The 60,948-nt window shown below is 42.4% G+C and overlaps 1 long non-coding RNA gene across 1 annotated transcript; it reads right to left on the bottom strand.

Annotated features, from left to right (window-relative positions):
* Positions 1-218: 218 nt before the first annotated feature.
* On the bottom strand, positions 219-27,877 carry LOC120400192. Its single transcript, XR_005595587.1, has 4 exons — positions 27,653-27,877; positions 2,342-2,414; positions 689-743; positions 219-587 (listed from the first exon to the last, which is right to left on the bottom strand). It is a non-coding gene; the product is annotated as an uncharacterized LOC120400192 (long non-coding RNA).
* Between the last annotated feature and the right edge of the window lie 33,071 nt (positions 27,878-60,948).

Here is a 60,948-nt window from a genome sequence, read left to right as displayed (position 1 = left end):
GAGCAGTACCTAGTCTCTCTTAACTACAGGGACTATAATTGTTCCTGGCTGTTATAGGGATGGGCCCAAATCAAATCCTGAATCAGAACACTCTGCAGATTTGGGAGGTTTGGAATCTGAAGTCTGATCCAGAGCCAAATTTTATAGTTGGCTATATAATGTTCCAAACCCCTCTGGACTGTAAGGTGTTCAAAATGTTGATCCAAATGTTGTGGCACGGGTTGGCCCCATTTTTGTGTATTGCAAACTTATTCAGCAAGGCACTCTGTCTCTCTCTACTGGCCTGGCCACATACAGAGATTGATGAGCCTGCTACAGTGTTGGCTAAGAGAACTGGGTCTTTTAGCTCAGACACAAGAGGCTCATGCATTTAGATACAAAGGAGCTGGGTTCAACCCACCCAGGTATGTCATGTTACACTGCTTACTGGACAGGTGTGTTCAAATGCATGCTAGTTAACATCTAGAGGCACAGCCATTATAAGACACATTGCAGTATTATATTTGCCCCAAGTAATGTCTCGCTACTCATCCACCCTGGGTGCTGGAGCTCATGAAGAATCCTTGTTAGAACAATCTAAGTTTCAGCTATTATAATGAGAGAGAGAGTGTGAATTCACATACAGATGAATGAGTAGAAATTTAAAGTTCATGAGATTATAACAAAACTCTTCCTATTCATTGCTTACCTGCACTGGAATTTTGATGAGTGGTTCCAATGAAAATGTTTCACTTCCTGTTTTCCTAGGGATACAATACAGTTCACATTCAGTTATCTGAAATTCCTTGTTATCCAAAATAAGAACACTGAAAATTCCATGGAGTATCTGAAATTTTGTTTATCTGGGCAGGGGAACTTGGCAGCTGGTGAGGAATGACAGAATCCACTTTGCTCACTGATCTCCTAGGACTTTCCCAACATATCTGTATTATTTGTGGGGCCATCTTTGTTTCCAGTGTCCCCAGCCAGGGTGTTAGAAGGCAGGTTCTCATAGACTCATAGGCTTAAAGTCCAGAAAGGACCATCAAGATGATCTAGTCTGACCTTCTGCACATTTCAGGCCACAGAACCTTACTCACTCACTCTTGTAATAGACACATAACCTATGGTGATCAGTTTGACCTTGAGCATGTGGGCAAGACCTACAAGCCAGACTCCTAGGAAAGAATTCTCTGTAGTTACTCAGAGCCCTTTCCAAGGGGACGATCCTCTGTCTCTCTTGGATATCTTATCACTTCTCCCTCCCTTGCTGGGAAGTATTGGGATGGGAGGCAGGGGTTAGGTAGTGGTGCTGATCCCAGACCTCTCTCATTTATGCAAGCCATTACATGTGCCTCCAAAAGAGTAAATAAAATGTTTAGGAGCAAGGTTTTTGGCTAAAACAAAAGACTTGAGTCTGAGTTCCCTTCCTAGCTCTGCCAATGGACTTTGAGTCAACTTGGAGAAGACATTTGGGTCAATATTTTCAGACTTGGGAGCCTAAAGTTAAGTATCTAAATCATGCATTGGACATGCAGATAAGCGGTCTGCAATTCAGAGATGCCGAGTGCTCAGACCTTAGAGGGGTAATGGCTGCTCAGCACTTTTGGCCACTTCTTCAGGTGCCTAAATAAAATTCACTTTAGACATCCCAGTTTGAAAATGTTGGCCTTAGCTTCTTTGCACAATTCCTCATCTCTAAATTGGGGGTGATGATACCATTTCGCAGGTGAGTTTGAGAGGTTACATTCATCAGTGCATTGAAATTCTTGGGTACAAGGTGCTAGAGAAATGTAAAGTGTTGTTATACTGAATTCAGGAACAGTGTACACCAAAAACTTAGTTCATATTCCTCTGGTAGGATACTGCCAAACATAGTTCCCCTACCCTATACACCCCATTCCTGCCATAAAGCTGGAATGACGGGTTCCCTCAACCGCTATCACAACATGCAATTTACAAACATTATGAAAGGAACCAAGGGTGCCTTGATGAATTTGTTTTTAAATATGTTGCATATTATCTTACAGCTATGAGACTTCCTCTTTCAGAAATGACACTTGTCAGCACAGTATCAGCAGGCGTTCCTTTCCTTCCCAATTCTATGCGAAAATAAACTTTGCAGTTTATAAGACTGTGAGCTTTTTACTAAGCTGAGGCTAACAGTACTAGCTATCCTGTCCAGCAGTACATGGTTGAGGAATACAAACATATCTGCTAGTAGGCTGAAACTCCTTTGGCAGAACAGGTATTGAAATGCCTGTGGGGCTCATGACACAGCTTGCATCTGAATACTCCCTGAACCTTTTGGCTGAGCACAATTTCGGACTCATAGCAAAAGGGCAGCAAATACATTTCTTACCCCATAGACAGGCACACTTCTACTGACTCTGTTTTGTAAATGGATGGGTCCTGGGATTCCTCATCAACTGTTGCTGAAGAAATATCACCATTAGCAGTGTCAGGATAACATTTGCCAGCTCTGTCTAAATAATCCCAACAAACAGTAGTAGGAGGGGGGCAATAGCTAATCTTTATTACACTCCAGTCTCAAGGGTACTCTCAGGGATTGTCTCTGATTTTCCTTTGCTGTTGCCCTGAGTCAAGAGGTTTTTTTTCAGTTGAAAGCTCGTAGCTGAGCTATTGCCAAGATATGCAAGCTCCACTGTGGTTTGACCGCTAATTCTGCTATGACAGTAGCACTCAGAGACTGTAGCATAGGTGCCAACTGCATGGATGTTAATTAGGGTCTCGGTCATCTGGTACCTGATGATCCCATCTGGTGTGTGGTGCAAATAATAGTCTAAAAAGGGTGTAAATTACATAAAAATGATGCCATTTTAGGATTCCCAGGACCAGAGCAGTCCGTTTGATGCACAGGAGTATTTGCTCATGTTCTGTGCATGCTGTACAAAAAAGAGGTGTGGTCAGAGCCACATCCCTTACTTGGTGTGATACCCTCCCACAGCAGGGTAAGAAAACGGGAGCGAGTTAAAGCTTCTTAAGGCAACTTTCACTTGCACATTTTCTGCTCTGCATATGGCACTGCAGTGTATATCAGTGGTGCTGTATGGCGTGGGTGGTGATTGGCAGCTAGAGGATTATGATCACTAAAGAAACATTTATTTGTCCGATGGATGTCACATTGGTGATATGCTTATACTGTAATATGTTTATGGAACCCATATGCATTGGGATGTGGGCTTCTGACGGGGTGGACGAGGCGTGGAGGTCCCCTGCTGGAGCCTTGTGGCCCTGCCACGCTCTGCCCCAGTAGAGAGGGCAGTAGAGAGGTCCTCCAAGCTGCCTCGAGCAGCTGTGGGGGAAGAAGCCAGTCGGGGGGCAACAGGCTAATCTAAGAAGAGCTGTAGTGCCAGAGTGAGATCAGACTCTTGCTAGACCTGGAGGAGAGTGGATGGTGTGGCTGGCTGGAGCCACAAGGGATGTGGTCCAGGGAATTGTTGCAGCAATGAAGTTTATTTAAAGGGACATGGCAGATGGCTGCTATCTATAGGGTCCCTGGCTTGGGACACGGAGTAGAGGGCAGGCCCAGGTTCCCCCCGCTGGGAAAGTGGCCTGGACTTTGATGCACCCCAGAAGGGGAACTGAACTCTTTTAGTGGCTCAGCTGAAGAGCTGGGGCCAGAAAGGCCCAGAGAGGTGAAGAGTCTCCAGGAAGGGAGCCCTGGGGGATGTGGCCCCACACCAGGGCTGGGGTGCTTAAAGAGCAGGGACAATTCGAGGGAGCCCAGCAGGGGCTGAGACACAGTTTGGACCATGGTACTGTGATAGGTGCTGTTGCACTTATTGAAGAGTGAGCCCCAGGATAGGGCTGCAGATCAAAGGAACTCACGGAGGGCACTGAAATAGGCTCCCTGATGGACTTATACCCCAGAAGGGGGTTGCTTTGCTTTTATCACACAGACAGACAACGTGTGACTTGGCCGGAGGGCTGAGTCTCCAAAGACCCACCACAAACAGAGAGCTTTCAGGCACACAAACACTTGGTCAGGGGGCACTTGTGAGAGGTGAGTGTAACCCTTAGGGCTCTGCCTTCTGCAAGCTCTTTTCTCCTCTGCTAAGATGGACTGCTTCTCCTCATAACTCTGGAGACCTTTGTTAAGCTCTTGTTTCCAAAGGCTGTGGTCTTGAGTGTGATCTTTCCATTTGTCCGCATCCATGTCCATTTCTTTGAGGTCTCGCTTTCACACATCATTAAAATGCAATTTTGGGCATCCTCTGGGTCTTTTTCCAGATGCCAGTTCACCGTAGAGGATGTCTTTTGGGATGCTCCCATCATTCATTCGGCACACTTGCCCAAGCCAGTGGAGGCGTCACTGTTTGAGGTGCGTTTACATGGAGGGTATGCTGGCCCATTTGAGCACCTCAGTGTTGGTGACTCTGTCCTTCCAGGAGTTTCCAAAGATTTGATGAAGGCAACGCATCTGAAAGCTGTTGAGCCTCTTTTCCTGATGAGAGTATAACATCCAGGTCTCACTCCCATACAAAAGTATGCTGATAACACAGGCATGATTCACACAGATCTTTGTGTGGTCTATCCGTTTGTTGTTTTGCCATACCCTCTTGTTTGGTCTAGACATTGTAGCGTCTTTTCCGATGTGGATGTTGAGTTCTGTTTCAAGTGAAAGGTTCACTGTGATAGTGGGCCCCAGGTATGTGAACTCATTCACCATTTCAAGTTCATAGTTGTTGATCTTGATGGAGGGTGCTTCCTCAACTCCTTGGCACATTATGTTAGTCTTTTTTAGGCTTATAGCTTTGGAAAAACTGTCCATTAGGCTTTGAAGATGAGTTTCTGTGTGCTCCCCCTACTTTTGAATATTCAGTATTGGGGATCACTTTCCTCATTGGCAGTAGCAGAAATCCCTGAGCCTGTGGAACCTTCATCTCAGAAGCCAACAGTACTTTTGAGGAAAAGACCTTCTGGTTCTTCACCCCAGACACAAAGAGGAATTTTATGGGGAACACCTAGCAACTCTCCACCTGTTTTCACCCCAGAAATAAAATTGTGAGGCATTCTGAAAAAGCAATTCAGTCTCCATACCCTATTCTATACCTGCTGAGGCTGACAACAAGGAAGCTAATTTGTGTTCACTGGAGTGGCATTTCCTGAGATGGAACTTTTCCATCAGGAAATGGACCGCCACCAAACAACTTTCATATGTGGTCCCTGTAATAGGTTGGACCCCTCCCTTCTGGGATGCCACCTGATGTACTGGGATTTCACTGAGCCTCCTCTGCTCAGTCAGCCTGGGTTCCCTCTCCCTGCTTTGCTGAATTAGGGTCTCTGGCCTCTTGCATACACACAGGTAGGGCCACATCCCACTGCAGACATGGACTGAAGTCAGCTCTGTGTGAGAGGACTCCCCCAGCACTCACTTTTTGGGAGATAAACCCAAAATAATACTGTCTTGAGCTGTATAGAAAAATCTGCACAGCACAAGCTAATAAAAAATCTGCCCTCTTCCTCAATGTGAAGAGAGATGTACACATTTCTTGCCCCCCCCCAGTTAGAAATTGTATAAACTGGGTTTTATTATAAACAAGAAATACGTTTATTAACTACAAAAGGAGAATTTTAAGTGAATATAAGAAATAACAGACAGAACAAAGCAGATTACCGAGCAAATAAAACAAAGTATGCAAGCTAAGCTCAATATACTTAAGAAACAGGTTACAAAATGTATTTTCTTACCCTAAATATTATTTTAGGATGGTTGCAAAGTTTCTGTGGTTCAGAGTTCCAGTTATATTTCTTTTCAGACTGGACCCTGTCTCTGTCAGGACTCCTCCCCAACTTTTCTTCAGGTGGCTTCAAGAGTCTTTCTTCTTGGGCGGACAGGCCATGGAGAGGAGAAGTGCCATTTGCCTTCCTCCTCACACTTAAATAAGATATACATAAGGCGGGAATCCTTTGTTTCCCAAATTTGACCCCCTTTCCCATCCAGTGGAAGGTTACAAGAAATCCTAGGTAATGTTTAGTATCAGGTGACAAAACCACCTAACCCAGTAGTATCACAGTTACGTCCCCGGACGCCTCCCAGGAGGGAGAGAGATTAGTATCTTCACAGTCTTGTTGTTTCTTCCTGATGGCTCATCACATCTGCTGGCCTGCGGTCTGGTGGGTGTCTTCTCAATACACATTCAGTTGTAATTTCTTACATAGTCCATATTCCTAACTTTAGATGCAGAGATGATAAAGGCATACAAATTGTATAATCACATTCAGTAAACCATAACCTTTCCAATGATACCTTGCAAGACTTATCTTACATAAAGTATATCTCAGTTATGTAATTCATATCATAAGCATATTTTCATAAAGAATATGGAGTGAAACGTCAGTCACTGTTCACCTGGGCTGGATTTGAACTGGTGACCTAGAGGCAAAAAGCTGTGGTATTCTTCCTCTTCCAAAGTTTCACCATTTAAAAAAAATGGCATCTCAGAGGGCCTTTCAAGTTGAAAACGGAACTGAGTAGGAAGCATTTTCAGGGCAAGCAAGCTTTCCTACTGATACCACTGCAATGAATCTGACTCAGCCTTCTTAAAACCTTTTCATTTTTGTGAACACTTGGAATATATTTTGAATTTTCTGGCAGTCTGGTCTTATTGTAACGGCAAAGAGCGAGGGGTGGAGGGAGGTGTAATTTTGTGCCTGGTAGCTCAGTGGTCATCTTCGCACTGGCATTAATCACAGAGAATCTGCACTAAGCTTAGGAATTGTTTTATTTTTTTAATAAAATAACTAAGGACAAATTAATCAGACATTCAGATGCTAAAAAAATAATCTGAAAAGGGTGAAAAATGAATACTTGGTAAGTTAGGAATATTTGTTCTTTGGAAAAGCAATATTGTTCATTGATTCACCAGGAGAAGCTAGACTTTTGCTGGGTGGGGTTTTATTAGTTTTGGATTTTTGTTGATGAGAAATAGTTTAGGGTCGTATTCTGATACCCTTACATTGAGCAGTACCTTAAAGCATGCATAATTCCCTTGAAATTCAGCTGCCCCCTTTGTGGAGTAAGATGCTATCCATGTTCAAACTTAGTATCTCTCCCTTAAAAGAATCATATATAAATATTAGGACTCTGCTCCTCACCCACCACTAACTTTTGCAAAGAGTGTTAGATCAGCTCTTATGATTTTTTACCATACGTATCTTAGTGGTTTTTGGCCTCTTCTGATTCCTTAGCTCTTGTGGTGCAGTCTCAGTGATGGCAGCTGAAAGTCCATCATTCAATACAAAATGGCAGTTTTCAAACATCTTCTGCTGGAATCATCTTAAATTCTAAGCAGGGTTGTGGTCTTTGTATGTGTTTATACAGTGCCTAGCACAACGAGGCACTGATCCTGATTGAGGTCTCTGGGTGCTACTGCAGCAATGTCTTTGATAGTTAAAATCCAAAGTAGTCTGTAAATAAGGTGAGACTGTAATACATAGCAAGAAGTTTGGTCCTTCAGAGGGTAGGTCTTGTCCAAGTTAAAACATTTGGGCTGAGATTTTCAATAGCTCCTAAGGGATTTGGATGCCCCATTCCCATTGGGAATGAATGAAAATTAAGCAACCAGGTCCCCTAGGTGGCTTTCAAAATCCCACCCTTAAGGCCTAATTCTCCCAGGCTACAAGGACCTGCAATGGAAACCAATGAGGGTAATGTGCATACATCTGAGAGAATGATCAGGCCCCTGGTTACAAAAGGGATGAATTACCACTTTAATTTTCTATGAGCCATAATGGTTCTAGATTGAACGGTTCTCTCCCTGAATGTTCCTACAGCAGACTCACAGCTCCACAGACTGTAGCATTCTTTTCTTCAAACTATAACATTCTATCATCATATCAGTGTTCCCTGTAGTGTGTGAATGTGAAGTCACCAGTTACCAGGGACAAGAATTCAAGGCAGATGCTCTGGTGGTGGGTGGAAAGGAGTGAATCTTGGAGGCCCAGCAGCCAAGAGCAAAGCAGGATGTGCATAATCTGTGATATTTACAAAAATCACCATGACGAACTTTCAAGTCTTAGACCCCAATCCTGAAAAGACCTGATCATCCATGTAAGTTATACCAGTGAATATCCCATTGAAGTCCACATGATCTCCTCAGGACTACTCACATGCTTTAAGCAGATGTGAAAGTCTTTGCAGGATCGGGATCCAAGTGACTAATATGTGTAAGGCTTTTTGCAAAGAAAACTTGTTTTTTTAAAGAAATGTTAGATGATGTGGGAAGAAGCCTGTGACTTGCAACAGACTTAATGCATGCAGACCATACCTTTAAAAATGTTTGCAGTCATGCTTTGTCCTATGTGCCAGTTCCTCTAAAGGATCTGTGCAGAGAACAAGTTTGATGTGTGAGCATCACCCTTTTAGAATTCTGAGTGGACCAACAAAAAAATGAACAATTTGGAGAACTCTGAAAACTCATCACTTTCCAAAGCCTCATAACTCACAAACAGCTTTTTTGGTTCATCTCTGACTTGTTTGAAAAATTTTCCATTTGGGGGAGGCTAAGTGTGAGGAAGGCAGATCATCAGCTGGTTTGAATAGAGTTTCTCCACTGAAATCAATGGAGCAATGCCAGCTGAGTATCTGGCCCATTATGTGGAAAAGATGATTATAGAAACTGGAGTGAAACTGGAGTGATATTGTGATTCAACCATTAAAGTGCCATTTTCCTTTGTTAGCCATTTTGACTTCTCATGTGAACTCTTACGCAATCCGCTGTGGGTAGTTAGAAAATAATGTTCTTTAAAAGAGGAAACTAAACCAAAAATAACTATTTTGAAATCTTGTTAAAGGGCTGACATAGAATTGCCAAATCCTCATTTTAGAGTTGATAAACCACTTCTCTGTTCCTAGATCCAGCCCCGGGTTTTTCAAAAGCTATTTTAATTTTTGTAGCATTTGGGATCCACGTGGATGCCTCTCAGCCTGTCCTTTGTGTGACTTTTCCACTGCAGCATTGCTTGACCATGTGCTCGTCAGATTATGACACCAGCATTACAGCTGGTTGGAATTTTTTCAATAAAATGATTTTTTTTTTTTTTTTTGGAAAATGCAGATCCATTGAAACTGAAACTTTTAATGGGAATCTACCAGTTGTGTTGAAACTTTTGCCAAGAAAAATTTCTTGAGTCCAGGATGGCATTTCTGGTCAAAACATGACCAAGAGGGGAACTGTGGAATAGACAATAGCCTGGTGGTTAGGGCACTTAGCTGAAATGCAGGAGGTCTAGGTGGGCCACAAGTGAGAACACCAAATTCAGGACAAACTCTCTCTCTCTGGTTTTTCACAAAAATCTTCAGAGTCACAGTTTTGTCATTTGTGGAATGGAAATATTTTTTGAAATCTGGAAAAGTTTTGAGGGATGGGAATCAGTGGCCATTATTCAGGCATTATCATCATCTTCTCACCATCCTTAGGCCAGATTCCCTTCCACTGTTCTTTCCATGATGCATCACTCTGGGGGCACAAAATGGCAGAATCTGGCCCTAGCTGGCCATCTGAGGATTCCCCTGGCATAAAGGGATATTGCCAACTCCTGCAACAACTGCCCCTGCCCGGCAGGAGGGCACGTATTGGGAGTGGGAGGGAACATGATGAACATACCTTTATTCTGCCAATTCTCAATTGATGTATTGTCCAATAGTAACAGTAGTCAGGTGATGCATTAGAGTAGCATCTTAAGATGCTGTAGCTTATGCTTATGAGCTAGGTCCAGTGGAGAAGCATCAGGAGAATCAAGGGGTGTAGATTGCTCCTTCCTGGCTCCCCACCTCTCCTGCCTAGAGTGGATCTTGGTGCAAGAGGCTATCTGGCCCCTTCTGTCTTTCTCTCTCCAGCAGTGTGTTTGCAGGTATGTAAGAGAAAACAGTGGTTCTTTCTCTCCTCACAGTACAACAGAGACCTAGTGACTTCCACATCTTCCAGAGCTGCTTGTGTGGGGATTGCTTTGATGGCTGCCATTCTGATCTCTGCCTAAGACCCTGCCAACCTGGTAGAGTGAGAGCTTCTCAAACCACAGGATGTGCATGTAAACACCTGTAGCTATTAACTTCTAGTTAAAACTAGAGTGGTTATGCTTCCATTCCCTTTCACCTTGTAGTTTGGAGGCTACTAAAAAGTAAGATGAGACCCTGAGCAGCCTTTTCCTATTCTGCTACCAAGAGAGGGAGATTAGGTTGCAGGTGTCTGCTGTAGTAGAGCTTGTGGAAAAGTTTAACATGAAGATTGCTGGGGTGAGGACAGGGAAAGGGGAAGATATAATAGCATAGATGAGTGAGACAGCTGGAACAAAAAGATACATGATGAAGCAAAAGGTGTGGCGTTTTCTTGACACAGTTTTTGTCCTTTATATGGTGTTAACCTCAGGCTCAGAGATTATATGGGCTCAAGCCAGCCACAAACTTCAGACTTGGATTGAGATTCTAACTTTCCAAAAGTTTGTGAGAATTCAGACCTGGGCTTTTAGCATAGGTCCCATCTCTAACTTACACTGTCCTGAACCCACTTACTGGTGCCTAGTCATAACGGTGGTTTGTAAATCATTGGCAGTACCATGTTTTCTGTGGTGGTTTTCACCACAGCTCTGTGTAGGACACAGTGCCTCTTGGAGCTTCCAGATGTGCGGGTCAGTGTGCCCTCTGCTATGCCATTCCAAAAGGTTCAGCATACTCTCCTTTGCATTGCTGGCCAGCTTCACAGATGGAGGCCTATTTTCCCTTCCTCCTTCCCCACTCTTTTCTACCATTATTAGGGTCATTTGTGATCTAGTAGCTGTTCTTAGGGTGCCTCCTTTCCCACCTTGCTAATCTGTGTAGTGGTCAGCTACGATGTAGCCTCAATTGCGTTCTTTGATACCTAGTTCTATTATAAATATTTCTGTTGTGCATAGGGATTAGTGGGTCCAACACACTCTGCATGCTTGAAGAGGATGAGGTCTATGGGCTATCCTCCATCCTCCTTACAGAAGCCTAGGAGCATTGGTTTATCTGGAACCATCACAGAAGGATTTCACTGTCGCTTAAAAAATTGCGGCAAGACATACTAGTTTTTCTCCTCTTCTGTACAGCAGCGCTTCAGAATGTACTGTGCTTAGAAATTTTCTCTGTATGCAGGATTTAAACAGAATCACTTACTTTCATTCCAGTTTCTGAGATGATCGATAATCCCACTGGTGAGCAGTTACTCCAACATGTAATCCCATTGATTTCCATGAGATTACTTGTAAAAGTAATGCTGCAGGATAAACAATATATTAGCATTTCCCCTACTTCTCTCCTATTAATAAATAGCTGAGATGATTCAATCTGAAAACTTTAATTTGCTTTTCACCACTTATGCAGTTTGCTTTTTACATTTCTCACAGCTGGGACAATAATATATGTAATTTTACAATATATATGTAAAATCAGACTTCCGTTTTGGCAGAGCTGTAGAACTGCAAAGGTTAGCAAACTTTTTGACTGTTCCCAGTTCCAGTGATTATTTTGATTCAAAATCATTCTGGAAAAACCAGCTGCTCTCACATGCTCATGCTAGAACAATCCCCTGGGGACCATTTCACTAGCTGGGGATTGGTGGAGTGCCTTGTACTCTGGCTCAGCTTCTCTCCCCAGGAATGTTGCTCCTGCCTCAGCCAGTGCTGACATGAATCCCTGCTCCTGTGTGGAGGAGGGTGTGGGGCCAGGTGGAGCCAGAATAAAGCTCTCCTGACTCTGGGAGACTCCTCATCAGCCACTTTAGGGCTAGTTTGCAGCACTCCAGCAGCACAAAGCTACCTTATTAGAGGCTGGCAATCTGGTCCTTGGTTTTGTGCAGATCTGACAAAGCCGGGTGAAACATAATGGGATTGACAGGATTTTGCTTTGCATCTTGTGATTTGTTTGTACCTGAAATTTAAAGTAGGGCAAGCCCATAGTAAGTGAAAGTAATCAGAAAGTTCTTGGGAGCCGCTGAACACTGAGATTGCTAAAAAGTGTCACACCATTCTAACTTTGGATGTAAACTGAGTTGCCGGTGTCCCATTAACCCAATACTTGGAAAGAAGCACAGACCTCTGGGGCAAGCTGAAGCACAAACACAACTAAATACTATATGTAAACACAAGCTATCAAGTCACACACGGTAAATATAGCATGCTGCGGAGTGGCTTTATAACTTCTTCTTCATTTAATCATTTAGAGTCCGTTCCTTTCAGTTTTTCTTGAACAAAAATGTCTTTTTGGATACAGGCATTTAAACAAATCAAAAAGAAAAAACCTAAACTTTCCTGGACAGGACTTCTCCACACAGCTGTAATTTTTTCTACTTCAACTCAGAAATTAGAAACAACTTCCAGGGTGCAAAGGGAACTGATCACAGTGCTAGTTATCCCTTAGCTAAAGCAACAGATGCATCATGCAGATGAGCTCCAAGAAGGGTGAAGCACGTGTCCAAGGTTGCTGTTTTACCCTTGGGTGACTGAAATCCTTAAGGAAATCAGTCTTACTAAATCATATTTAACCTCACTGACTTGCAAAGCATTATCCAGGATGCCTCTTGTTTCCCAAATTCCTCTTTGAAGTGAGATGTCCCTACCTGCCTGTTTCATAACCAGCTTTGGCTGAAGAAGCTTACTGTATTTTGTCAGACCCTCAATACTGGCGATAAATGTGTCCCTGTAAAGAAGTAATTAATGAGATGCGTCTGTGCAGGCACACGTGTATGTATCAAATAGACACAAATTCCCACTGACTTCATTTAAAGTGATAAACACTTATTTAAAAAGTGAACCAAAATGAGTAAATATTACATTCCTGAAAGAGAAAAGAGAACCACACTGATTGCTCAATTTAAACTTCTCTTCACTCTGATGGAGAGGGAAAAAAAAATCCCACTATAGTTTCATGGATTGTTTTGAAACGCTGCACTATTTTCTTTCTCCATCTTCCCTGGTCTTTTTTTGAACAAACTGCTCCTTGTCACCCCAAATGGTCGGTGACACCCCATAATTTACTGTTAGGAATGCAGACATGAAGGAAGACGAAGGGATGAAATATGGTGTCAAGTTTTATCTACTCACATTTCACACACTAAAGAGACAAGTCCCTTTGGCCAGTTGCCATGGAGAATTTTCTTTTAGAAGTAAATAACTCGGAACAGAAAGAACTCAAATTCATTCTACCCCAGCTGCAGAAAGTCATTAAGTCTCAATGGATGCTATGTGCATTGTGTGAAAGGAATTTTGTAATCTGGATATAACAGCAGTTGCAAAACTACATTTGAGTTTAAATCTTTATTTTGAACCTTTAATTATCGGCTTTGTTTTTTTTTTGCATACTGATTAAAGCACATATATTTACAAATAATTTCTATTTTTGACCTACAAACATTTAGATGTGAAGTTTCAGTAATTGACGAATGGTTGATTTTTGTTTTGTTTTGCTGTTTTGTTTCTTTCTATGCCAACCGCAACTTGAGTCCCAGTTCCAAACTTGCTTTTTAAAGTGTGTTTAAAGAGGGAAATACTTCTACCAAAGCCCTAAAAATGATTTTAAAGTGACATCCTAGACAGCTTTTCTTAAATTGCCATTCGCATGATTTTTTGACTTCCCTGACCTTCCCAGGCTTCTGTCCCACCTTTTCCCCCCATCATTTTAAATAGCTTTGAGAAGGTAGAGTTTTTCTTGCCTTCCAGTTGCATTTATCCAACTCTCCAGCCACATTTAGGACTTGAGTCTGCAGTCACACCTGTGTAACTCAATGGAGTTGCTCCTGATGTAAATCAGAGCTGAATCATGCCTTAAGTCACCACTTCGGAAGCACAAACTAATGTTGTGGTCACCTGCTATGGAGATGTTGCATCTAGATAGGGTGACCAGACAGCAAATTGGGACGGGGTGGGGGTGGGGGAATAGGAGCCTATATAAGAAAAAGACCCCAAAATCGGGACTGTCCCTATAAAATTGGGACATCTGGTCACCCTACATCTAGAGTTTAGCCAGGTTAGATCAGTTGGAGAGATGGGAACTATTGGGGATGGAGGTATTGTAGACAGAGGGTAATGAAAGCTTTATAAATGATAAAATACTATTGAGAAAGGGTCTGAACATATTTCCATAATGCCATAGACTTCTATAACAGCTGGCTCAGTCCTAAAAAGCCTGCAAAGTTGAGTTTTTGGATTGGCTTAGCTTATACTTTTACACTGTCAATCTTTTTTTTTAAATGAAACCAACCAAACAAAAATATTAGTTCAAAAGCATTTAAACATTAAATTACATTTTTTTTTTAAAAAAATAATGCTCTCTCAGTGCCTGATGCTGCATTCCTGGGGTAGTGCACAATGAATCAACAGCTGCTACCGTTTTTTTACTGGTACATTATGTGCTCCCTGCTGCACCCAGCTATGGGTCACCCAGTGCAGAAGGGAAGTGGGGTTCTGCTAATACCTGGTCAGTGGTGGCCCGGACTCTTCCCCATGTCTTGCTCACTCTTGAGCAGCAGATCTACCAAGTGTTACTTGTCTTGTGTGACACTTGCTTATTCAGCAGGTCTGTCATGCTTTCCTGCATCTCAGGTATGGGAGAAGGGGGAGAGAGAATGTGAGAAAAAGAGACATTTTCTAACAATCTACAGCCTAGTGAAGTGTGCCTTCAACTGCAAGCAAGAAGACCACAAGTTCTAGTCCCAGGTCTTTTTCCTGACTGCTGTTAACATTTTTGTGCATTTCATAACAATTTTTAAGCAAGGCTTTTTATTCCTACATCAGGGGAAACAGGGGTCCGCTTGTTTTTCAGAAGCGATAACATACACAAACTTACTGGAGGCAGAGCTGAAAACAGAACTGATACAATGGATTTAAGTATCATTTACTTTGCCACAATGCTTTCAAAAAGAAGGTCAAACTATGTGCATCCGTATGCTGCCTCTCACCACTAGACTGTAATGTATTCCCAGAGCCAGGAATAGACTCCAGGAATCCTGGTATCCAACATTCCAGTGCTGTCTCACAAATAGTTGCCTAGCAAAATATGTGTTGTGTCTCACTCTAAAGGTTGGATCTCACCACTAGGTATTTCTAGAGCTCAGATGCAAGAGGTTTCTGCTTCATCTTAAAGTTGTAGTCTGCTCATGACCCACATGGGGAAATATGACACCCTCCGTTATTATGAGGACCTTGGAATAAATGTAATTCTTGAACAATATTATATTACCAAATATTCTGTGTAAACTGAATGTGGATGCTGTGTTTGTTTTTGTTGTGTTTTTAAGGTTTGTATGATGGTTAGTGGGAGCTGACCCTTTAAGAACAGAGTGGGGCAACATATTATAGGGTGTTTGAAGGCGCTCAAGCCCAGTGTACTGGAGATTTTGCCTGTGTGTCCAGATAGTCACAGAGAGTCTCAGGCTAAGCTCCAAAAAGTTCAGAACTGGATTTAATAAACTTGTCTTTCCAGAAAGGAAACCTCATTCTCAAAGGTGCTGTTAGCTCTTACTGGAGGACAGGCTGCCCAGAGCTTCCTAAGGAGTGATAGAACCTTTCACCCGCAGGTCACCAGTTCAAATCAATCCCATTTTAGTAGGGATTAAAAGTTGCTCCCATCTTCTTGGTGCTTGATGGATCTCAGCCCCACAGCACAAATTATGCCCCTCACTTTCCACTGATCGATCGTTTTAGCAGAGAGGCCAAGACCTGCAAGGGTCATGGAAACTGAACTACCCATTACCCCTTGAGGAAGTTCTCCTCTTCATGGTACAGGTAGGCCAGCGTATGTGTGTGGGAAGCTTGCCCTGTAGCTAAATGAAGGAGCTCAGGATCATCAAACTGACACCTCTCACCAGCACTAGCACCATGCAGGTATATTTCAACTGACATTTCTAGGCCACATGTACATTATTTGCAATTTGACATATTCTTATAAAGTAACTTGCATAAAATGTCACACATGGGGTAGTGTGATAATTGGCACCTCTGGTGCAGAGGACATGGAAAGGCCTCTGCACCTGTTTAGCTCTCAGAATAGGGCTTAAGTGGGACTTAAGTAATGAAGCGTTACATAGACCTTCGGCAAGCTCTCTGCATGGGGTGAGTTTTACCTTTTGAGAGCAAGGTGCAGACTTTTTGACTGCCCCTAGAACAGGTGCATGTGGGTTGGCGGAGGAGTGCTTTCTCTTCCTGATTGTTCCAGAGTAAGTGAAGACCGAATATGGCTCAAACACTTGATTTTGGGGAGGTTGGAGTGGGGAAGGGATTTTGTATGTGCTGATCAATTGTTTGTAACTAAGGCATTGTCTATACTATGGGGGTAAGTTGACCTAAGTTATGCTACTCCAACTAGCTCTCTGGCCCTGGTGTCCTCCTCTTGTCAGCCACACCCTACTCCCGGGCCTGCCTGGGGCTTTTGCAGCTTTGGCAGACCACTCCCAAGCCCTACTTGGTTTGAGCCTCTGGTTTTCAAACCCTCTGGTGTAGCAGGGTCTTCCCTGCAGAACCCTTTCTTAATTCTTTCAGTGTCCTCTACTCTGCCTTTACTTCAGCCAGCTGCTGCCTTTTAGAGTGAATTACCTGATCCAGCCCAGGTATGCCTTCTTCATAATTAGGGTTGGCTAGCCCCAAGGGCAAGCCACCCTGTCACACTCATAGAAATACGCAAACACCATGCATGCTTAAAGATCAGATTTCCATAGCTCAAGTACATGGCTCTGGTAATGATCTCTCTCCCAGCAACAGTAGAAGTGATGGAAAGTGAAAGGACAATTGGGAAAGGCATTGGGGCCATTTTAGTGCATTCTTTTAGTGGAGAAGACATAACCATAGGAGTTTTAGGTATGAGAAGAAGGATTTGGGCCATAAATTGACTCCAAGTGTTGAGATAAAACTGGAACATACTATTGCTTATTTAGGAAGAACGCTGTTACTTCTCTTCCTACCAATTCAATCACTGAGATATTTCCGTTGTGTTACCAGATTTGCCCATTACTTTGGGGCATGCTCATTTATTTGGGTTACTCTTCTGGGGAAGGGGATTCTGTAATTCTATCAATGTACTGCTTGTGTCACTTGTGCTTTTATATGAAGCGCTACTTCTCCCTTCTGCAAGTCCCCTCCCAATGGAACTATCCTGCAGGACGTAGGTTCCCTAGGGCTGGGTTTCTTTAGCCCCAAAACCGGATGAACACCCACCCAGCCACAAGGCCGGCTCCAGGCACCGGCATCCCAAGCAGGTGCTTGGGGCGGCAATCTGCAAGGGGCGGCAGTCCGTGTGTTTTTGCCCCAAGCAGCGCACTGAATTGCCGCTGCGGCCGGCGGGGGCAATCCACGTGCCGTTAGGGCAGCACGCATGTTTCCGCGGCGGCAGCAATTCAGCGGCAGCTTCTATGTTCAGCTGTCAGGAGCGGCGCAGCTTCTGTCTTCCGACTGAAGACAGAAGCTGCCGCCGAATTGCCGCTGCGGCGGAAACGCGCGTGCCGGCCTAACGGCACATGGACTGCCCCCGCTGTCCGTGGCGGCAATTCGGCACGCTGCTTGGGGCGGCAAAAACAGTAGAGTCGGCCCTGCCCACACATACATTAACAGAGCAAGTCTGAGCAGACTGGGTCAATCAGCACTGTCAAGCTGACCCCTTATATGTCCTGGACTCACTGGGCTGGATGAAACAGCACTTTTTAAGCTGACTCTCCTTACATGCCCCTGGGCTCCATGGATTGGGTGAAACAGCACTTTCAAGCTGTTACTCTTATGTGTCCCAGATTCAGCACGTCCCTATCCCTACTCTCACAATACAATTGTACTTGCAGTAACCTACTTGATGAGCAAACCCCACCGTATTTTGGGAGCTGCAGGGATGTTTAGCTTAGGTAAAAGAAGTGTTGCTATAGAGTGAATGGGGGAAGCTAAAAACACAAAAGAGTAAAGTTCAGCAAGAGAGAGAGAAGCAACCAACTTAACCATAAAAGTTATTTATTGAATAATAGTGCTAACTACACAAGGAGAGCTAAACCAACATAACATATATTATTAATGGTTATTACCTAAGGTAGAAAGGAAAATGAAAAGAGAGAGAGAGAGAGAGAGAAGGGGATCTCACCGCTCACTGAAGCTTGAACTGGTCAGGGTTCCCAGATGATGGTGGTAGCTGAGGGTCCTGAGAGCAGGAGACAGGCATAGTCCCCGGCACGATCAGTCAGGAGAATATGGAGTCCCAGTGGAACTGATGCATAGTTTGGATCTAAGCATTAGAACACTGACTGGAGGGTGAGTGGGGATTTTTGTAGAGAAATTACAATGGTTGAAGGGAGAACACTAGATTTGTTTATAGGTAAGATGATGATTCAAGGGTTTTCTTTAGGCTAGACAATAGGAGCTGATCACTCTTGGCTATGGGTGGTGTTTTCTTCCAGGGAGCTCACAATGCAACTAGGCTGCTTCACTATTTCAATATCAATTAAGGATTCATTACTAGAATTGGTCTGATAATTGCTGAGCAGACATAGGTTCATTAGCATCTGGAGCAGAGATTCCCATGATGCAGTGCTTCCCTGCTTTTTCTGGTCCCAGAGTTCAGTGGTTCTCTGTTTTCCATTCCATATGTAAATTGAGATGTCTTCCTGTCCCATCTTTCATGCAGATGAGGCTAGGGGAGTTGTCTCTGCTCTCCATTCTGTATGCTAATGGAGATATCTTAATTTTGTCACCTTTGTCAGGAGGGGTCTAGGTGTGTCTCCCAATGCCCTTCACTGCTCTCTGCAAGTTTTTTTCCTCTGATGGGTTTTGGTTTAAGCAGAGGCTGGCGGGGAGGTGTCTTTCATGAGTCAGGCTGGATACTGCACCCTGGTTCCCCAAGAACACAGAGGTGTCTGGTATCAGTTGACAAAAGCTGTCTTAGCTCACTTTGTTTTCTGTTTATAGCATTAGTAAATTTGTTAAACTATATTGTTGATGCTACTTCTTTTCAACAGAAGGAGTTCCAATGTAATGTTTTGTGGACAGAGGATCTGATCCATCAGATTCCATCTCCTCTACCTCTGTGTGGAAAATATTTTATCGTAAGCCTAGTTTAAACAAACAAACAAACAAACCAACAAACCCTGCAAGTTTTAACTTTTATAGAACACAAAATAGCTTTCCCCTATTGTTGCTGTGTCACCTGGCTCCCAATGTCATTGTCAGTGAAGTTGACAAGCTGAGACATTTTCCTCTGGTTATAATTGATGTTGCCTTAGTACTGGACAAGAACATGCTTGTAAAAATAACAAGAACCAGTTTACAAGTACAAGAACCATAGAGGCTTTGGGCCAATATTACACTTATGCCTCTAATTTTTTTCTGTAGCTCTTTATCCTTAGCTTTACTTTAGGTTTTAAGGCATGAATATATAAACCACAGATTTCAGCATGATTAAAAGGAGCATTAAATCAAAACTTTGAAGTTAGCAGTTCTACATCCTGGAGTTATTTTGTATGCACAATTAAACATAGCTGAGTGAGAGCCTCACATTAATTTTCCTATTTTATTAGGCAACATCTCGGGTTTTTGATGCCTAATTTAGACTTGCTTGAAAACATTGAGTAACTTCCTTTCTTAGGCTCAAACTTTGGTAAGCTATTATTTTTCATTGGTTTAGATTAGGAACAGATGGTCTATGTGAGCTCATGCAGTTTGTAGTTTATGGGGGACACATTTTGAAACTAAGTGGAGCTACAGACAGTCAGGGCTGGATTAACTCTCCTGTGGGCCTGGGGCTATTAGATTTTGTGGGCCCTCTAGGGGTTTGGAGTGGGGGAGTGGGCTCAGGGCTGGGGTAGGGGATTGGGGTACAGGAGGGGGTGCAGCTCCAGCTCGGGAGGGAAGGTTGGCTCTGGGGTGGGATGGGGTGCAGGAGTGGGTGCAGGCTCCGGCCGGGAGGTGATTACTTCAGGTGGCTCCTGGTCGGCGCGCAGCAGGGCTAAGGCAGGATCTCTGCCTGCCCTGGCTCCACCCGCGCTGCTCTGCTCCCCAAGGTGGCCAGCATGTCTGGCCCCTAGGCAGAGGGGCCAGGTTGCTCTGCATAGGGCTCGCTGCTGTGCCCACAGGCACTGCCCCCCACAGCTCCCATTGGCTGTGGTACCCAGCCAGTGGGAGCTGTGGAGCCAGTGCTGGGGGCGGGGGCAGCATGAAGAGATTCCCTGGACGCCCCTCACCTAGGGGCCGCAGGGTCACATCAGCGAGCCGATGCTAGCGGCTCCAGCCTGGGGTGTGGGGGAAGGGCGCCGAGGCTCAGGGACTGGTGTCCAGTCTGTGGCACAGAGACTTACCATGGGCCAGATGAAAAGAAGCAGTGGGCCGCATCCTGCCCATGGGCCTGCGGGCCTCCCTTAGCCCGAGGCCCTGGGCTGCAGCCCCTAAAGCTCCTGCATTAATCCAGCCCTGCAGACAGTATATGTTAGACAGTGAGCTGTGCAGGATGTTTTTGGATAACCAGACCTGTTTTAGGATACTTCTGTGTCTTCATTCAGTACTGTGGAATTTTTGGAAATCTCATATAAAATTCTCTTATAAAATTACTGTATGGTTCTATATGGCAGAATTTCTGCCTACTTTGGAAAATATAGGGGCCTGATTTTTTCTTCCACTTTCTTCAGTGTAAATCTGGAATGAGTCCATTTAAGACAATGGAGTTACACTGGTGTAAGTCAGAGAAGAACTGGACCTACAGTCTAAAATATGATCTTGGAGATCTCTTGGTCACATTTGAATCTGAAAAATCTTGATTTTGATTTAGAGAAGCCCCGCAGAAGAGGGACAAAGGGAAGGGAGCAGGCTCAAAAATTACACTCTCTGTGTGTACTTTCTGAATGTGGAATGGACATTAGGGAACGACAGTGACTGGCCTATTCCTATTCTTTCAGGCAGTAAGTGAATCTTGAGCAAGGATCAGATGTGCTAAACCATAAGAGACAAGAGGTTGTTGACTGAAAGAAGCAGGGTTACTTTTTGATGTTTAGAGCATGAAGTGAGTCTACAAGTCATATGTAAAAAGCATTGCATTTTTGCAGGTTGAAGTGGCTTCTTAACAGCTAGTTAAAATAAACTGGTCAAAAACAGAGTTTTTCAACAGGTAAGTCAAATCCTTTAGTAAAATGAGCTGTTACTTTTGCATTGATCTTCTTCTGTAATCCACCAGGTAGAATACAGACTTTGTAAAGATACAGCATGCGTCCTACCTAAGATGAATGTTCAAAATGGTAGGGCTAGGAGGCAAGAAAAGACAAGGGCCCAGATTATCAAAAATGCTAGCTCCCATCAAGCGCAATAGGCGAGAGCATGGCCCAGCAGACAAGACGCTAAATGGGGATTTGGGAGCCCAGGGTTCTAGTTCTGGCTGTGCCACTAGCCTGTTGTGTAACCTTCCCCTCTCTGCCTCTGTTTCCTCATTTATAAAAAGGGGATAACAACGATAGTAAAGAACTTTGAGGTCTATGTATGGAAAACACTACGAAATAGATGTTATCATCGAGGCACTTCCATTTCTAGTGCTGAGTATTGCAGTTTGGAAGTAGGCAAATTTATTTTCATTTCCATATTATTTATGTTATGCAGGGTCTGAATGAGCTCTCCCCTGACATCTAGTGGTGGGAGGTGAACTCTGGGATGAACCTCTGGGGCTGCACTGGCCAACGACAGCAACTATGAGTAGGGTGCAGACAAGGCATGGGCATGTTAAAGGGACTTTTGGGTTGCTGGACTTAAGAACCTGAGGGAAAAAGGACACTGCACAACCTACCTGCGGGTGGGTCTTTTGCTCATGGTTTGTGTTTATGAACCCTAGTTGCGATGTTTTCCCAAATTAATGCTGAGTTACTTCCCTCCTTTTAAAAAAAGGTTTTGCTACACTCAGACTCTGTGCTTGCGAGAGGGGAAGTATTGCCTCTTAGAGATGCCAAAGGGGTGGTGTATAATTGTCCCAGGTCACTGGGTGGGGGCTCAAGCCAGTTTTGTGTTGCATTGTTGAAAAGGACCCCCTAGATACTGAACCTGGTCCTTCTTTCTGCTGGCTGCACTTGGCAGAAGGGTTACATTTACTTTTAACCTAGTTTTGTGTCCATCATTTGTTCTTCTGCATGGCTGGAAGTAATGAAGTACTGCAGGAAAAAAAGCAGTTCTTCGTTTTAAACACAAGTGGGCTAAAGCCTACAATAGGCTACAATCCTCCCCTACAATCCCTAATGCAGAGGACATGCCAGAGCAGACTGATGGGGTTGGAGCAGGGCCGCCCAGAGGGGGGGGCAAGAGGGGCAATTCGCCCCAGGCCCCGAGCCCCACAGGGGCCCCCACAAGAGTTTTTCGGGGCCCCTGGCGCGGGGTCCCTCACTCGCTCCGGGGGCCCCGGAAAACTCTTGCAGGGCCGGGCGCAGGAGCTTCTTCGCTCCCGGTCTTCGCCGGCGGGGGGTCCTTCCGCTCCGGGGCGGAAGGACCCCCCACTGGCGAATTACCGCCGAAGACGGACCCACCGCCGAAGTTCAGCTCGGTCTTCGGCGGTACTGCAGCGGGGCCCTTCCGTTCGGGACCGCTGCCGAGTGCCGAAGCCCCGCGGCGGGGCCCCCCCCCCCCGCAGAATTACCGCCGAAGACCGGGCTGCGCTTTGGCAGCGGGTCCCGCTTCGGCGGTAATTCGGCGGAGGGGGGCCCCCGCCGCGGGTCTTCGGGGCACTTCGGCGGCGGGTCCCAGAACGGAAGGGCCTCCCGCCGCCGAAGACCCCGGGCCCCCAGAATCCTCTGGGTGGCCCTGGGTTGGAGTGGGTGGAGCCATAGTGTGCAGAACACACAGGAGATTATGAGCTGCTATGGACTGATGAGCAACCCATAGGCATCCTTGGAAAGGTGACATACGTTTTAATTTATGTTGGCGACCCCACCGGCCCCCAAGAGCAGCCTAGAATCCAGAGGTTGCAAATGTGGTTTATATTTGCCTTTTGCCTACTTTCCTCCTGGGCTGGATCTTCTGTGCTGCGCCTCCTGGCAGAGTCCAAGCCCTGATTTCACTCTCAGGTACCAGAGGCCTAGAAATAAAGGGAATATGAGTTTAGTGCGGCTGCTACTGTTACTACTACTGATGGACAATGGAGATTCTTCTTGAGCTCAAGTGAATCCGCTCTTGCTTTGGGATCCATTTTTTTTTAAATTCTCAGTAGGGAACCTCAGAAGCTGTACAAGTAACTCTATCCTCATGCATTAATATCATTCAGGATACATTAATCCAGGTTTCTTCCTTCTCACCTTCTCACCATTTGGTTAGGTGGGCACTCTTTCTGAAGGGCACTCTTTCAGTGTGCCCTTGAGAAAGGGCAGCAGGGTCACTGAAGAAGTTTATTTTAGAAACCCGTTGGGTTACTGCTTAAGGTCAAAATTGCAAATGTGGTACCTCAAAATGCATTAAGAGTCCAAGGACTGAGGAGAGGATATGACCTTTAGTTGCAACACATTTCCCTCACTCCATATTATGCTGGTTGGGAAAGAAAGCCTGGTGGCATTGACGTGACTTTTTCCCATGCTTCTAAAAATAAAGGATGAGTGTGAAGTGATACTTTATTGAATGCATTTTATATAATAAACATTTTCATGTTTGTGCAGCATGTGAAATGTTACCTATGTGTAACTTTAAAGGTGTACAAAGAAATAACATATTTTTGCCTGAAAGAGTTCCACTGATTTGCAAGATTCTATTAAATTTTGGGGTGGGTTCTCCCTCAAAGTCTGGTTAATTTGCAAGCATGAAAAATATAAAACAGCTGCATTATTATATAAGAACGTCCATATTTGGTCAGACCAATGGTCTACCTAGCCTAGTAGCCTGTCTTCCGACAGTGGCCAATGCCAGATGCTTCAGAGGGAATGTACAGAACAGGGCAACTATCGAGTGGTCCATCCCATGTCATCCAGTCTCAGCTTCTGGCAGTCAGAGGCTTAGGAACACACAGAACATGGGGTTGCATTCCTGACCATCTTGGCTGATAACCACTGAGGGACATATCCTCCAAAAAATTGTCTAATTCTTTTTTGAACTCAAGTCTACTTTTGGCTTTCACAACATTCCCTGGCAATGAGTTCCACAGGTTGACTATATGCACTGTGTGAAGAAGTACTTTGTTATGTTTGTTTTAAACCCATTGACCATTAATTTTATTGGGTGACCACTGGTTCTTGTCAAGTATCAGAGGGGTAGCCGTGTTTGTCTGGATCTGTAAAAAGCAACAGAGAGTCCTGTGGCACCTTTAAGACTAACAGATGTATTGGAGCATGTTATGTGAAGGGGTAAATAACGGTATCCTTATTCAGTTTATCCACACTATTCATGATTTTATAGACCTCTATCATATCCCCCGTTAGTCATCTTTTTTTCTAAGCTGAACAGTCCATTTTTTTTAATAACTCCTCACGTGGAAGATGTTCCATATCCCAATCATTTTTGTTGACCTTCTTTGTACGTTTTCCAATTCTAATATATCTTTTTTGAGATGGGGTGACCAGAACTGAATGCAGTATTCAAGGTGTAGGCATAGCATGGATTTATATAGTGACATTATGATATTTTCAGTCTTATTGTCTATCCCTTTCCTACTGGTTCTTAATATTCTGTTACGTTTTTTTTTTGACTGCCACTGCACACTGCACAAATGTTTTCAGATAACTATCCACAATGACTCCAAGATCTCTTTCTTGAGTAGTAACAGCTACTTTGGACCCCATCATTTTGTATGTATGATTTGGATTATGTTTCCCAGTGTGAATTTCTTTGCATTTACCAACATTAAATTTCATCTGCCATTTTCTTGCCCATTCACCCAGTTTTGTGAGATCCCTTTGTAACTCTTTGCAGTCACCTTTGGACTTAACTATCTTGAGGAATTTTGTATCATCTGCAAATTTTGCCACCTCACTGTTTACCCCTTGTTCCAAATCATTTCTGGATACATTGAAGAGCACTGAGTCCCAGTACAGATCCTTGGGGGATCCTGCTATTTACCTCTCTCCACTCTGAAAACTATCCATTTATTTCTACCCGTTCCCACCTGTCTTTTAACTAGTTATTGATCCATGAGAGGACCTTCCCTCTTATCCTTTGCCTGATTACTTTGCTTAAGAGCCTTTGGTGAGGGATCTTGTCAAAGGCTTTCTAAAAGTCCAAGTACACCATACCCATACCCTTCTCCACATGTTTGTTCACACCCTCAACCAATGTGCCTGCTACTGAAGTTAGGCTTGCTGGCCCATAGGTGCCAGGCTAACTTTGGGAGCTTTTTAAAAAAATCTGTTCTATGGCAACTATTCTGACAATGGCCTAATGATGCTAATTAATAATGGAAAATAACATAACTAAACACAAACTGTAAGAACACAATTTGAAAATTGGCTATCCGGTTAGGATTGTCTTGACTAGTATTTGTAAATAGTTGTAAATGTTTATCCCCCTTTTTAAAAGATATTTTTGTAAAATCAAAAGGGTATACTATTCATATTGCATGCCTGGTTCCTTACTAGGAGACAGAGCACTGAAAACTGCTACACCCAGTTTTTACATCGTGGAAGCGTATGAGTCCCTTGTGACTTAATTTTGGGAAGACTTGCATGGGCTTTCTGCAGAAAATTGGGTGCTTCTAACTGTGTGTCCTTGACAAATGTCCTTCATCCTGGAGGCAAGTTCAGAAAGAATGGATCTGAACAGCTGTGCTTCCCCGTGGAATTTTACCTCCCTCTGCTACATGGTGTATATCAGAGACAGAAAAGAGAAGGAAGGAGAGAGAACCAGTTATCCAGTTTTTATTACAGCGTTTGTATTTTACAATCCTGATGATGTCTGTGGGAGCATTGCCTGTAAGGGGACTGGCCCTACCATATATGTTTATTTAATTTCTTCTCTGTAGAAGGTAAAATCCAATAAGCTTGTCTTTTTCCTTTTGTTGCTGTCACAGTGACACACTTTGCATTCTAAGCAGCATATCAAAATATAGAAAATTATGATTATGGAGAACAGAGCTTTTTTTTCTTAAATATTTCTGAAATTAGCTGGCCAAATTCTGTGCTCAGTAACTTCATTTGACTTCAGTGGTGTTGCACAAGTGTGACTGGGCGGAATTTGGCTCAGGGATTTTGAAGTCTGAAGAGCAAGTTTCATGTTTGTGGGGCAAGGGAAATATAGGGGATGGGGAAGGAATTAGAAGTAGCAACACCTCAGTGAGCCACCCACCTTCCCAATAGAACGATAATTCTTTTTCAGTGTGGGCTTGTCTATATTTGAAATGCTACAACTGTAGCGCTTCTGTGTAGACACTAGATGCATCGACAGGGGGTTTTCTCATTGGTGTAGGTAATCCACCTCCCCTAGAGGCAGTAGCTAGGTCAACGGAAAAATTCTTCTGTCAGCCTAGCATGGTGTACACCAGAGGTTAGGTCACCTTAACTATGCTGCTCCGGGATGTGGATTTTTCACACCCTTGAGCAATATAGCTGGGTCAACCTGCGTTTTTAGTGTAGACCCGGCCTGAGTGTTCTAAAAAGTCTGATGGTAAATTGAGCAACATTCAGGTGCATGCCCGTGCATGCCAAAACTATGGTGAAGTATACAAGAGGAGGCCAGTGATCTGGGCAGCATCACTAATGGACTGTTGCAAATGAGCTTCTGGGTAAGAAAAGCAGGATGCTGGCACTTAAGAGGACTGAATTTTGTTTTTCCCTGGGTATCTGAGGTTGTTTTGGGTCAGAGGCTTTTAATTGCAATGCACTTAGCATAATATTTAAAAACTTACTCCTTACATTTTAGATTCAAGCAGGAGAGATATTTATCAAATCCCTGGCATGAAATGATAAGAATGATGGTTTGTAAAGCAGGCCAGGTTTTGATACAAAAATCGCAATGCCAAAACCCAAAGGTAGACACAACAGTTTTTCTGAAATACTAACAATAATTGTTGCTAACATTCTTCAACATACTGACTCACTTAAAAATTTTAAATGCTTCTTTCGTTTTGTTACAGGAACTTGCATAGTTTCTCTCCATTGCCATATGAAAATCTTCTACAAAGATTTGATGAACTTTATCAACTTCAGAATGAGCTTTCCCTCTCCTTCCCTTACTTACTTTCTAATCCAATTTAGTCAGATAGTTACTTCAAATCCCTCAGAGGACTGCAGTTTGTTCATTCTCCCACAGTGCTGAGATTTCCCTCCAGCCCAGCTGGCAGGAGTTTTTAGAAATAACAAGATCTCAGGGGGAAGGAGCTAAAGACTGAATGGGGTCTTTTGTCCAGGTCTCTATGAAGCCAGATTAATTATGCATTGCAGAACACAGTTTAAAGCTCTGAATTAGGTCCTCATTGCAATGAAAGGAGAGTACAGGCTTGAAACTGAAAGAATTCCCATTTCCATCAGAGGGGCAGACTTATAAAGACTGAAAGCAGGAAGAATTTTTGAAAATTGCAATTAAACAGTATTTTGTATTTACCACTCAGTAGCAGTTGTCTTTAGCATTTACAAAAGTGATTCTTTGACATTTTTTCACATGATCACTCCATAGGTGGCTGGACTTTGAGGATTTTCAAGTCCTTTCTGTGTTACTAGGCTACTTTTGAAAGTACTTGTGCTTTGATGAATGAGAATGTACAGGTTTTTTTTTTTTTTTGGCCAGCACTTACCTGAATAGATGTCTTTAAAGCTTCACCCTTACAATTAGCGATCAGTCTGATGATACTAACGGTACAGGAGAAAAGCAAATGGTTTCTTCCTTTACAGCTGAGGCTTTTCTAAAGCTGTCTGTCCCAGTTCGATATGTGATAACATTTTTCTTCATTTCTTAATGCACTTTAATTCTAGCTCACGCAAAGTAGATAATGAGTCCGTAATGTTATACAGCTGCCAAATAAAAAGCTGTTCCAAGGCACTTTTATTCATATGGGCATTTTCCATCAGGACGGAGGGAGAGAGGGAGTCCTTGTGTTTGTGTGTGGGGGGAGGGATGGGTTGGGGAAAGGATAAATATGAAATATTCTACTTTGTAACTTCTTGTCAGTATCAGATGTGAATAGGGTGGAATGTGATCAAAATGAGCTTAACATATTCTTTCTTAGCATCAGCATCTTGCAATGCTGTGTGTGAATAATGATATATAAAAATAACTAACACTTTGTACTTTGCTCAAATCATTTTTTTAAAACATAGACTATAAACATTTTAGGAAATGAGTTAATGCATATTTGGAGAGATGCAAATCTTTTTGTGTTGTTCCCACAACATCTCTGAGGCAGGAGAAAATATTTATACAATCACTCTGGAAATCTCCATGATAGGAACACATCTTATCCAGTGTTGTAGTTATTTGATATGAACATTATGCAGGAGAGGCATTCTCTGCATAGCAGATGTACATATTAAATCACAACACTCTATTGGTGGCAGACATAAGCATAGTCAATTACCAGCAATCTGTCTGTCTGTCTGCTATGCTGTGAAAAAAAATGGATTAATTAATTATTTTCTTTTTGTTAATCTAGCAACCTGGGCACAACTGGAATAACTCTTGTAACAGATCTGAAGTCACTATGGCTGTGCAGGCTAAAAGCAGTCAGCCTCTTTCTTCCCTGGGAATACCAGGAAACAGTGACCTTTGATCTGGCTTCCATCTTGAGATGTAGCATCACCAGAAACACGTGAATTAGAGCATTAGTCCATTTAGTTTGTGAGCACCCTAGGGCAGAGACTGTGGTGCAGATTCTCTCCTCCAGCTCTGGCCACTGTGCATTGCAGGAGGTACAAAGTGGTGGAATCTGGCACTAATTAGTTGAGAATTTGTCTGATGCAGGGGAACTTTCCGTCTTAAAGTGATATAGCTGGGTCCTTTGCCAACTGCAAGGGGGTGGGGGGAGGGGAGGAGATGAAGCATTGGGGGCAGGGATCAGCCTCCCTGTGCTACACCACTTCACAACCAGCATATTGTACAACAGAGAATGCAGCTAGGTGACATAAATTGGAGCTGCTCCTATAGTACCCTAAGAGCTTTGGGTCTGGTCCAACATAACGGACTTAAGCTATAGCCTTTAGAGTCAGGACAGGAAAGTCTTGTTCCCCCATGCCCATGTTTAACTCCTCTGAAGAGTTGGCTGAACCAGTTCAGATAAAATAAGAACCTACCAAGTCTTTGTCCAAAACTGTAACAAAATGAACCAAACCTATTTTGAGGTTTTAAAAAGCATTAATAACTCCCCCCCCTACACACACATTATTTCATTTATATGCATCTGTGCCATGGCAGGATAGGAATAATTCCACTGACTATGAACACAGATTAAATAACATGTCCAAGGTCACACATGGAGTCAGTGTCAGAGCTGGAATTAGAACCAAGATCTCCTGGTTCCCAGTCCTATGCCACCTTTCTACCTGCTGGTATTCACTGTCTGCGTGCACGAGTCATTCTTTTGGAATGTAATCACTATGCACATGCATGTAGGCAGTGTGTGTGTGTGTGTGTGTGAAACCGACCCTCTGTAGATAAATATTAGTAATTTTTTATATAAAATGCAGGCTCACCACCTTGCAAACCAATACTGAGAAACAAAACCCAGTGATCAGGCTTTTCAAAAGTAACTAGTGATTTTGGGTATTTCAATTTTTGTGTGCCCAACCTGATGCGCTTTAAAATGACCTGATTTTTAGAAAGTGCTGAGAACTTGCCCTCCAGAGATCAGGCCCAAAATCTATAGCCACTTTGGCCAGTTTTGGCCAGTCTATGAATACCACCCTCTGAAAATAGTTTTGCACATCAGGTTCCCCTCAATGTTCAATAAAAGCAATATTTTTCCCAGTAGTGACAAGAAAAGAGAACTTAGGGTGTATGGCAGCAAAAGCCTTTTGGGGGCCCAATGTGCTACTGGCGGCTCAAGGTAATTTTTGGGTAACATCACCCATAAATGTCAGTGATAGTAATCAAAGGTGAGGGGGGAAAATATTGCCTGTTAGACCTGCATTTCAAAGTAACAGACCTACAACTTCAAAGGATGTGTGTATGTGCGAGGGATATAAAAGGGGTGACTTGTCTACCAAGGACAAGATTTAAAACATTCCTGAAGCCTAAAATTAGACTCCTCAATCCACAGGGAGACTCCTACCTGATCTTTTAAAAAATGCTGAGCACCCTGTTGATCTGAGTGGGAGTTGCTGGGTGCTCAGCACTTCTGAAAATCAGGCAGATACCTGTAAATGAATTTAGGAGCCTCCTGATAGCTGCTTTCTATTTTTGTTAATCTTGGACCAAAGAAACAATCTGTTTTAGTTCTTTGCCCTTTAGTTGGAATATTCTATTTGATGTTAACACCCACCCACCACTCAAACATTTTTGCATTGCAAGCTGTCCTTCCTGCCTTACTATTGTCACAGTCCTTTACTGGAAGCTAAAGTCTAATTTAACATCATCGTAAGCACCACCTACCTGTAACATTAAGGAATCAGTTATTACAGCTGGAAAGTCTGAGATCCGTTTTGTCACTGCACTGCACGAAAAATGCGCACACAGCTCTCTTTCTAAAGGTTGCCAGCAAGCAGTGGGAGGATGAGAAGGCAGGGGAAAAGTGTTTTTTTGTTTTTGTTTTTCTTCAAAAAGAAAGGAGGTCAATTACTTTGGGAAACTAAAACCATTTGGCAATTAGAAGAATTATTTTCTTCCTCTTCAATGATTAGAGAATTCTGCAAGCAAACATTAATATTACTAACTGCAAGAAGCAGTAGAGATGGCCTGAAGAATACTTATTATCTGGTATATAATGTAATGGGCAAGGTAGATGATGTGATACTTTTTGTAGTACCAATAAATACATTATAACACAGAGGGTTTTAGACTGAGCAAGTCAGTTCTTCTAGTGCAATTATTCTACCGTAGCTATAAAAAGACATGGATGTAGTGGAGACATAACATCCTACTGTTATTTGTAGATCATCTCAGTTATTATATTTCTTAATGCTGTGCTCATCTAGGATACGGGGTAATGTGACTATTGGGCTAATTCTTACCTGGGCCTTGATACATAACAATTGCAAACAAATATAAACTGATTTCAAGGTGGAAAAAAGACAAATTATCATGTGGAAAATCTTTCATTTTCCCACATGACCAAAGAAACTACGCGATGCCCAGTAATGCAGCTTCACCGGAGGGGGTCTTGTGCTAACTCTACAGCCTGTCTAGAATTCAGAAACTTTCCTGAGCTTTATTGTTCTTTGGTGATTAGACCCTCATAGGATTCAGTAACAGAAGAAATAAAAAAGTTTTCCATGACAACCTTCATTTTCCTGTGAGGTATTGCTTAATTAGCCCCTCCCCCCAGCTTCTCCCTTGTGTCAGTCCAATTTTGTATCACCCAGCTAACACTAATGGAGGATAGAATCTCAGAAATCTGTTGCAGAACAGACCTAATAGATTGTGCAGTCTCTCAGCCTGCCAATACGGGGTTGCTCTCTATGGAATATTTTAGTGTTTTGTCCAATCTAGTTTCAAAAGTTCTGTGAGCTGGGGATTCCTTTACATTCCTTGGGAGGCTATTCCGCAGCCCAATACATCTGGTGGGAAGATTGATTTTCCTGATACTCAGCATCAATTTTCCATGTATACTATCCTAACTGATTCCTGTCCACATTGCAAATATTACCAAACTGTTATCATATTCCTCCTTTAACAGCTCTCAGTCAAAGCTATATATATATGTGTGTATGTATGTCTTGTATGTCCTCACATGGAATGTTGTATTCAGTTCTGGGTACCACATTACCAGAATAATAGGAGAAAACTGAAGAAGTCCAGGAGCTGGTGGAAGCAACTTATGATAAGAGATTTAAAATATATTATTTGTCTTCAGTTTTCTCCTATTAATTTGGTACGTAGAACTGAATACAACATTCCATGTGAGAACATACTAGAATTGTATCAGAGTGGACCATCCTTCTTAACATCTCTGCATCATGTCAAGATGCCTGTATGTGAGCAAATGAAAGTTGCATTGTCCTTCATTACAGCCATGTCACATTGCAAATACATCTGATTTGCCACTACCGCTTCTAGGTCTCCTTCAGCATTACTGCTCTCCAAGTTTTTCCCTCTCATTGAGAATATGCATTGGATTGTTTTCCCACCCCCAGATTTTTCCAAGATGATTATCATTTTGTTGAGTTTTTGCCCACCTTTTTATTTTTCTGGGCCCCTTTGTGGTTGCTACTCTTCATTGAACAACACCTGAGAAATGCATTAATGCAATTTTCATTCCTTCTTCCAGATCCTTTATGAAAATATTAAATAAGGATAGATCTAACACTGATTCCTGTGGTACCTAACTGGATAGTAGCCCTCCAAGCCCATCCTTTTAGCTAGTTTTTAGTCCAGATATCTGGAAAAGAAGTTCAAATAATTCCTTCCAGTGTACATAACCTTGCATTTGCCAACACTGACAGTCTCCATGGAGCACCGCTCTGCAATGAACAGTAAGGGCTCATACTAGTATGTGACATGCCTTTCTTAATTGGAACTCCTACTAGAATGTGCTCCACAGTCTGAGCCACAGCACCAGCTGCTTCTTTCTTCATCTTGCAGATGAAATGGTAACATGCTGAAAAGTACTCTAATTAAGACTTGCACCACGCTATCCAATGGCCTGCAATGTAGTGCTTGTCATTCAGTAGCTTTACAGTCTATGAATACTCAGTGGTGTACTCAGGAACAAACACCTCCAGTGAGGAGTAGCCAGCAACTTCCGAGGCATTGGACACTCTTCTGTGACCTTGTCTACAGTAGCCTTTTCCTTCCCAAAATTTCGCACTGTTACCACCAGTTTAGGTTCACTGGTGGTAGCAACAGCAGGAGTGCTAATGGAGAGAGGGCTCTAATGGCCACTGGTGTTTTTATCACCATGTTGTATCCCTTCTCAGAGCAGGTCTAAACAATATTTATAGTAAAAAGGGTGGTGGCCTGTTAGTCTATAAGGTGCCACAGGACTCTGTACTTTTATATTTACACTGTACCCATGCTAGATAGATGCTATAGTCCATTGACAATTTACACAGAATAAATGTGGTTGATTTGGATACTGAATACTGAAGCTATGAGAAACAGTTGTAAATGTTTATTCTGATACAATTCAAATTTGCAGAAAGTACTATGAAATAGTAGAAATTTCACAAAATTTTTCTTCCTTCTTAAAATCTACAACTAAAATTTCATGTGGAAAATGTGATTTTGAATTTTTCACATCTTGATGAAAATCATAGAATCATAGGACTGGAAGGGACCTTGAGAGATCATCTAGACCAGTCCCTTGCACTCATGGCAGGACTATATAACAACTAGGCCATTCCTGATATGTGTTTGTCTAACTTGAACTTAAACACTTCTAGTAACAGAGGTTCCACAACCTCCCTAAGCAATTTGTACCCAGTACTTAACAACTCTGACAGTAAGGAAGTTTTTCCTAATATTCAACCTAAAACTCTCTTGCTGCAATTTAAGCCTATTGCTTCTTGTCCTATCCTCAGAGGTTAAGAAGAACAAATTTTCACCCCTTTCCTTGTAACAACCTTTTATGTCCTTGAAAATTGTTATCAAGTCCCCCCCTCAGTCTTCTCTTCTCCAGGCTATACAAACCCAATTTTTTAAATCTTTCCTTATAGGTCATGTTTTCTCGAACTTTAATCATTTTTGTTGCTCTTCTCTGGACTGTCTCCAATTTGTCCACATCTTTCCTGAAATGCGGTGCCCAGAACTGGACACAGTACTCCAGCTGAGGCCTTATCAGCATGGAGTAGAGCGAAAGAACTACTTTTCATGTCTTGCTTACAACATTCCTGCTAATATATCCCAGAATGATGTTTGCTTTTTTGCAAGAGAGTTACACTGTTGACTCATATATAGCTTGTGATCCACTACAAGAGAACCTCAGAGTTACAGATGCCAGAGTTATGAACTGACCAGTCAACCACACACCTCATTCGGAACTGGAAATACACAATCAGGCAACAGCAGAGACAAAAATAATAATAAAAATGGCAAGCGCAGTACAGTACTGTGTTAAATGTAAACTACTAAGAAAATAAAGAGAACCCAGCATTTTTCTGCTGCATAGTAAAGTTTCAAAGTCAATGTTCAGCTGCAAACTTTTGAAAGAACAACCATAATGTTTTGTTCAGAGTTATAAACATTTCAGCATTACGAACAACGTCCATTCCTGAGGTGTTTGTAACTCTGAGGTTCTACTGTATGACCCCTAGATCCCTTTCCAAAGCAATCCTTCCTAGGAGGTCATTTCCCATTTTGTATGTGTGCAATTGATACTCCTGAGGGAATTCTCCCCCCCAAAAATTAAAAATGTGGCACCAAAAAAATAAAAATTCTACACATTTTTTAAAATTCTGCAAATGTTTATTTGTCAATAAATAAATGTGGAGTCTCCAGCATGGCAGTGGGGAGCACAGGCCACTGGCTACACAGAGGTGGGAGATCACCCTGTAGTTTCCCGCCTTGGACAGGGACACAGCGGTGAGGCTGCTCCCAACCCGCGACACAGCGCAAGGGCTGGGCCTGCCCCAGAAACACTCTGGGACTCTGCCCCTCTGTGCCAGGTGCACCAGGCATGGGCAGGTAGGCTCAGCCTTGCAGGATCCAAGTGTGGAGAGGCTTAGTGTGGGGGAATCAAGGTGTGGGGTGAGAAAGTACTGTCTGGGGCAATTTGGGTGTGGATGGCTCAGTGGGGGATCTGGATGCACATTGGCTTGTTAGGGGGGTTCCAGGTACAGGGGCAATGGGACTGTGCAGGGGAGTCCAGGTGAAAGTGGTTGGGACTCAGCGGGGATGTGTGTGGTGTAGAGGCGTCTGAGTGTGGGGGTGTGGGGCTTGGTAGAGTGGAGGTCCTAATGCCAGTGGTCCAGGTGCATAGGGGTTGGGGGCCACCGGAGTTGGAGTTTGAGTGCAGGGGGTGGTTTGGGTGCAGGGATGGGGGGGTCTGGATTCAGGAAATGGGACTCTGTGGGGGTCCATATGCAGGGGGTGGGGCTTGAAAGAGAGGACCAGGTGTGTAGGGCGGGAGGGGACTCCAGATGTAGGGGGTAAGGCTCAGTGGGATGGGGATTTGGGTGTGGGGGGCTCTGTGTGTGTGTGAGGGTCTGGATCTATGGGGCTTGGGCAGATGAAGGAGCAGCTCAGCGTATAGGGACCCCTTGCCCTGCAGCTGAGGAGCAATGAGGGCAGGAAGTGGGGGAGGGAGGGGTTCAGATCCAGGTGAGGATTCTTGGGGTGGATCTGACCTGGCCCCAGCTGCTTTGTGCAGGGGAAGTGCGCTCCTATCCCACCCCCAGCCAGCCTATCCTATCCAGGGCTAGCAGCTGAGCATGCACAGGGAAAGAGCCACTATTTGGGGTGTCCCCAGCCTCTCCTGCAGTGATTTTCCTCTCAGCAGGCTGCTCCAGGCACCACAAACAATACTCCTACATTGCTAGGGAGGGGAATGTGACCACTTTTGCTTCCTTATCAGAAAGTCATTTTTCTGTGGGGAAGCAAAGAAATCTGCAGAGGACACAAATTCTGCGCATGCTCAGTGGACAGATTCCTCCCAGGAGTAAATTGATTGTTCCTTTTTGAGTGGAGTGCTTTGCATTTGTTCTTATTCAGACCAGTTTGTCCAGATCATTTTCAATTTTAATCCTATCCTCCAAAGCACTTGTAACCCCCTCCCAACTTGGTATCATCCACAAACTTTATAAGGTTATTCTCTGCCATTATCTAAACCACTGATGAAATTATTGAACAAAACCAGACCCAGGATTGATCCCTGCAGGACCCCACTCAGTATGCCCTTCCAGCTTGACTGTGCACCACTAATAACTACTCTCTGGAAGTGGTTTTCCACCCAGTTATGCACCCATGTTATAGTAGCTTCATCTAGGGTGTATTTCCCTAGTCTGTTTATGAGAATGTAATGTGAGACAGTAGCAAAAGCCTTATTAAAGTCATGATCTACTACATCTACTGCTTCCCCCCATCCACAAGACTTGTTACCTTGTAAAAGAAAGCTATCAGGTTGGTTTGACATGATTTGTTCTTGACAAATCCATGCTGACTGTTATTTATCACCTTATTATCGTCTATGTGTTTGCAAATTGCTCGATTATTTTCTCCATTATCTTGCCGTGTACTGAAGTTAAACTGACTGGTCTGTAATTCCCTGAGTTGTTCTTATTTCCCTTTTTATAGATTGGCACTATATTTGCCCTCTTCCAGTCCTCTGGAATCTCTCTCATCTTTCATGACTTTTTGAAGATAATCGCTAATGGCTCAGATATCTCCTCAGTCAGCAACTTGAGTATTCTAGGATGTATTTCATCAGGCCCTGGCAACTTGAAAACATCTAACTTGTCAAAGTAATTTTTAACTTGTTCTTTCCTATTTTAGCCTCAGATCCCACCTCATTTTCACTGGCATTCACTATATAGATGTCCAATCGTTACTAACTTGATAAATGAAAACTGAAACAAAAAAGTCATTTAGCACTTCTGCCATTTCCACATTTTCTGTTACTGTCTTTTCCACCTCCTTGAGTATTGGGCTTACCCTGCTCTTGGTCTGCCTCTTGCTTCTAATTGTTACCCTTTATGTTTCTAGCTAGTTTAATCTCATTTTGTGCCTTGGCCTTTTAAATTTTGTCCCTACATGTTTGTGGTGGTTGTTTATATTCATCCTTTGCAATTTGACCTAATTTCCACCTTTGTGGGAGGTTTTTTTTTGTTTTGTTTTGTTTTGTTTTTTTGAGTTTCAGATCATTGAAGATCCTATCATTAAGGCAGGGTGGTTTCTTGCCATCCTTCCTGTCTTTCCTGTGCAGTGGGATAATTTGCTCTTGTGCCCTTAATAATGTCTCTTTGAAAAACTGCCAACTCTCTTGAACTATTTTTATGCTTAGACTTGCTTCCCATGGAATCTTACCTACCAGCTCCCTGAGTTTGTTAAAGTCTGCCGTCTTGAAACCCATTGTCTTTATTCTGCTGGTTTCCCTCCTACCATTCCTTAGAATCATGACCTCTATCATTTCATGATCACTTTCACCAAAACGGCCTTCCACTTTCCACGCTCAACCAGTTCCTCCCTATTTGTCAAAATCAAATCTAGAAAAGCCTCTCCCCTAGCTTTTTTCTCCATCTTCTAAAATAAAAAATCATCACCAATGCAGTCCAAACATTTGTTGGATTATCTGTGACTTTTGGTATTATTTTCCCAACAGATGTCTGGGTAGTTGAAGTCCCCCAAGTCATAAAGTCATGTTTGGTCTCTTCTGATATTTTGTTTAAAAAAAATCAGAATGCCAGGAGATAAAAAGTTGGCCAGAATGAACTTGTGAAAATATTCATGTAACTTTTCAAAAAAAGATTGTCACCAATTTTTCCCAGCACTGCTGAATTCACCAAATACAATGGATGTGCCATGAAACAAAAATTTGCATTTGTTGAACTGTGTCATTGATTTCACAAAATATAATTTTATGTTGTGTATGTTTTAAGAACTAGCTAATAAATAAGGTCCCAATCCTGCAATGTACACTGTTAATGAAGGAACCCTGCACCAGCGCAGAGACCCTTTGAAGTCAGTGGGACAAGGTATGGACACAGGGGTACACCACATAGAGCTCATTTCAGGATGGGGACCTGAGTTCTGATTTATATGGGCATAATTGCTTATTTACATGTCAGCATTTTGGGTCAGTCAAATTTCATTTTTTTTCACAGTACCTCTTTATAAACACTCTGGACTTGATTATGTTTTCACTCCAATTTTGCACCAGTTAACTCCATTGACTTCTGATTTACAACAGAGGAAGCAAGATTAGAAACAGGCCAATAGACACTATTGAATTTGTAGTCTGACACTCAAGATAATACAAGGAGCCATGTAGGTTTTCAAGCATTAACTAATATATTTATTAGTGTTAATGCAGCTGGCCAGAAGTTCTGATAAACTCCAGAATAGGTGCTTGATACTAAGGAAATACTGTTGATGTTCCTTAATATATGAGACATGCACTTAAATTCACCTTGTGCTGCTAATAAAATCTTCAACAAATCATTGCTATGCATAGGTTCAGAGGCAATCAGCATAATTTTGAATGGAATATGCAATATGAATGAGTCATTAAGATTTCAATCTTTAATACTTTGAGGGGCGGGGGAAGAAGCCCAATTATATAAAGGTGGTAGCAATAAATAGTTTATTTTGCTTATGCTGTGATATTCAATGACCTTAAGCCATAAAAATCCCTCAGAGTTTCCATTCTCTCCTTTTCCCAACCAGCTGCTCTCTTTACATGTTCCACTCATAGTGCTTTTGCATGAAGCAGCAAGCTTGCACATGCCATGGTTTTTATTCGCTCCCCCCCCCCCCCAGAGCTCTGGGTTAGCATTAAACATTCTGAAAACCACATTATACTGAATTTTCAGAAGGAAGTGGGAGGGAGAAATAGTCGCAAGGGTCATGGACACATTTCTCTCTCTCTAGTGAAGTCAATGGGAGTTTTGCCACTGATTTGAGTAAGAATATTATGGCCTAACAGCTAGCTCTTATATAGCGGTTCTTATCAGTAGATCTCAAAGCTCTTTCCAAAGGAGATTAGTGTGATTATCCCCCTTTTACAAATGGAGAAACTGAGGCCCTGGAGAAGTGACTTGCCCAAGACTCAGCAAAAGCTATTGCTATTGGCAGAGCAAAGAACCCAGGTCTCCAGAGTCCTAGTCCAGCGCATTACCCAGTGGGCCACACTGCCTCTATTGATGTCTCTTGGGACTACTCATGGTAGTAAAGTTAAACATATGCTTAAGTGTTTGCAGGGTCAGACCCTTAGTGTGTTTTTTACTGAATTTTTGTTTTAAAGGTATTTCTGAGAGATTATGGTCTCCTGCTCATAACCCAGGACAGGACGGCAGAACACTTGGGTTTTGATGGTGATTCTGCCATTGACTTGCTGAATCTCCTTAGATAAGAGAGCTAATATTTCTGTGCCTCAGTTTACTCACCTGTAACATGGGTATATTAATACTCCTCTCTCTGTCAGATATGTTGTGAGATTTAATGAATGTTTGTAAAGCCCTTTGAGTTTCTCCACTGGAAGGTGCTGATTCAAAGTGCTGTTAGTAGTTTGGGCAACAGTTTACCCTTCCTTAATTCTCAGTAGTAGTAATATTTAAAAAAATCTTTCATGTCATGCTATATATTTGCACAGAGGGCTTTTTTTTTTTTTAGATGAAGAGTGATTGAAAGGAATGAGACAGTTAGCTTGGGAGTTAATGGGACTAAAGTCCATTAGAGTTTTGCATGAGTAAAGAATTCAGGATTGTGCTAAATGTAAATGCTGTCCGACACCTTTCTTCCCTTCATTCAAAGAAACACCTTTGGTATCCACAAAGGAAATTAGTAGCAGATGAAAGCCTATTTTTAATTATGCTGGAACAAAAAATATAACTACTTTAACGAGTTTTTTCTTTCCTACTTTCTTTTTAAGTCCTTACAGATATTTATCACTTTTGAAAGAATGCTAAAAAAAACCCTGTATGTTTTTTAGCAGAGTAACATTTACTTATTTTCTCTTCATTTCATTTTTTTCAATACATATGATGAAACATGACGAAAATCCATTGGGGTTTATACAGGGTGCTCGCTCTGATCTATCTATCATATCACTGTACTGTTCAAGTACCCACATAAATAATTTCTGTAACAATAAACATATCTTTCCCTTTGATCTTCTTGCTCCAGGGCTGATCCAAAGCCTATTGGGAGTCTTTCTCTTGACTTCCAAAGGCTTTGGATCAAGCCCTCAGTCTTGCAACGATAATTTGTCATCGTTTTCATATTTACTTGGACAGTGTGATATAAGCTAAATTTGAGTTGCTCTTTCTAAAGAATAAGGTATTTGTTAGCTAAATGTGTATGCCAGCGGGTCAATAGACAGATCATTAAAAAAAGGAGCATAGTGTTTAGAGCATGGGATTGGGAGCCATGGCTCTTGGGTACTAATCCTGGTTCTTACACTGGCTTGGTGCTTGATCTTGTGAAAATCACTCGACCTCTTTGTGCATTGTCTTCTCATCTGTAAAATGGGTGTGTGTGGGTGTGTGTATATATATATACACATATATATATGTATCCACCTCACAGGAATTTTGCAAGGTCTAACAAATTAGTTCTTGAAAAATAGAATCAAGTGTTATACCACAAAAACAACAAGGAGTCTAGTGGCTCCTTAAAGACTAACAGATCTATGCCCAAATAAATCTGTTAGTCTTTAACCTGACGCCTTGTTGTTTTTGTCGATACAGACTAACACGGCTACCCCTCTGATTCTTGACACCATGCAAAGTGTTATACCAGACATATATTGTTAAAGACTAATAATTTGCATTATTCTTTACTGTCTGTTACAGCAGTTACTAGGGCTAGTTGATACTGACCAACCTATCTGATGGGATGTTCAACTGCACTGTTTTACACTAGTGTTACGTTTTATATTTCATCTGTATTTCTTTTACTTTGTCAAAGTTAAAGAAAGAAATTTAAAGGAACAATAAAAGATCTTTAGAAATCAAACCAACCTCACAGTAATGTGATTGGTAGAAAAGGGGAAACAAAGTATTACAGTTAGAATGTTTTTAGGCAAATTGGAATTGTTTGCATGTGCAAATATATTGGTTAACATTAGGTGCCCACTTAGGTACATAAATATATTGAATACAGGTTTAAGTATATGGTCATGCCTTTATTCCACCCACCTATTTTGGCACTCTCACTTAGGTGTCTTATAAATTAGACCCTTGCCTAATCACCTAATTGATTTTTATCATCTTGAGTGCCACCTTTTGAAAGTAGAACAGTGCCCTGCATTTGAAATTCCATGCTCAACAAGTAGGTCCACAATTTCTTGTTTGCATGAAAGAGTGATGCATCTTTCTGAAAATGAACCTCAAATGATTCCACCGGAAATTAGCATGTTTCTGGGAACAGCTTAATTTGAAAACGAGAAGAGAAAACTCTCTCTTTTTGATGCTCTTGTGCAAATTAATGTGCTATTCACTGTACATCCAGCTTTTCTTTTGCTGGTTCCCAGTGTGCATCAAGATTCAGGCACACAGCAAAGAAATGTGAACATTCAAAACAACCAGCAAAGAGAAGTGGCCCATTTCAAAAGAGGAGAGGAGCACTAGAATAAAAAAAAAGGGGGAACACACCTGGACATGTCCTTTTTTTGTTCTACAGACAGAACCAATGAAGTGGTTTGGGAGAGAGATTTTTTTCCCCTGGGGAGTGAACAGAGAGAGAGAGAGAGCGCACAGCGCTGCTGTTGCATGCAGAGGACTGTGACAGCTGAATTGTGCTGATACAGCCTTTTCATTATCTGAAACAATTGCTTGGGCAAGAACAGCATGAGACTTCATGAAATGTTTTTGAACTCGGATTCCTGATAGGAGAGCATTACATAACGCCGTCTTTGTGAATGCTGGCGACCGGGAACATTCAGAAAGACACAGCCAGAAGCACTGCACTCAGCTGCCTTTTTCTTTCTTTCTTTTTTAAAAATCTGAGCCAAGCATTAAACAGACAAGCCTATCTTTTCCCTCCCCCCACCCTCCCCACCAAACCCCCAACAGAAGCCTGGTTTTCATCACAGATTAATAAATGACGCTCTCCATCATTTTAATATGCTTCCCACAGCCTTTTGCTAAGGAATTAACGATGCTCCAATTCAACATTGCCATGGTGCATGAAATGTCTTTGGATGTCTGTTCACTTGAAGAAGTGCTGGGGAGCAGGGACTTTGCAAGCATGTCTGCCTCCTAAAACTTTGGGCTGTGGTTTTGATTCAGCCACAAAACTGTGGGGGAGCCTTGCTATGACTGTTTTTATAAAACTGAAGGAAATAAAGTCAATGTTGTATATTTCACTGTCTCCTGAAGTGATTATTTGTGCCATTAGCTGTTAAGGAAATGTGCCTAAGTGCTTAGGAATTCTAATTAAGCAGGCTCAGCTGGAGTGAATAGCTGGAGGATTTCACAATGCCTTTTTGAAATCATATGCAGTCCAAGCAACCAGGGGAATTCTCTAAACTTTGGAGCTTTACCCTGGTGGACATGTCTATTCATCTCTTATTTGTTTGTTTTTAAATCAGTGGCTTTTTCAGCCTGTATCATTTCACAATCCTGCTTTGGTTTGTTCCTCTTTTTACTTTTTCTTCCATCTGCTTTTAGAAAAGCTGCAGTCTCAGCCCAACAGGCAGAATGCTTTTTAGGTTTGTGGGAGTGGAGTTCATGGGGCTAAACTCCATTGAAGTCAGCTCTGATGGTGTGCTGCATGATTACATCCGGGATGAATTTAGCCCATCGCCTTTACCACAAGGGGCCATGTACTGCCCTCATGTATTGTACATGCACACAGCCCCACTGCGCCCTTCTGGATGTAATTAAGAGAATGTGATCCATGGGAATGCAATAGTAAAAGCAAATATTTAAAAAATTCTGCCATTGTACAGTATTGGCTGGGTGGTATGTGTACTACACAGAAAACAAGCTAAAACTTATCTGTCTTTTGTAACTTTTTAACTTTCTGTTTTCACGGCAAACACTTTTATTCTGCTTTTCACAGATGCCAATGTTCCCTGTCTGTTTAATCTGCCATCACCATGGTATCTGAGAGCTAACAAAAGTTACTTTAACAGAGCAGCAATTTGAGGGATTGTAGTCTCTGTCCTTTCCTTGTTTACTCTGCTGGAGGGGCTCTTGGGTCCTTTCACTTTACCTCAGTTTTCTCTTTTCTTCTTCTGTCTTCAGGGAAGGGAAACCTAGCTATTCTTATGCAGTTACTGAGGGAAAACGATTGGAAAACAGGAAGGTTGTACTTCTCACATTAAACATACACAGACCCCTTTTTGGACTGATGGTTTGTGGAAAGGAGATTCAGAGCTGTGAGTCAGCTGCCAAGAAGGCCTGATTTCCCCTCCACCCACTCCTATGAGTCTCACTCTTGGCAATGATCACTGATGACCACAGCTGTCATGCCAGGTCATGGAAAGCTGTCAAGTGAGGCAGCATGTAAGATATGGAGCTCAGTCCAGAAGAACAGGCTCAGGGTCTTAAATTGGAACTGATATCAGGTAATGAGCCAGTACACCACACTGAACAGCATTAGGCTGGTGTCATCTTGTCAACCTGTTTTCCTCAGAAGATGAACAGCCAGATGTGGGGCCACCAAGCTTCTTTATGGTTGCTATTATCCCGAAGTATGCAGGCACACACAGTGCCTAGTGGTGCAATTGACAGAAAGCACTCCTAGCTAGCTGACGGTGCTAGAAAACATTCCTGGTCACTGGTGTCCTGTAGGTATGTAGGAGAAGTAAAGGGGCCAGAAGAATCCCAATACTACTTACCACGTTGATGATCAAAACAACAGTATTCAGATGGTTGTAATAGCATTATGTAAGCACAACCAACTCATTGAGCCATCGATTCTATTGAAGTATAGGACCGCAGGATTGCAGTCTCAGATTCTGAAAACAACGGGTTGAAGATTGTACGGTTTCCCAGGACATAACTTCTATTTTGAGAGGCATATTTTCTGTTAAGTATAGTAGCATTCTGCAAAGCCTCACCTATTCAGTGCTGTGTGTAGAGATATGTGATGGGGATGAGGAGACAGTGTTCTGTTCGAGTCTATTCTATAGGGTTTCTTATACCACACTCAGCACCGTACTATCTGAGCTCCTTCCAGCAGTGCATTAACAATGCCACTTACTTGTTTTCTCTTCCTCTCCCCAGGGGAGAAGTGTATGCAGTGGAGTGTTTTGTTTGGGGATTTTTTAAACAATATACAACACTGACAATACATATGTTTGTTAGAGAAGGCAAGGTCAAAGAATCATAGAAATGTAGGGCTAGAAGGGACCTTGAGCAATCAAAGCACCTGTGCTGAGGCAGGACCAAGTAAACCTGTACCATCCCTCACAGGTCTTTGTCCAACCTGTTCTTAAAGAACTCCAGTTATGGGGATTCCACAGCCTCCCTCAGAAGCCTATTCCAGAGCTTAACTAGCTTTACAGCTGGAAAGTTTTTCCTCATATCTAATCTAAATCTCCCTTGCTGCAGATTAAGCCCATTACTTCTGGTCCCATTTTCCATGGACATGGAGAACAACTGATCAGTCCTTTTTAATAACAGCCTTTAACATATTTGAAGACTATTATCAGGTCCCCCATCATTCTTCTTTTCTCAAGACAAAACATGCCCAGGTTTTTTAACCTTTCTTCATAGGTCAGGTTTTCTAAACCTTTTATTGTTTTTGTTGCTCTCTTCTGGACCCCCTCCAATTTGTCCTCCTCTTTCCTAAAGTGTGGTATCCACAACTGGACACAGTACTCCAGGTGAGGCCTCACCAGTGCTGCATAGAATGGAACAATTACTGCCTGTGGCTTACATACAACACTCTCTTCATATACCCCAGAATGATATTAGCCTAACTGCATCTCACTAACTGATTCATGTACAATTTGTGATCCACTACAACCCCCAAATCTTCTTCAGTAGTACTACTAGCTATCCTGTTATTCCCCATCTTGTAATAGTGCATTTGAGTTTTCCTTACTAAGCCCTGGTCTACACTAAGCTCGGGGGTCGAACTAGGGTACGCGAATTCAGCTACGTGAATAACGTAGCTGAATTCGAACTACCCTAGTTCGACTTACTTACCGTCCAGATGCCGCGGAAGCGAACTCCGCGGCTCCAAGGTCGACTCCGGCAACTCCTCCTGCCGCGGTGGAGTACCGGAGTTCGAACTAGTGCTTCCGGGGTTCGAACTATCGCGTCTAGATCAGACGCGATAGTTCGAACTCCGAGCAGTCGAACTCGCCGCGTCGACCGTCCCGGTAAGTGTAAACGTACCTTAAGTGTAGGACTTTGTCTTTACTGAATTTCATCTTGTTTATTTCAGACCAATTCTTCAATTTCTGAAGGTCCTTTTGAATTCTAGTCCTGTTCTCCAAAGTGCTTGCAACCTCTTCCAGTTTGGTGTCAGCAGTAAATTTTATAAGCATATTCTCCACTCCATTGTCCAAGTAATTAATTAAACTATTGTACTGTACTGGCAAAGAGAGGCTAGGGACACTATCCTTGCCCATCCTGGCTAATAGCCATTGATGGACCCATCTTCCATGAATTTATCTCGTTCTTTTTTGAACTGTGTTATAGTCTTGGCCTTCACAACATCCTCTGACAACGAGTTCCACAGGTTTACTGTGTGTTGTGAGAAGAAATACTTCTTTTTGTTTGTTTTAAACCTGCTGCCTATTAATTTCATTTGGTGACCTCTAGGTCTTGTGTTATGAGAAGGAGTAAATAACACTTCCTTATTTACTTTCTCCATACCAGTCATGATTTTATAGACCTCTAGCATATTCCCCCTTCATTCTCTTTTCCAAGCTGAAAAGTCCCAGTCTTATTAATCTCTCCGCAGATGGAAGCTGTTCCATACCCCTAATAATTTTGTTGACCTTTTCTGAACCTTTTCCAATTCTAATTCCATTTTTTTGAGATGGGATGACCACATCTGCACGCAGTATTCAAGATATGGGCATACCATGGATTTATATAGAGGCAATATGATATTTTCTGTCTTATCTATCCCTTTCTTAATGATTCCCAACATTCTGTTCACGTTTTTGACTGCTGCTGCACATTGAGTGGATGTTTTCAGAGAACTATCCACAACGACTCCAAAATCTCTTTCTTGAGTGGTAACAGCTGATTTAGATCCCATCATTTTCTCTGATAGTTAGGATTATGATTTCTGATGTGCATGACTTTGCATTTATCAACACTGAATTTCATCTGTCATTATGTTGCACAGTTCTGTGAAAAGTCCCCTGTAAAACAAGATGATATTCTGTTAAATTTTCTCTTTGGAGAAATTATATCCCAGAACACAAGACTAGGTGAAAGCTCCAGGAGCACCATTTGGACCAGCATTAGTGCAGGGGTCGGCAACCTTTCAGAAGTGGTGTGCCGAGTCTTCATTTATTCACTCTCATTTAAGGTTTCGTGTGCCAGTAATACATTTTAATGTTTTTAGAAGGTCTCTTTCTATAACTCTATAATATATAACTAAACTATTGTTGTATGTAAAGTAAATAACGTTTAAGAAGCTTCATTTAAAATTAAATTAAAATGCAGAGCGCCCTGGACTGGTGGCCAGGACCCAGACAGTGTGAGTACCACTGAAAATCAGCTCACGTGCTGCGTTTGGCACACGTGCCATAGGTTGCCTACCCCTGCATTAGAATGACAATTTAGCACACTCTGCTAAGGAGAGGCTTTCCAAAAAGCTGTAGAAATGGCTGTTTTCCCCTTGAATGTTCATTTGAATATCATCAGCACCTCAATTGTTTTCATACTCTGTTTTTTGTATTGTAATGGTGCAAAGTTTTAAACCAATACAAGAAGAGTCTGACTAATTTTTAATAAATATTGCTGCCCGGCAATCTAGCTATCCTCCAGCCCCAACTCATTCAGGTACAGTAAGTTTTGAGATTGCAACAGAAGCTGTTGTTAGGTTTCCCAGTGGGATACCATGGTTGCTTTATTTGTGCACAAGGCTTTTCATAACTGTCTCATGTTTGGGGCACTCAGGAATGAATATGCTTCCTCTCCATGAATAACTGCTGAATTCCCAGCGGGAGCCATAAGATATTTAAATAATGATGTTGTGATGTACAGTATCTCAAGATTTCGACCCTCAGAGTCCCTTAGCTATCTAAGCACACATTTATAATACAGCTTGATGACTGTACTCTCTGGCTACATATCAGTTGGTAGGCTGCATTTCCATCGTTATAAATGTAGTTGCATAAAGTATAGTATATTCTATTAATTAACAGAAATTACTGTATTTAAGAAAAAACCACAAAACCTCCCAAATATGGGAAAAAACCTTAATTGACTAAAGTTTCTCCTTTTTTTTCATCATTCACTTCTTGCCTTGTGGTCTAACATAAGGTCAACAATGGGATATGCTTGCTGAGACAGAAGCCTTTCTGAATATCTATGGTACTTATATGGCTGGCATTACTATAGTATCTGAGCACCTCATAACCTCTAACATAGTCGCATCACCCTTGTAAGCCAGGGAAGGGCTATTATTTGTACCATTTTACAGTTGGGAACTGAGACACAGAGAGGCTAAGTGACCTGCCTAAGGTTACATTGGACAGACAGAGCAGGGACTTGAACTCAGGTCTGCCAAGTCCTAGACTAACCTAACAACTGGACAATCTTTCCTTTCTAGGGCAACCAATGTAACTGCTATAGGGCTGACTTGCACTTTGAAAGTAGGCTATCAGTATCCATTTCAACAGAACTTGTTCTAGAAAACCAGGGGACCTCTGAAAGCCATTCCTTTTGGGCCCTATTGGCTACAAGACCCAAAATTCAATGTACCACCTTTGGTCCTTCACCAGCCAGTTGGGGTGGGGGAAGGTGGGGAGACCATCCACGAATGTGATAATTAGGGAGAGGCTTTAATTCTCTAGTGGGCTCATGTTACGGTTACCACAAAGCTGTTAGTCCGCATGAAGTAGATTGGACTTCATTCCACATGATAGTAGAACATGAGCAGAAAATACCACACTAGAATTTTTATCTATCCTTAGTAGGGTGGTTTCCAGTATCCAGGGTTGTCCTTGCAGCTCTAGGTGTGACATCATTGAAGCACTGTGCCTCAGTTCACCAATGCTCTACTCTGATATGGAATAGAATAATAGGACTGGAAATGGAAGGGACTTTGAGAGGTCATCTAGTCAAGTCCCCTGCAATCATGGCAGGACTAAGTATTATCTAGACCATTCCTGACAGGTGTTTGTCTAATATGCTCTTAAAAATCTCCAGTGATGGAGATTCCACAACCTCCCTAGGCAATTTATTCCAGTGCTTAACCATCCTGACAGTTAAGAAGTTTTTCCTAATGTCCAATCTAAACCTCCCTTGCTGCAGTTTAAGCCCATGCTTCTTGTCCTATGCTCAGAGGTTAACAAGAACAATTTTTCTCCCTCCTGTTTGTAACAACCTTTTACGTACTTGAAAACTATTATCATGTCCCCCCTCAGTCTTCTCTTTTCCAGACTAAACAGACCCAGTGTTTTCAATCTTCCCTCACAGGACATGTTTTCTAGACCCTTAATCATTTTTGTTGCACTTTTCTGGACTCACTCTCTCTCACATCTTTCTTGAAATGGGGCACTCAGAACTGGACACAGTACTCCAGTTGAGGCCTAATCAGTGCAGAGTAGAGCGGAAAAATTACTTCTTGTGTCTTGCTTATAACACTCCTGCTAATACATCCCAGAATGATGTTTGCTTTTTTTTGCAACAGTGTTACACTGTTGACTCATATTTAGCTTGTGGTCTTCTATGACCCCCAGACCCTACTCCTTCCTGGGCAGTCATTTCCCATTTTGTAAGTGTGCAACCAATTGTTCCTTCCTAAATGGAGTACTTTGCATTTGTCCTTATTGAATTTCATTCCTTATTTACTTCAGACCATTTCTCCAGTTTGTCCAGATCATTTTGAATTTTAATCCTATCCTCCAAAGAATTTGCAACCCCTCTCAGCTTGGTATCGTCCACAAACTTTATAAGTGTATTCTCTATCCCATTATCTAAATCATTGATGAAGATATTGAACAGAACCAGATCCAGAACTGATCCCTGCGGGACCCCACTCATTATGTCCTTCCAGCATGTCTGTGAACCACTGATAACTACTCTGGGAATGGTTTTCCAACCAGTTATGCACCCACTTTATAGTAGCTCCATCAAGGTTGCATTTATCTAGTTTGTTTATGAGAAGGTCACTTGAGACAGTATCAAAAGCTTTACTAAAATCAAGATATACCACGTCTACCACTTCCCTGCTATCTACAAGGCTTGTTACTCTGTCAAAGAAAGTGATCAGGTTGGTTTGACACGATTTGTTCTTGACAAATCTATGCTGACTGTTACTTATCATCTTCTAGATGTTTGCACATTGATTGCTTAATTATTTGTTCCATTATTTTTCCAAGTACAGAAGTTAAACTGACTGATCTGTAATTCCATGGGTTGTCCTTATTTCCCTTTTTATAGATTGGCACTATATTTGCCCTTTTCCAGTCTTCTGGGATCTTTCCTGTCTTTCAAAGGTAATCACTAAGATCGCTCAGATATCTCCTCAGTCAGCTACTTGAGTATCCTAGGATGTGACTTGAAGACATCTAATTTGTCTAAGTAATTTTTAACTTATTCTTTCCTATTTTAGCCTCTTCTGAGCCTACCTCATTTTCACTATGTTAGACATCCAATCACCACCAACCTCTTGGTGAAAATCGAAACAAAGAAATCATTGAACACCTCTGCCATTTCCACAATTTCTATTAGTGTTCTCGCCCGCATTAGGGTGACCAGATGTCCTGATTTTATAGGGACAATCCTCATTGTTGGGTCTTTTTCTTATATAGGCTCCTATTACCATGCACCCCCTGTCCTGATTTTTCACATTTGCTGTCTGGTCACCCTACCCCTCATTGAGTAATGAGCCTACCCTGTCCTTGGTCTTCCTCTTGCTTCTAATGTATTTGTAGAATGTTTTCTTGTTACCCTTTATGTCTCTAGCTAGTTTGATCTCATTTTCTGCCTTGGCCTTTCTAATTTTGTCCCTACATACTTGTGTCATTTGTTTATATTCATCCTTTGTAATTTGATTAGTAATACTATATTTGCTTTAGGTCCAATTTTTGAAAAATGGCTACTGAGTTGGGGTACTTCAATTTTTTAGTGCCCAGTTTAGGCTTCCTTAAAGGTCTGATTTACGAAAAGTACTGAGCACCAACTCTCTGAAAATTAGCACCGTTTAAAGTGTCTCAAGTTAGGCAACCAAAAATTGAGGCCAGAATCACTGGGCACTTTTTAAAGTGTGAGTCCTAATATATACAATAAATCTACCCAGTTCCAATGGAATACCTTTAAGCTCATATGGAAGGGACTTGATAATGAAAAACCTGCATAAGAATGACATATTTTGAAAGAGGCATCTATTGTCAGAATGCATCAGCCAAAGCTACATTTGAAAAAAAAATATTTAAAACATCAAATCCTGTTTGTTGTTGTTTGTTGGACATTTACTATTAATTTCAATGAAATCAGGATTTAAAGCAAAATCAATCATTTGATGCACTCACAAATTTAGGGTCTGAGCCTAATTTAAATGAGAACTGAGGGTGCTTAACACCTTGCAAGGTATGCCCTTTTGTCAGATTGTCGGATCTCTGGTCAAGTGTCCCCTCTTGGTCTATCACCAGCCTGCTGGGAGGAGATCCAGCTACTAGCGCCAATGTGTTTTAAGTCTCCAGAATCTGAAGAGAGCCTAGGCACTCTCCCTGCATTGGGGTCCCTAAGCACACTCTTCTATATGGCTACTGTCCTGAGAGCTTAGACCCTGCAGCCCAAATGCCTGGCCCGTGGGACCAGTGCTTACTCCTCAGACATTCCCAGGTTGCATTTATCTAGTTTGTTTATGAGAAGGTCACTTGAGACAGTATCAAAAGCTTTACTAAAATCAAGATATACCACGTCTACCACTTCCCTGCTATCTACAAGGCTTGTTACTCTGTCAAAGAAAGTGATCAGGTTGGTTTGACACGATTTGTTCTTGACAAATCTATGCTGACTGTTACTTATCATCTTCTAGATGTTTGCACATTGATTGCTTAATTATTTGTTCCATTATTTTTCCAAGTACAGAAGTTAAACTGACTGATCTGTAATTCCATGGGTTGTCCTTATTTCCCTTTTTATAGATTGGCACTATATTTGCCCTTTTCCAGTCTTCTGGGATCTTTCCTGTCTTTCAAAGGTAATCACTAAGATCGCTCAGATATCTCCTCAGTCAGCTACTTGAGTATCCTAGGATGTGACTTGAAGACATCTAATTTGTCTAAGTAATTTTTAACTTATTCTTTCCCTATTTTAGCCTCTTCTGAGCCTACCTCATTTTCACTATGTTAGACATCCAATCACCACCAACCTCTTGGTGAAAATCGAAACAAAGAAATCATTGAACACCTCTGCCATTTCCACAATTTCTATTATTGTTCTCCCCCCCCCCCCCGCATTAGGGTGACCAGATGTCCTGATTTTATAGGGACAATCCTCATTGTTGGGTCTTTTTCTTATATAGGCTCCTATTACCATGCACCCCCTGTCCTGATTTTTCACATTTGCTGTCTGGTCACCCTACCCCTCATTGAGTAATGAGCCTACCCTGTCCTTGGTCTTCCTCTTGCTTCTAATGTATTTGTAGAATGTTTTCTTGTTACCCTTTATGTCTCTAGCTAGTTTGATCTCATTTTCTGCCTTGGCCTTTCTAATTTTGTCCCTACATACTTGTGTCATTTGTTTATATTCATCCTTTGTAATTTGATTAGTAATACTATATTTGCTTTAGGTCCAATTTTTGAAAAATGGCTACTGAGTTGGGGTACTTCAATTTTTAGTGCCCAGTTTAGGCTTCCTTAAAGGTCTGATTTACTTAAAAGTACTGAGCACCAACTCTCTGAAAATTAGCACCGTTTAAAGTGTCTCAAGTTAGGCAACCAAAAATTGAGGCCAGAATCACTGGGCACTTTTTAAAGTGTGAGTCCTAATATATACAATAAATCTACCCAGTTCCAATGGAATACCTTTAAGCTCATATGGAAGGGACTTGATAATGAAAAACCTGCATAAGAATGACATATTTTGAAAGAGGCATCTATTGTCAGAATGCATCAGCCAAAGCTACATTTGAAAAAAAAATATTTAAAACATCAAATCCTGTTTGTTGTTGTTTGTTGGACATTTACTATTAATTTCAATGAAATCAGGATTTAAAGCAAAATCAATCATTTGATGCACTCACAAATTTAGGGTCTGAGCCTAATTTAAATGAGAACTGAGGGTGCTTAACACCTTGCAAGGTATGCCCTTTTGTCAGATTGTCGGATCTCTGGTCAAGTGTCCCCTCTTGGTCTATCACCAGCCTGCTGGGAGGAGATCCAGCTACTAGCGCCAATGTGTTTTAAGTCTCCAGAATCTGAAGAGAGCCTAGGCACTCTCCCTGCATTGGGGTCCCTAAGCACACTCTTCTATATGGCTACTGTCCTGAGAGCTTAGACCCTGCAGCCCAAATGCCTGGCCCGTTTTCACACCCTGCTGCAGCGCTGCAAATTTGCAAGTGTAGCCATAGCCTTAGGGTGCTACAACCCTAATGCTCTTTCTTTAATAGCACAAGAAGTACACAGATCTATACAAGACTATACAAGACTAAAACTGACATGAGTTTCTCTGCCTCAGTTTCCTCAGTATTGTGGAGCATTTTGGGGACCTGGGCTGTCCAGCATCCCTTTGTTGGAGTGTATGGTTTGTGTTCTGATCATGGAGCTTTCTCTCCACCCTGGCTCAGATGATCTGACTTTGGCTGGTCCATCCCATCCCCCTCTCCTGCCCAAACTTCCAGTGTAGCTCTCCCTGCCTTCCCCCTGTGACTACTTCTATAACCTCCTGCTTAGTCTACTTCTGTCTTTGTGATGCTTCACTGTTTTCCACTGGTCCAAACACCAGCCCTAAAGACCAATTGCACTACATTGGTTTCCCCACTCAGGCACCCTCCCTAACATAACTACTGTGTGATCAGAGTACTGTTGTTAAGGTTGCTGACTGTTTATTGTCAGCTCTTTATCACCACCCATTGGAATTTCATTCCAACGTGGAAGTAAAAAGGCAACAGAGAGGGCAACTAACCCTCCCACTTAAAATGGAATTTGCTGCTTGATAGAGATACAAAGAGTTCAGAATCACACATATGTTTCCTAAATTGTGTAGACAGATTCCCCAAATCGTCACACAGCTGCATTAGATTGGATTAGAAATTATTTCTCACCAAGCAGGTGTCAGACACAGAAGTTTTATTCTTGCTGGTGTCACTTGGGATCAGATTGAACTGATTTGTGAGGAGTGCTGCTGACTCATGTTGCAGAGGAAAGGAGTGAAAGGCCAGCCAAGGAGATCTATGACCATCACTTTTGTGGTTTACTGTCTCACTGGTTTTCCTGAATAGAAGAGAGGCAGTTAACTGAGTTAGGGAGGAAACAGGGCTCAGAACCATTGACCTCAATCTAAACATAATAAAGAAGTAGGAAATAACTGCTCGGAGGAAAAACAAGCAAGATTCACCTAAAAGGAAGGCTGAAAATATTAAATTCTCCCATATAACTTCAGAAGACTATGGAAAAGACACTGAGAAGACAGCTATTGCTATAAAAAGACCTTTGTGAAAAAAGGAAGTACATTGCAAGCTCTCTACTGTATATTGGTAGTCGATAAATGTTTCTGTTTCATTGCACATTGTAGGTTTATTCCCTCTGTGCATTTATATTTTTTGTATTGCTAGTAAACAGAGGCATGAATCCCTCAAATATAGTGGATTCAAAGAGAAATATATCTGCAGGGTTCATCTTCATATGAACAGGATACCAAAATTTAAACTAGTGCTTGATACTTTAAATGGTTTTCACAGTTGGCTTTTTTGTGGTGGTGGTGTGTGTGTGTGTGTGTATTTAAATATGGCTTACCTGCCTTCAGAGATCTGCTTCTGTCCCCAGCAGGGTCCTTCCTGCTACCCTGTGCATACTTGTTAATTTCTGCAGTATCCAGACCTGTATGTTGTATCTGATACAGAGGGAAGATAACCTGGGTTCTGATGGATCTGATTCTAGAGAAAGTGGAATCTCCATGTATAGGGCACCATTTTGCAGGATTTTCTTTGAAACAAAATCATGGTCATTTTCAGGGTTTTGCAGAAATGTGGTAATTTGGGTGAAATTTGTACAAATGTGCTTTGATGTTTATGGAAACTTCTGCATCTGCTGCTTTGCTGGTTTGTTCTCTGTGCTGGAGACGGGTCAGGATTCTTTATACAAATTAGAGAGGGGGGTCTGGAAAGTCAAATTGTGACAGTGGACAAGCTGGAAATAGTATTACACCATGCACCTCTGACTGGATGTGCATCATCTCTTGGGATATGACTTTTTCCGTACCTTGTACAAGGAATTTGTTCCTCTTAGTGAGGAGTTCTCTCTCCTTGCCTCAGCGATCTTATAGTAATGACTTAGCACTCATGCTGCATCTGTTAGCCTCTAAGCTAATTTCTTGTTTTTCAAGTTTGGCAAGTTGCTCTTGGTTTTGCTGTCTCACCAGCTCAGATTCCATTGCTGTTTGAGTAGCTGTGGCTAGGGTTAATTCTCTTTTCAGTTGTAGTTGCTGTGAAAGGTTTTACCAATAACCAACCTGTCTCTGATATTCTCATGTTTTGCATTCCCAAAATCTCAATTTTCAGCAAATGTATGCAAAGCTCTTATAAAACATTCAGTGTTTTCCCCTGGTTCTTGAATTCTCTGGTGAAAACATGCTCTTTCATAAATCACATTTCTGTGAGGTATACAGTATACTTCAAACATAGCCAGAACCCTATCATAGTTCTTGTGATTGTCTTCAATAAGTAAAAGGATTTAAAGATATGCTCTGCCTACTTCCCTATAGCATAAATTAAAGAAGATACCTGCATATCTCCAGTTTCTTTGTGGAGCTTGGTAACAATGAGAAATCTTGCACAATATTCTTTCCAGTCTATCTGTTCTGAAGGTTCATCAGAACTGAAGTTCTCTGGTGCATTGAAGAGTGGCATGTTGATCCTGTAACCTTTGTTGTTGTGCTCCTTCTGTCTCTATTCTTAATTTACTCCTGACACCATATCATATTCTCCTACCAGATATGGACTGGTTGCAGAGCTTCTGCATACACACCAGATGTGTTTATCATAAGATCCTTTAATGCTCTGCTGTTCTTTCTTTCGTTCTTTCGTTCTTCTCTAGTTTATCAACATCCTTCTTCAATTGTGGATACCAGAACCAGATTTAAAATAACCTCTTTACTCCTACTTGAGGTTCCCCTGTTTATGCATCTAAGGATTATATTAGCACTTCTGGCCACTGCATCATGTAGGAAACTCATGTTCAGCTGATTATCAGCCATGAACCCCAAATTCTTTTTTTTAAGACTCACTGCTTTCTAGAATAAAGTCCACCATTCTGGAAGTATGGCCTATATTATTTGTTTTTACATGTATACATTTACATCTTAAAACTCTTATTGTTTACTTGAGCCCAATTTACCAAGTAATACAGATCACTCTATATCAGTGACCCATCCTCTTCATTATTTACAACTCCCCCAATTTTTAAGTCATCTGCAAACTTCATCAGTAATGTTTTCTTCCAGGTCATTAATAAAAATGTTAAATAGTATAGGGCCAAAACCAAAGTGACAGGCCTATACAGAGGCACCGTCTTTCTAAGCTGCTGGGGGATGCTTGACCCCCTCTCCATCCAAGGCCACGCCCTCACTCTTCTCCCTCCCCACCAGCCAGTGGCACCGGAACAGGAGGAGCAAGGGGCCTCCCACTTTTTGAAAGTCGGTGCCTATGGGTCTGTAGTTACATAGGCCCAGTGGTGAGCTGGAGCCGGATCCCACAGGTTCCCAAGAACCGGTTGCTAAAATTAGACCTCCGTGGAGAACCGGTTGTTAAAGGGCCAGGGGTGGGCAAAGAACTCCGGTCCACAGGCCGGACCATCCTGTTGCTCCCAGGATTCCCAGCTTGGGAGGCTGAGGCTCCCCCGGCCCTTCCCCCGCTTCCCCCCAGCTGCAGCGTGGCCAGCCGCCGGCACCAGCTGGGCAGCTCAGCTGAGCTCCTGAGTCGTCCTGCTGCTGCTTTGAGCTGCCGGCAAGGTAATGGAGGAGGGGGCTGCAAGCTCTAGGGCTGCCGAGGGGGCAAGTGGGGCAATTTGCCCCAGGCCCTGCAGGGGCCCCCGGCCCCATGAGTATGTCTCCCCCTGCCCCTCCCCCACTCCCCTCATTTAAATCAGAACTTTTCATAGGGAACTGGTTGTTAAGATTTTGGCAGCTCATCACTGCATAGGCCATCTCATTTACCCTTTAAAAATATTGGCACAATACAATATTAACTTTCTGTTAGTCTTCTGGAATGTTCCTGGTGTTCCAAGAATATTTTCCTACAGAAGATAGGACTGAGGGGGACCTTATTGGGTTCATGTCCAAATGCAAGACCTACTTTTTTGACAGATGCTCCCCCCCCTTCCCAGGGAGGGAGGGAGAGAGGGAAGAAAGAAAGAATAAAGTTCCCCATTCTGAAAGTATGGCCTAGTGTTTTTGTCATATGATATGACGTCATCTGTTTTTGCCCGAAATACAAAACAGAAATATTTATTGAACACATCTGCCTTTTCTGCATTATTATTGTTAATCCTTCCATTTTCATCTAGTAATGCACCACCTCCATTATTCGGTATCTTCTTCCTATATAATTTTCTTTCTTTCTTTCTCTCTCTCTGTCTGTCAAAAAACTAGATCTTGCATTTGGACATGAACCCAATTATGTTCAGGTTCAGGCCTGTAGGAAAATATTCCATATCCAGGGTACGCCATTGACATGGCTTTGATCCTGTACCCAGTAGCGGGTCTGTTCTGTTCAGCAGAGTCCAAAGGTGACATGGCAGGTCAAATTCCGGTGGTTGAATGGTTGGATCAGCTACATGGAAACTGTTCCAAAGTCTTTTGCCGACCACTCATCACACCGTTGTTGCTGACAGATTCTGATTTGGCAGTTGAGACCACAAAGGATGCCTCAATGTAAGTTGTGCTCTGGGGTGATGGAAAATGTCCATGAACAGTGGGAGATCTGGATTGTCACGTAGCTTTCCCACCAGTCTGGCTGTGGACTCTCTACGATGAATGTGTGGAGGGGCTATGTTGCTCAGAATGGGTAGTTATGGGATAGGAGTGGGGTGCAGGGCGCCTGTGATGATACGCATGGTTGAGTTCACTAAGTGACTTGATGGGTTGTGGCTGGGCAGCTGGTCTTTGAGAGAGTCCAGTTCCAGCTCATTTCAGGCCTTAGAGATGGCAACTAGGAATATAGTCACCCATTTAGGATACTAACTCAGATAACTATAAACTAGTGAGCATTAAATGACATGGTACACAGATGACTGTTGCTGGCTACTTACCTGTTGCCAATACAAAGCTGAGGGAAAAGGAGATACACCCAATGCACATAGCATCCTCTCAACCTCTTGGTCACACCAGAGTGTGATTTTGGGGTAAAAGAACAGTGAGACGGGTACTGTGAGTTGTGTTAGTGACTCAAATGGGGGGCATGAATCAGCGTTCACGTTGCACTCCCCATCCGTACTCGGCCCGGACAAGCTAATGATCCAACCAGATTTGGATGATGAATCCTGGTCACGTGCCACCTGAGGCATGTTGCGCATACACTAAGAAGAAGTAGTGACTCAAATGGTGTGCGTGGTGCACAGTGATGGCTGTTTATGCTGTGTGTGTGTGAGGAAATTTTTGTGACAGCCCAAAATTTTGGTGGAGCCAAACCTTGTATAATTTTAATCTAACTCAGCATTTCAAGTAGTGAGTGAATTGCTGTATAAATATGTCATTATTAGATCATTCAGCAAGAGACCCCCAAATTGGAAAATAGAGAGTCTGAGGAAAAGAGGCAAAAAGTCCAACTTGATAGTGTTGAGGAGAGAAAGGCATTGTCATGTAGACACCTATACATTTGAGCAATCTTTGTAAATGACAGCTGTTTCCAGTGTAATTCAGCTCTGTAAATATCCCTTGAAAATATCGAGGCTATGGACTGATCTTCAGCTAGTGTAAATCAGCCTGGCTCCATTGAAGACAATCTGGCCTCCTGCTATTATAATTTTTATTTTCTGGGATAATCTAAAATTCATCCCTCCACTGATTCAGGTACAAACCTCAAATCATAAATTAACGCCAATTGTGTACTTAAAAGAAATCTAATTGGAAGATGAACTTTCAAATGCTTTAGAACAATAATAGAATGATATCAATTAGTGCTGTTTTGTTTACTAACAGCCGATAGTAACAGTAAGTGATGGACTTCTTATATTGCATCTAAAAAGTAAGCACTTAGTTGAATAAATCATAAATACCTGAGTTGATTGTTTAAAATGAAAATATTAATTATTAATTGTTTCTTTTCCCCAGCAAGGGACCCTCAGGCTTAATATAATCAGAGAACATAGCTCTTCACTCCATGGCAGTCTGTCCCCAATGCCTGTTGTTTTCCTCTAATCCTTCCCCTACTGCCCTCTGCCATTGCATCACTCTCCTTTTCAGTGAAAGGGCAGAATTTACAATCTCTTCTCAGGACTGGTCTACACTATGAATTTAGGTCGAATTTAGCAGCTTTACCTCGATTTAACCCTGGACCTGTACACACAACAAAGCTCTTTTTTTCGACTTAAATCAATTTCTTTACTCCACATCCAACAAGGGGATTAGCGCTGAAATCGGCCTTGCTGGGTCGAATTTGGGATAGTGTGGACACAATTCGATGGTATTGGCCTCTGGGAGCTATCCCAGAGTGCTCCATTGTGACCACTCTGGACAGCGCTCTCAACTCAGATGCACTGGACAGGTAGACAGGAAAAGGCCCGTGAACTTTTGAATTTCATTTCCTGTTTGGGCAACTTGTTTGCAGAGCTCATCAGCATGATGTGCACATTGCCGGGACACATTGCCCAGCCCGTACTTTGTGAGAAGTCTATGACCATGTCCCTCTTGTCACCGTGCTGCCGTTGCCTCCTTGCCTGGTTTTGTGCGAAACAATTGTCTGCTGTTGCTCTGATGGGGGGAGGGGCAACTGATGACATGGCTTACAGGGAATTAAAATCAACAAAAGGGGTGGCTTTGCATCAAGGAGAAACACAAACGACTGTCACACAGAATGGCCCCCTCAAGGATTGAACTCAAAACCCTGGGTTTAGCAAGCTGTTGATTTCACAAAACAAATTGGGTCAATTTCTTGTTTTGATCCATCTATCTTTTACATCTCAGGCTGGCAGCAGATGGTGCAGTACAACTGCAAGCCATCGTCATCTCCTGGGTGCTCGCCAGAAGACGGTGCAGTAGGACTGCTAGCTATTGTCATCTCCTGGGTGCTCAGCAGAAGATGGAAATGACCTCGCTGAATCACTCCCATGTCTGCCCAGGCACCCCTGACTGATCTCACAAGGTCAGCTAAAAGAGCACCCAGGAATATGACGATGATGGTTACCAATTGTAATGCACCGTCTGCTGCCAAAAGGCAATGAGCAGTTGCTATGTATCAATGCAGTCCCACATCTGCCAGCACCCAGGAGACGTACGGTGACAGTGAGCTGAGTGGGCTCCATGCTTGCCGTGATATGGCATCTGCTCAGGTAACCCAGGAAAAAAAGCATGAAACAATTGTCCGCCGTTGCTTTCACGGAGGGAGGGAGGGAGGGAGAGGGAGGCCTGACAACATGTACCCAGAACCACCCGTGACATTGTTTTTGCCCCATCAGGCATTGGGATCTCAACCCAGAATCCCAATGGGCAGCGGAGACTGCAGGAACTGTGAGATAGCTACCCACAGTGCAACGCTCCGGAAGTCGACGCTAGCCTCAGTACTGTGCACGCAGTCCGCCGACTTAATGCACTTAGAGCATTTTTTTGTGGGGACACACACAATCAACTGTATAAAAATGATTTATAAAAACCCCTCTTCTATAAATTCAACCTAATTTCGTAGTGTAGACATATCCTAAACCTGCTGTTAATTTGCTCTGGTAGGGTTGAATTTCTGAGAGGTGCCACGTGTCTCCAATGAGCAACTGGAGCTCTCTGCAGTGCACGGCGAGCATCCATTCAGCACCTTGTAGAACTGAGCCCTAATCCACAAATCTGGCTGAACACATTCACAAGGCATCTGATCTGTAGTAAGCTAGTGAGCAGGGGACTTAAGGTTGCTCCAATAGTAAGGGCATAGTTATAGGCTGTCTTGGTAGCATGCCACAGGCCAGTAACATAGCTTTTAAATAACCATCTTTCAAATATTTGCAACAATTCAAAACAGGGATTCCCCCAAATATGTGAAGTCTACAGGATCTCTGATGAATTTTACTATATCTATTCCTGTAATTAGTATTATGCCGAAATTACGCAATGTAGTTTTTCACTCTCTTTATTTCTAAAGACTCTTTTGAGTCAGGGGGGGATTACTCTGCTTTTTGTGCCAGTTGATCTGTAAATTCCCTGTAATATTAAGAATTCCAAACAGCTATTTCATATCAAACTGCTTTCTATTAAAGCTCAGTCCCACTGGGAGATAATGCTTTGCCACCTTCAAGTAATTATAAACTCCCTTTTCTGGGAGTTTGAATATTTGCTAAAGGAAACCTGAAGGTACAGCTCAAGTCTGGGATTGAGTCCAGATGTACATTTGGAGTTGGCTAAAATGTAAAGTCCCATTTTTTATTGCACATGCCATTCAGGCTGCATGACCAAGTGTGAGCAAAGAAAGCAGCTGCCATGACAACAGCAAGTTTAATTTGGTGCTAAGGGTTTTGATTCTGGACTGAAAAAGAGACTATTTGTTTTGCCTGTCAGCTTGTTAACCATAAAAGTTTTAAAGACAGCAGCCCATCTTCACCACAGGGCAGGAAATAGGGACATGGATAACTGTGAGCTCTTTCAGAGACAACAGAATCTAGTTATTCTCATGACTGTTGTTCTGACACAAGAGTAAAAATAAAGTACTTTAGTAATATATCCATTTATTCCCTATGTGGTAAGCACATGTAGCAATAAATAATAAATTCTTAGCAAATAACATCTTCAAATTACTGTATAACTGCCAGCTAGCTTTTTATAAGGAACATATCATTTTCAGGAA

This window comes from Mauremys reevesii, linkage group 3, assembly GCF_016161935.1.
Source record: "Mauremys reevesii isolate NIE-2019 linkage group 3, ASM1616193v1, whole genome shotgun sequence".
Lineage (NCBI taxonomy): Eukaryota > Metazoa > Chordata > Testudines > Geoemydidae > Mauremys > Mauremys reevesii.
Note: the sequence above shows the minus strand (reverse complement) of the source record. Positions and strands in the feature narration are given on the sequence as shown.